We start from the raw sequence: 69,758 nt of genomic DNA on the forward strand, positions 1-69,758 counted from the left end.
ACTGCCTCAGCCCGCCCAAGCCAAAATCCAGGACATAAATATTTTTTAAAAAATCCCCCGGATGCCCATGTTCCATGTACAAGATGACCCCCAATTTTTAAACTTTTTTTTTTAATCAAAAGACCTCATCTTATACAGGGAAAAATATGGAATATTGTTTTCTTGCACTCAGTGAAAGGTGGCCTCTAGTTTAGCAGATCTTTAGGAGAAGCAGCCTAGGGTAGAGAGGCCTGGAAAGAACATATGTTCACAGACATCTCGGCATTTGATGTTGACAATGGTGTGGAAGTGAGTTGGCAGACTGAATTTAATTGGGACAAGACCAATGCAAAGCCTGAAATTATTATTTTCTTGTATTTATGTCAGACACCTTTGTGTGTTTAATGAGCACTTACTGTTCCCAACCCTAACCATGCGGGAAGCCATCTAATTAAACTTTAATTTGATTCTGACCTGTTTTTAGGAGGTAATTTAATTATTGTTTGATTTTATACCAATGTTATATATTTGAGGTTAGCCACCCTGAGCCCGACTTTGGCCGGGGAGGGCAGGATATAAATTAAAGTTTTTTATTATTATTTATTATTATTATTTAGGATAGCCCTATTGGTCAGTTGATAAAGTTTAAATAAATTATAAACCAAAGGTCTCAGAAGTGAACTGTAATCTCAATTATCTAATAATGAATCCTTTTGTAGATCTTCACTATAGTTCCCTACCCCAAATTTAGCTCCAACACTTTCTGAGAAGTATCTCCTTCAACAATAGTGCCGGAGAAGAAATTTCCTTGGACCGAAAGGGAGCATTAGTAGCTGGCTTTGATATTATCAACTGGGTCACATTCCCAAATGAGTCCTTTCTTAGAATCAAAGTTGGAAAAATGGACCCACAGATTCCCCAAGAAAAGGGGCTCAGAATTCATGATGATGCCATCATATGGCCCAGCAGCTTCAACCAGGTAAATTCCATTTTATAGTATCTTCCGTCCTTTGCTCAATGTTAAATCTGATGTCTCCTCAGGTCTTGTCTAGATTTGGTAGAACATTCATGTAGATCCATTGCCATTGCACTTATCTGGAGCCATTTCACCAACCTAAATAACCCTCCAAAGCAGTTACTGTAAACATGGCAGGGAACACTGGGAGATGAACACACAGCAGAAAACCTCTGGGAACATGAATTTATGCACTGAAATGCATACTTGAATCAAAATAATTAAGCCAAATAATGATTGAATCATTACTATATTAGTAATATAATTTTAAAAAGTAATCTTTTAAAAAAGCAGGCATGTAGCATGCCTATAACTGGAGTACCTCCAGTGTTCTGGAAAAAGTTCAAGAAATATTGCTTCATGAATTTGGTCTCTAAGGTAGTGATATTGTAAGATAATGCTCACAGGAATGCAACATGCAAACTAATATGTTTTGAACCTGACCAAACAAATGTCACCATAGAAAGCAAATATTAAAGCTGAAACATATGGGCGGGGGGAGTTAACACTGGAAGCAAGAAATATTGAAATATTGTATGAATCACAGAGAATTAGGACAATCAACACCTGACAGTGTTTTAAACAGACAGGCCATTGAAGCAAGGGACAAAGGTTATGTTTCTCTCTCTCTCTCTCTCTCTCTCTCTCTATATATATAATTTTATTTCTAAATTTTTACAATATACAAAATAAAAATAAAAATAAATCACAGGCAGTCACTCTCTTATTTCAACTCCCCTTTTTCTGTGGTACCTTGTTTTAAATTTTAGTTTATTGCATATCCAAATTATACCAATTTGTTATTTATCCACTATGTTTTCTTCTTCTTCTTCTTCTTCTTCTTCTTCTTCTTCTTCTTCTTCTTCTTCTTCTTCTTCTTCTTCTTCTTCTTCTTCTTCTTCTTCTTGTTTTTATTGCACGTTGTTTACATTAACCCTGCTACTGTCTTAATTTGTTTACAATAACTTTGTAAATATACTATAAATGAATTCTATTCTGTCTTAAAAACTTGATCTTCTTGATTTCTTGTTCTTCCCGCGAGTTTTGCCATTTCTGCATAGTCCATTAGTTTCTGTAACCCTTCTTCTTCTGTTGGGACATTTTATTTTTCCCATCTTTGGGCATTTCTGGCAGCAGTGGTCACATACATAAATATATTAGGTAACTCTAATCCCATTACAGTGGTACCTCGGCTTACGAACAGTCCTGTTAACGAACTATTCGGTTTACGAAATCCACAAATCCGGAAGTAGTGTTCCAGTTTGTCAACTTTACCTCGGTCTATGAACGGAAGCCAAGCAATGGAAGGGCACCAGCAGTTAGAGGCCTCATTAGGGAAAGCATGCCTCGGTTTAAGAATGGTTTCGGTTTAAGAACGGAGTTCCGAAATGGTTAAAGTTTATAAACCGAAGCACCACTGTATTCACAAAATAAAAGCCTTTGGTTACTTAATAAAGGTTAACTTAAGCATTTTTTCACCTGTAGGCTTTTACTTTACTACGAATTCACCACATACATTACCAACAGTTACTAGATTCAGATTTGTACATTTTTGCAAGTCTATTGGGTGTTAAGTACCATCTATACATCATTTTAATATAATCTTCCCTCACATTATAAATAGCTGTAAACTTTGTATCATTATTCACAATCACCCCCATGCCTCTATCTCAATATTATAACCAAAATCCATTGCCCAGTATATCATTGAAGATTTCACTTGTTCATCTTTTGTTTCCCATTCTAATAGCATCATATACATTTTTGACAAAACATTAACATTAAATTCTAGGAAGTTTCTTTCTAATTCTCTCTACATAAAAGGTGCACTCTGGGGGGGAAATGCATTTTCCTATATTATTGTTGTATTTTTAAACTGTGTATTTCACCACCTTTGCTGTGCCATTATGAGCCAGGGAGATGCAATCCATGAAACTATTATCTCTTTTATTTATGTACAGACACCACCTCCTTCTGTGTGCAATGAGAATTGTCATTTAGGTTACAGTCGGACCAAGAAGGAAGGGAAGCCTTCTTGCTGCTACGATTGTCTTCCATGTCCAGAAGGGAAGATCTCAAACAAGAAGGGTAGGAGTTAAACTGTGAACCCTTCAAAAGCTATATCAGGATATTGCTTCTTATCACCACTGAGATCTGTATGTGGTGTACAAATCTGAATAACATGGGAGAAGTGGGATTGGGTAGGAATTTTATCAGAACCAGGGATATTATTTAAGTATTTATTCATAAAAACCACTTGCATAGCACAAATTAATTAAAAATATCACATTAGTTTACAATGACAACAAAAAGGCACAGAGACAGACATGCACATACAGACACAAAAAATATGCAAGTATATTAACAATGGCTCAAATTTCCAATCTTTTAGTCAACAGCCAAATGCACTAATCCAGTGTGCCAGGGGAGGCTTTAAAAAGCAACAAAGGAGCAGATCTCCACTTAATTCTTATGGAATATATTTTCTTAATTGTCTCAATATGCTTAGCATAAAAAAAAGGTTTCAGGTGCCTAAAGTTTACTATAGAAGATGCCTTCTGATTCACAATGGAAAGAATATTCCAAAGGACTAGGTCCAATAACAATAAAGATGCGGTCCCAATAACTCAGGATAAGCAATCCTCCTATGGATGACCTCAATCATCAAGCTGGAATAGAAGGGTTCGGGCTGTTCCTTTAATATCCTTGACCTGAGTTGAGGGCTCTGCAAATTAGCACAGGGACCTTGAATCTGGCTTGGTAATAGAGGACTAGCCAGTGTTGGCATGGTAACAAAGGTCTCATGTGTTGTCAGCTATGTACCACCATCAAAAGGATTCAAGCTATCACACTGCCTAGGAATGGAAGGAGCTGGCAAACCAGCTAGCCAGATAGTGGATGTTAGGGATAAAACTTCAGACCTGTAGACTGCTACCTTCTTGACATTGGCCCAGGTGTAGATTGCTTGATAATTCTAAATTGCTTTAATTCTAAATAAAAGGATATCTCTTTTACAACTGTTCTCTGCATCATAATTCAAGGCTCTACGGTACAAGCATCGCAGAATGGATTTACATGTATTTAATTCTGTCTTGTCTTTTTCAGACATGGATGTTTGCTTTGAATGTCCTGGGAACCAACATCCAAACCATTTCCAGGATGGATGCCTTCCAAAACAAATAACTTTCTTGTCTTATGGAGAACCTTTGGGCATAATTTTGTCCTCTTTGGCTCTCTCCTTTTCTCTCCTCACTGCTTTGGTTCTTGGAATATTCCTGAAGCACATGGATACTCCCATAGTCAAGGCCAACAACCGGGACCTCACCTACACTCTCCTCATCTCCCTCTTGCTTTCCTTCCTTTGTGTTTTGCTATTCATAGGCCAGCCTGGAGCACTGACATGCCTCCTTCGACAAAGTGCTTTTGGCATGATCTTCTCTGTGGCAGTTTCTTGCATATTGGCCAAAACCATCATTGTGGTTCTGGCTTTCATGGCCACCAAGCCAGGCTCCAAGATGAGAAGGTGGGTGGGAAAACCATTGTCCAACTCCATTGTTCTTTCCTGCTGTCTTTTTCAAGCCACCATTTGTACTGTGTGGCTGGCAACCTCTCCCCCGTTCCCTGATTTAGACATGCATACAATGATCAAAGAAATGATTCTGCTATGTAATGAGGGGTCAGTCCTTATGTTTTACTTTGTGTTGGGCTACATGGGCTTCTTGGCTTCTGTCAGCTTTATGGTGGCTTTTCTTGCTCGGAGGTTGCCTGACAGCTTTAATGAAGCCAAGTTCATTACATTCAGCATGCTGGTCTTTTGCAGTGTTTGGCTGTCCTTTGTCCCAACCTACCTGAGCACAAAAGGAAAATACATGGTGGCTGTGGAGATCTTCTCCATCTTGGCTTCCAGTTTGGGCTTACTGGGGTGTATCTTTTTCCCCAAATGCTATATCATTTTACTGAGGCCTGAACTGAATACCAAGGGACAGTTAATTAGGACAACAAAGAATCAGCCTAGCTGACCTAACTGAAGCCCATTGCATTCGAATGTCTTTTATTAGTAATGAGTGACATACCCTCCAAGATCAAAGAAAGCTTCTGTTAGAGAATGGGCCATGATTTCCATGTACTCACTTAGGATGATCCCTTTAAAGTATTTCATTTTATTATTACAGCTCTTTATTTAATTTTTATACCGCCCTTCATCCAAAGATTACAGAAAAATGCACAACAGAAAAACACAAAATGAGAACACAGAGTATATAATAAACATCAGTCAATAACCTGGTGATAGAGAAACATCTTTTTCTTGTGCCTAAAGATATGTAACGAAGTTGCTAGGCAGGCTTCCCTGGGGAGAGCATTTCACAAAAGGAGAGCCATCGCAGTCTTGCGCTGTCACTTTCTCAAGGGAAAAGCCTCAGATGATGATAGCAGGGTCCAGATTGGTTCATATGGAGAGATGCGATCCTTGAGGTATTACTATCCTGAGTCATTTAAGGCTTTATAAGTCAAACGGCACTTTCCCCCAAAGTATCTTAATTGAAAGTTTTCAACATATAATACAATAAAAACCAATCTAATCTAAAAAAGAAAGAAAGAAGAGTAAAAAGTAACAGAATAAAAAGCAAGAAATAAAAAGTTGTCAGGAGTTATAGGTCATTTTAAAATCTTTCTAAGTAAACAATCATTCATGCTTCCTGAGAAGAATTCCAGCCTGTAAGATTAATCTACTTTACAACCATCAAAAAAATAAATTATGACCTTTGTGCTGTTTAATTGCCAGATAATTTGTCCAATTAATATTTCTTTCCCTATTTCTATAATAAGTAAAAGATTGAGGGTGCAGACCTGAAGCTTTTTAATTAAAAAGTGGTTTATGCAGTGTCAAGCTGATGAAACAATCCTTGTTCTGGGTTCCTCCACGTCCCTCAAAAATATTCTCTTTTCCCCAGGACAAATGACAGGTGCCTCTTCAGAACATCCGAGGGCATGCTAATTCTGAGGGGGTGGGGGGTTAGATAGTCAGACTGACAGCCTGACTATCTCTTATCACTCTTCACTAGCAGGGAACTAGCGGGGGAGCACCTCGGTCAGACATTCCTCAAACCAGAATCCCCTGCCCTCTTTTGGAGGGAGAGTTTCTCTTCTGCCCGCCACCCCCACTGAATTTTACTTACTTCTACATGCCTCAAATATGCAGATTCCTCTCTTTTGTTTGTTGAGGTGTGTGTGATTTGGATACAGAATAATTAGAATGGCCCATCCCTAGCTCAGCATTAGAGGGAAAGATGCATAATACATTCTCTCAGAGTTTCTGCCTAGTTAACATTTGTGTCTGAAATTCAGATGCTGACAGCAGATGTCCTTGTAGTTCCACTCAGCTACCAGGTAAACATCAGACTCTGCCCTACCTCTGTCCCCACTTTGAGTTCTGGTCTCTTCCTGCAGGAAAATGAGGTGATAAAATCATCAGGTGGCAGGATGGATTATGCCACTTCAGAATGAAGGTAGGGGATATCATTGCTCCCTGACGTAAAACAAACAAAGCAATGCAAGTGATAACCCTCCCAATGCATCGTGGTTCTAGGCTTGCCCTCTCTCTGATACGCAGGTTTTGCACCAGTAGGAAGACTCATTTCTGTTTTTGCTTTGCAACATTTCCATGCTATCCATGTTTTCAAATACACCTCCATTTCTCCAATCTCTTCAACAACTTCCCCGCAGCCTCTTTCATCTGATCATTCCTCAGAGAATAGATCAGAGGATTGAGGAAAGGTGTGATAGCAGTGTAGAAAAGTGTTGCTGCCTTTGTCACATCTGAGTGGCTTTCTCCACCTGGAGCAGCTAAGTATACTCCTGCCACAGAACCATAGAAAATACTCACCACTACTAGATGGAACGATACGGTGGAGAAAGCCTTCCTACGACTGCCTTGGTTAGAGGTTTTCATCAGTGTGAAAACCACAGTGTCATAGGACAGCAGAATGCAAAGTAAGTTGCCTAAAACCATAACATTCACAAAAACCTGGTGGATGAGAGGAGCATTTCCAAGTGGGGGGCAGGCAAGAGACAGGAGTGGCCCAGGATCACACAACAAATGGTTGATGATGTTGGGTCCACAGAAGGACATCCTGGAGATCACAGTTACTGGGACAATGTTCCACAGGAAGCCAAGGATCCAGCAAGCAGCCATCAGGGCATAGCAGGCATCCTGGGACATAATTTGTGGGTAGCGCAGTGGGTGGCATATGGCCAAGTACCTGTCCAAAGCCATGGCTGAGAGGAATAAACATTCTGTTGCACCAAGAGAGAAAAAGATGTAGAACTGGAAGAAGCAAGCCTGGAAAGAGATCGTCCCATGAGGGGACACCAGATCAAAGAGCATGCGAGGTACGGTGGCACTCATGTAGCACATCTCCAGCCAGGAGAAGGTGCTTAGAAGGAGATACATGGGAAGTCGTGACAAGTGCGAGTCTAGAAGCACCAGTGTGATAATGGTCAGATTCTCGGCCAAAGTGAGCACATAAAGAACAGTCAAAAAAAGGAGCAGCAGCAAACGCTTCACCTGTCCACCTCCAAATCCCAGCAAAATGAATTCTGTGACTTCAGTTTCATTGGCCAGTTCCATCTTCAATTGAATAATAATAATAATAATAATAATAATAATAATAATTTGTTTATACCCCGCCCATCTGGCTGGGCAGCTCCCAAAAGAATATTAAAAACACAATAAAACATCAAACATTCAAAGCTTCCCTAAACAGGGCTGCCTTCAGATGTCTTCTAAAAGTTGCATAGTTCTTTATCTCCTTAACATCTGGTGGGAGGACATTCCACAGGGTGGGCACCACTGCCGAGAAGGCCCTCTGCCTGGTTCCCTGTAACCTCACTTCTTGCAGTGAGGGAACTGCCAGAAGGCCCTTGGAGCTGGACCTCAGTGTCCAGGCTAAAGGATGGGGGTGGAGATGCTCCTTCAAATATACTGGGCTGATGCCGGTGAGGGCTTTAAAGTTCAGCACCAACACTTTGAATTGTGCTCGGAAACATATTGGGAGTCAATGAAGGTCTTTTAGGACCAGCGTTATATGGTCTCGGCGGCCACTCTCAGTCACCAGTCTAGCTGCCACATTCTGGATTAGTTGTAGTTTCCAGGTCACCTTCAAAGATAGCCCCACGTAGAGCGCATTGCAGTAGTCCAAGCGGGAGATAACCAGAGTAAGCACCACTCTGGAAAGACAGTCTCACCCTAACAGAAAGATTTACATAACATAACAGAGAGATTTACATATACCAAAAGGAAGTAACATCTGCCTTCCTGCCTATCACAGCTGTGAGTCTTTGCCTGTTTAAGAGTCATTCTTAACAAAGTATGATGCTGCTGCCTGGTGTGCAGTGTAAAACTATGCATGCTTTTGCAAAAGTAAGTCCTGCTGTATTGATTTGTGTCACTTCCAAGTAACAACTGATTCACACCCTACATGAAACATAATTAAACTGTGGAACTCACTCCCATAGCTGTCAACTTTTCCCTTTTCTTGCAAGGAATCCTATTCGGAATAAGGGAATTTCCCTTTTAAAAAGGGAAACGTTGACAGCTATGCTCACTCCTACAGAAGGCAATGATGGCCACCAAACTATACCCCTTTAAAAGAAAATTAGACCAATTAGTGGAGGACAAGGCTATCAACAAGGCTATCCATTCTTAAGGAAATCAGCCTTGAGTGCTCACTGGAAGGACAGATCCTGAAGCTGAGGCTCCAATACTTTGGCCACCTCATGAGAAGAGAAGACTCCCTGGAAAAGACCCTGATGTTGGGAAAGATGGAGGGCACAAGGAGAAGGGGATGACAGAGGACAAGATGGTTGGACATGTTCTCGAAGCTACCAGCATGAGTTTGACCAAACTGCGGGAGGCAGTGGAAGACAGGAGTGCCTGGTGTGCTCTGGTCCATGGGGTCACGAAGAGTCGGACATGACTAAACGACTAAACAACAAGGCTATCAACAGCTACCAGCCATAATAGCTGCATTCTACTTCCATTGTCAAAGGCATTATGACTGTGAATGCCAGTTTCTGGCAACTGCAGGTGGGCAGAGTGCTGCTGCACTCATGTCCAGCTTGCAGGCTTCCCACAGGTGTCTTCTCAGCCACTGTGGGAAAATGGTGCTGCATCAGAGAGGCCATGGCCTTATCCAGCTTGATAATAACATGTTCCCCTTGTACCCTGCACTCTTCTAAGCATCTTGGACAAACGGTCTCAAAAATACACAGGTGTGGAACAGCCTTTGCTTGGAAGCAAGCACAAATTATTACAGTAGGACTTCTTTTGTTTCTCCACAACACAATACAGAAACAGCTACCAAGTTTCCCATACTGGAACAAACTCATGAAAAGCAAACAGTTGCAAAATAAGATCGGAGGAAGATCAAAGGAACAGTGAGTGAAAAGGTTTGCTATGCTGAATCAGATCCTTACCGGCCCAGTCTGGCCAATAGTTGCACCTATTCAGATCCACCTTCTAATATTCTTACCTATTCCCCCATTTGACTTATTTGGCACCTCAGTAGCATTCCATGTGTTGATCCACCACCCTGAAGGCATCTCATATATGTTGTGTCACAAACCAGGATGAGTATGTTGTTCCACGTGTTTTACAGTGGGACTTGGCAAGAAGAATGAATGGGCCTGTGCACAGATCAAAGGTTGAATGCATCTGATATATATATATATATATGGTGGCTCATGTGAATGAGCCCCTCAAGAACAATGCCATTAGTATTCACCAAAACAACAGCTCTTTGGAGACTGATTGCCTCCCTCGGAAGCACAAGGGAGCCTCCTCGGGTAATTGGTGTTTTTGTGGGTTCTGCAAAGGGATTTATTAGAACAACCAAATGGATATATTGTGTTATGGAGTCTCAAGCTGATAGAGGCACTTGATTGACTTTCCTTTATTTCCTTCTCTTACTGCAAGGTTGGCTAAACTGTGGGCCTCCAGCTGTTCCTGGACTCCCATCATCCCTGGACTTTGGCCATGCTGGTTGGGGTTGATGGGAGCTGGAGGTAAGCAACATCAGGATTATGGCAGTCCTGCTACCCCCATCCAACTGCATCAGGAACTTCTGTTTTATTTATTTATTTATTTATTTTAAATACATTTTCACCCATCTAATGTGTGTTTGGGAAAACACTTTGTGCTTTAGTGTGGATATTGGGGAGAAGTGGACTTTATACAGAACCAGCAAATAATAAGAGATGGTCTATTACTGATGTGAGCCAAAATTTTTGGGGAGGGGGGTGGGGTTGAGATAAAAGGGGAAACAAAGAAATCCTGTTAAAAGTAATCATCAGTATTTTGGGAGTATTTCTCCTAATACACCCTAATTGGGGAAGGGGGTCCCCTAAAATAGCCACAAGATTACTGAACAAGCCCAGTGCCCACAGGATGTTGTGAGGAAAGAAAAAGGAAAAAAGGAAAATGTTAACTGGGAGAGGAAGAAATGAAGAGCTGGATATGGAAGACGTGAGTGTGAAGGGCTTTGTATCCAATGCTATTCCTAGTCAGGGAAAATGCATTGAAATTGATGAACATGATGATGGACTCACCGATACTTTCACTTGTCCCACGTCTAGAAAGCTCAGGTCCATGAGGTTTTCTGCTGGTCCTCTGCTTTCTAGGTCTGGATCCGAGCATTTTCCCACTTGTCTCACTGCTTCCCCCAGGGAATCCAGCTCCTCCCCACTGAATCAGAGTGTACGTCAATCTGCAGAAAACCTGACTGACGTTTTCTCTGATTCAGTGGAAAAAAGCAGGGAAAGAAGTGGGACAACCGCTCACCCACTCACTGTTATCAGCTGGCACAGACCCCTTGATTTGCACCCCTGCCAGCCAATCCCCCCTCGCTCACTCTGGGATACTTGCTAACTGATAAGGGAGAGCTTTGAAGGCTTCCACCATCATCTACATGTCACATTTTTGTGACCGCCCCCCACATTACTTCCAGTTATGGCTGCTTCTGCTGCTTATACAACCAACATGGAATGGCTCATGCAGAGGAGGGACGCAGGTGGCGCTGTGGTCTAAACCACTGAGCCTCTTGGGCTTGTGATCAGAAGGTCAGCAGTTTGAATCCATGTTACGGAGTGGGCTCCTGTTGCTTTGTCCCAGCTTCTGCCAACCTAGCTGTTTGAAAGCACTCCAGTGCAAGTAGATAAAAAGGTACCACTGTGGCATTTCCATGCACTCTGGCTTCCGTCATGGTGTTCCATTAGACAAGAAGTGGTTTAGTCATGCTGGTCCCATGACCCAGAAAGCTGTGTGTAGACAAACGCCACCTCCCTCAGCCTGAAAAGCAAGATGAGCACTGTATCCCATAGTCGCCTTTGACTGGACCTAAATGTAAAGGGGCTCATGCATAACAGGGGGTATTGCTAGGCCTGGGGAAGTATAAAACCTTTATAAAACAAACAAAATGTTAAGGCACCCTCTGTAGGGTTTTGGTGGTTGTGTATATGATGTTATAAGTATATGTAGCAATATTAGAGTAATCAAGGTACGTCAATCTGCAGAAAACCTGACTGACGTTTTCTCTGATTCAGTGGAAAAAAGCAGGGAAAGAAGTGGGACAACCGCTCACCCACTCACTGTTATCAGCTGGCACCGACCCCTTGATTTGCACCCCTGCCAGCCAATCCCCCCTCACTCACTCTGGGATACTTGCTAACTGATAAGGGAGAGCTTTGAAGGTAAAGTATAATATGTGAATTAAAGTATGTGTCAGGTTGGGAGGTGGTGAACATGTGCTTGGAATAGTGAAAGTGATAGGATAGGAAAAGAGTTTAGAGTTTGGCAGTGGAGAGAAGTGAAAGAATGTGGTCAATAGGCATGAAATGTTGACCAATTGTTGCAGTGGAATAGTGACAGGGAATGGAATAGACCATTCTTGTCCAAATTGTAAACATCTGATCATTATCTCTCTCATTGCAGGGCTGGATATCTTGGTTTGTTGTTTGTTTTCAATATTCCTTCTCTCCTTTTTCGTGCAAAAAGTCAATGTATCTGTCAGGATGCTGTCAACAGCTCCCAGCTGCTTGCCCAAGAAAGTATAAAGACAAGGGAAAGATTTTTACCGTCCTTTTTTATTTAAATGTTACAGAAAGAGGCTACATAACCCAGCCTCTTGGACAATGGCATTGTCCACCCCCACCCCACCCCCGTCTCTCCCACTTCCTCATTTGTCACTTCTACTGGTGCTGCTAGGTGCCCTCTGTCTTTGAGCTCTTTGATCTCCAACTTTTAAGGCTCGCCAGGTTACGGGAGATGAGGGGTCTGGAATGGTTTCTAAATACATCATGTCAGCCAGCTGCCGTTCTAGTCCTGTCTCCTCCTCTTCCATTATTTCCCAACTTTCCCCCTGATCTGCCTCTGGAGGGGTCAGGATAGGGAGGCAGTCTTCACCATTCCTCCTGACTCTTTCTCTTCACCAGTCCTATCTTCCTCCTCTGCAACCTGCCCACTGCCTCCTTCACCTGATTATTCCTCAAACAATAGATCAAAGGATTCAGAAATGGTGTAATTGCAGTAAAGAACAGTGTTACTACTTTAGTAACATGTGATTGACTTTCTCCACTTGGAACTACATACATCCCAGCCACCGTGCCATAGAAAAGGGTGACCACCACTAGGTGGAAGGATATGGTGGAGAAGGCTTTCATCCGACTGCCTCGTCTAGAAGACTTCATCAGGGTGAGAATCACAGCACCATAGGACAGCACAACAAAGAACAGGTTGCCTAGAACAATGAGACCATCCACAGAAAACTGGCATATAATGGGTATGTTTCCAACAGGAGGGCAAGCCAGTGACAGAATTGGCCCCGGATCACACACGAAGTGGTCAATGATGTTGGGGCCACAGAAGGACAACTTGGAGATCAAAATAACTGGACCAATGTGCCATAGAAAGCCAGAGCACCAACAAGTGGCCACCAGGACGTAGCAGGACTTGTGAGACATCATTTGTGGGTAATGCAGTGGGTGGCAGATAGCCAAGTACCGATCCAAAGCCATGGCTGACAGGAAGAAGCACTCTGTGTGCCCAAGAGAGAAGAAGATGTAGAACTGAAGGAAGCACTCATGGAAGGAGATGACGCCACATGGGAATGCCAGGTCAAAGAGCATACGGGGCACAGTGGTGGAGACGTAGCATATCTCTAGCAAGGAGAAATTGCTCAACAGGATGTACATGGGTAGCCGGGCCAATTGGACATCTGCATGGACCAGCAAGATTATGGTGATGTTCTCAGCCAAAGTGAGGATGTAGAGCACAGCAAAAATGGCAAGGAGCAAGTGCCGCTTCTGCTGCCCAATTTGAAAGCCCAGCAAAATGAATTCCTGAACTGTGCTGCTATTGGCGAACTCCATCCTGAATGAGAGAAGTGCTATCACAAACACTCACTAAGTGGTGTACATAATACCGTTGTCAATAACACAAGGATAAACACAGTGAAACTTAAAAACAAATGTTGGTAGCCAAGATATAGGTACACAGCATATTCTAGTCTGGGACCAAAATAGTGTTATTATGTAATCTTAAGGATTTGATTAATAGCACTGAGCTTGAATAATTAGGAATAAAATCATATGGAGAGATGCCTTCTATCAAGACAGACCACTGGTTCATCTTCCTCAGTATTGTCCACACTGTTTTGAAGCAGCCCTTGAGGTTTTCAGTCAGGGGTCTCTCTCTCCAAGTCCTAACTGAAGATTATATGGCTTGAACCTGAGTCCCATTGCATGTCAAATGGCTGCTCTGTCATTGAGCCAAGGCACTTACCAAGTATTCTAAACTCACCTACATCTGCTAAAACGTGTTTAGGTGGAATCTGGAAGAAAAGTTACTCCACTGTTATCAGAATGGTATGTCAGATTATGGAATAACTGAATACTTGTTACTTCCACTCTGGCAGGTCCTCTCTTTTGGTGGTGGTGTTGATTTGTAAGCTTCTCTGGGACCCTCTGGGATAGAAATGGTACAGAAAAAAAGATAAGTAAATAATAGTATTTATTTCTTCCTTCTCTCACACATGGGATATTTTATAATGGTGTATCAACATTCCCTCCCCATAATCTTATCTCTTGTGAAGAGATGCATCCCTCTGTTTCTCACTCCAATCTACTTTGCCTTAGTAAAGGTTTCCATTTCTTTACCTGAACAGCATGCAAGGGGTCGATCCATCCAGCAGAAGGCTCACCCCAATGGTGAGTTTGCAGTGTGTGTTGTGTGTGAAAGAAGTACCTAGTTGCTTCTGGTGTCTTTCAGCTGTGCCACTTTGTGGGTTGGGTGGAAAGATGTGGTTGTTCTGCCTGTGGACCAAAGCTTGGATGCTGATGTTATATATTCAACAGCCCTTAGGGACGTGCATCTCAGGAATATTACCATTATCTACCAAAACAGACTGTCTTTGAGGACACGCCGTCTTAATTTGCTGTGGTGAAACACAGGAAATTTCCACAGGTAGTTAATTGTCTGTTGTTTTGAACTGAAGATGCCAAATTGTTCAGGGTGTTAGAAACAGTATTGTGAGGAGCTCCCAAGGGGTCTCATAAAAACAAAGGAAAGTGTATTAAGAGAGAAAGAGTAAATAAGAGTAAAGTGAGGCATAACTTCACATACACACTAATTAGGTCTGGATTGGCAGGAACTGACCAGGAAAGAGATTTTGGTCTTGTAATAGGCAGATTCATGAAACTGCTGTATGTGGCAGTTGTGAAAAGGGAATTTCATGTTAGGGGTCATTGGGAAAGGGATTGAAAGTAAATCTGTCTGAATCATGGCCATATTATTAGCATACAATTTTGAGTTTTCTGAAATAAAATAACATCCCAATTGATACAAATGTAAAGATAAGATGATAGTGCCATTCCAGGCAATCAAAAGCTTTATTAAAGTCCAAAGAGAGTAAGGCGAAATGACGGTGATGTAAAGATAACATCAAGCAATCTTCGAATAGGGTCGAAAATATGTCTGCAGGGGATAAACCCCATTTGGTCAGAATGGATGAGTCTCTAACAACCAAATTTTGCTGCGATGCCAGAAAAGAAGAAGATGTTTTTTGATCTTGATTCAATAATGTAATAGGACAGAGGTTTTCAACATTTCTGAGTCTACAGCTCCCTTGACCAACAACATTCTTTCTGAGGCATCCCTGTGGGCCTCAGGAGCCCGGTTATGACACCCCTTGCCTGCAGAACCGGCAGCCTCTCACCCTTTTTTAAACACCCTCCCTTGGGAAGTGTTTTCTCAGCCTCCTCTCCCTTCTCCTTGGGAGTCCTCCCGGCAGCCGCAGGTCTCTGGGCTGCCCCCTTCCCCAAAGAGAGGTGCTTCCACACACTGACCCAAAAATTGGAGGGGGTGGGAAGAGGCAGAAAGTGTTTCCCCCCATTTTCCCCCAGGCCTTCACATCTGATATTCAAAGGCATTCTGCTGCCAGCAGTGGAGGTGTCCCAGAGATCTCATGGCTAGTAACCATAGGTAGCCTTATCCTCCATTAATGTTTCTAACTCTCTTTTAAAGACTTCCATGTTGGCAACCATCAATGTAGTGGCTGCAAACTTTATACAGGATGTCATGTGAATCTTCCTACATTCAGCTTCTTTGGATGGCCACAAATGTTATGAAAAGGGGAGAAAACCTTCACAGCAACTACTTTCTCTGCACCATACATCATCTTATAATATTTTATCATGTCCCACTATACCACTTTTTCCAAACTCAAAATCCCTAAATTTTGTAACCCTTCCTCATAGGGGGTCTATCCAGTTCCTTCCATCATTTCAGTTGCCCTTTTCTAAAGCTTTCCTAACTCTACTCTAATATTCTTTCTTGTGTGGTGGCTCTACACATTATCTAAATATGGTCCAGGCATAAATTGGAATAACGGCACTTAAAAACACCTCTGATGCATCTGGCACTACCAACCTGGTCTCACAGTGGCCAACCAAGATGCTTATAGGAAGCTTACAAGCAAGACCTGAAACAGCACTCTTCCTATATCCTAGCACCTGATATTCAAAGGCATACCACCTCTGACAGGGGAGAAAGAGCATAGCCATTGTGGCTTGCAGCCATTAATAGACCTATCCTCAATTAATGTGTCTAATCCTGTTTTAAAGGTGCCCAAGTTGAGTGGGATAAATCTAGCCTCGTATAACCAATATGCTTAACTCTAATTAATGCGGGACGCGGGTGGCGCTGTGCTCTAGACCACAAAGCCTAGGGCTTGCCAATTAGAAGGTTGGCGGTCCAAATCCCCGTGGTGGGGTGACTTCCCATTGCTCGGTCCCAGCTGCTGCCAACCTAGCAGTTCAAAAGCATGCCCAAAAGTGCAAGTGGATAAATTGGTACCACTCCTGCGGGAAGGTAAATGGCGTTTCCGTAGACTGCTCTGGTTCACCAGAAGTGGCTTAGTCATGCTGGCCACATGACCCGGAAGCTGTCTGTGGACAAACACGGGCTCCCTTGGTGAGTAAAGCGAGATGAGCGCCACAACCCCAGAGTCGTCCGCAACTGGACCTAACGATCAGGGGTCCGGTCCCTTTACCTAATTAATGAGAAAAGGCTTAAGACCATAGAGTAAGCTGTCCTGCCAGGCTTAGCTAGGTCACACACCCTCACCTTAAGAGAAAAGTTTACTAATCTCTTTCTTCTCCCATCTTTCCATCATGTAACCAACCATAAGGATATCTGGACTGGGTGCTTTAGCAAGCAATCTTTGTGTTTCTATACAAATCATTTAGAAACTTTTACCCCTTTTTGTGACCTAAGTCAAACTGCTTGTCTTTTCTTGCTGCTGTATGGAAAAGCACATGAATCTGACCTTTGAAGAGCTTGTAAGGAAATCATTTTTAACTTACCAAATGTGTGTTCTTTTTCTATGCTAAGGGAAGTGGGAAACTTTGGAAGAAAACTGGAAGGGGGCTGTTTTAAAGGTCTAGCAGCCTCTTTGCTACATGTTTTGTAATTTTAAATCTCTGCTGGGTCTCTCTCTCTCACCAAAGGGTTCTTGCCCCAAATCTGGATCCTAGGCCCTGGACAATTTAGTGCTTTCAGCTCAAAATAATGGACAATTACCTGTGGAAATTTCCTGTGTTTCACCACAGCAAATGAAAACGGCCTGTCCCCAAAGAGCATTTGTTTTGGTGAATAATGAGAACGTTCCTTAGAGACACGTCTCCAAAGGCTCTTGAAAATATAACCTTAGCATTCAAGCATTAGTCCACAGACAGGCCAACCATCTCTTTCCACAGAGTACACCCAGTTCACAGCTGAAAGACACGGGAAACAACCATATATTTCTTTCACACGCAACACCCTCTCCAAACTCGGACACAGCCATTGTGGTGAGCCTTCTGCTGGATGGATCAACCCAACCCAACATGCTGAGATACAGAAACTGAAACCTTTACCAAGGCAAAGAAGACTGGGGTGAGAGACACAGAGGAATTAATTTGAATGGGCTCCCTTCTCCAGAAATAAGATTATGGGCAAATAAATGTTGATTCGCCATTATAAAGCATCACCTGAGAGGATCATCACGTACTTACTTATCTATTTGTAGCTTTTCTACCCAATTTGTAATCCCAGAAAAGCTTACAGACTAATAACAAGAACAATAGAAGGAGCACCTGCCTTAGGGAGAGAAACAAGGTGGCTCTGTGGTCTAAATGACTAAGCCACTTGGGCTTGGCGATCGGAAGGTCGGCGGTTCAAATCCTCACAATGGGGTGATCTCCCGTTGCTCTGTCCCAGCTCTTGCCAACCTAGCAGTTCAAAAGAATGCCAGTGCAAGCAGATAAATAGGTACCGTTGTGGGGGGAAGGTAAACGGCGTTTCCGTGTGATCTGGCTTCTGTCAGTGTTCTGTTGTGCCAAAAGCGGTTTAGTCATGCTGGCCACATGACCTGGAAAGCTGTCTGTAGACAAACGTTGACTCCCTCGGCCTGAAATGAGCATCGCAACCCCATAGTCGCCTTTGACTGGACTTAACCATCCAGGGGTCCTTTACCTTTACCTTTACCGAGCTGTCCTAAGAATTACTCAGAGAGGGTGTCCAACAAAATTTGGAGGTCTAAAATGTATCTACCCCACATTTAGAAAGACCTGCAGTATTCCATATTCTCAAATATTACTCACATAACAATGAGGATAGGGGGACTTTTCTTCCAGTTTCCTGTGACATATATTTTAGCAGTCTTAGATAGCTTCAGAATACTTGGGAAAGACCATGGCTCAATTCTAGAGCAGCTGCTTTGAATAAAGAAGGTCACAAGTTCAATCTCCAGGTAGCTCTGGGAGAGAGAGACCTCTCTCTGAAGGCCTTGAGGAGCCTTTGCCAATAGGTGTGGGCAATACTGATGAAGATGAACCAATGGTCTGACATGTTGTAAGGCAGCTTCCTATATTCCTTATCCCTCAAGACCAGCGTGATTAATCAAATCTTGATGATTGCGTAATAACATGTTTTGGACATAAGCAGTATAATCTGGCTGCAATTTATTTGTTTTTCAGTTTTCTCTCTATGCTATTATGTACACAAAGGGTCTTCTGAGCAAGCAGTCTATAAGTTTTTTTCAATAAGTAAATGAATACATAAATCAATAAAGGTAAAATGCATGGAACCTAATCACTAGTTATATGTCATATCTGATACCTAATTAGAAGAAATAGGTACTTCTCGATAATAATCATATGTAAGTTAAAATGAAGATGGAAAGAGGTTGGCTGTACTTCTGCCCTCCTTAAAGACCATGCCTACTCATCATTTGATTTCAATGGAAACAGAGAGAGAGAGAGAGATGCAGGCAATACTTCTTAATGGTTTGCAACAGTGCTTCTCTTCTCTTGTTTAAGATGGAGCTGGCCAATGGGAGCACAGTTGAGGAATTCATTTTGCTGGGTTTTCAAACTGGGCAGCAGAAGCGGCACTTGCTCCTTGCCATTTTTGCTGTGCTCTACATCCTCACATTGGCTGAGAACATCACCATCATCACACTGGTCCATGCAGATGTCCAATTGGCCCGGCTACCCATGTACATCCTGTTGAGCAATTTCTCCTGGCTAGAGATATGCTACGTCTCCACCACTGTGCCCCGGATGCTCTTTGACCTGGCATTCCCATGTGGCGTCATCTCCTTCCATGAGTGCTTCCTCCAATACTACATCTTCTTCTCTCTTGGCCAGACAGAGTGCTTCTTCCTGTCAGCCATGGCTTTGGATCGGTACATGGCCATCTGCCACCCACTGCGTTACCCACAAATGATGTCCCGAGACTCCTGCTATGCCTTGGTGGCCACTTGTTGGGTTTTGGGCTTTCTATGGCACATTGTTCCTGTTACTTTGATCTCCAGGTTGTCCTTCTGTGGCCCCAACATCATAAACCATTTTATGTGTGATGCTGGGACAATTCTCCTACTTGCTTGCCCCCCAATCAGAAACATTCCCATCATCTACCAGTTTTCCATGGATGCTGTGGGTATTTTAGGCAACCTGTTCTTTGTTGTGCTATCCTATGGTGCTGTGATTCTCACCCTGATGAAATCTTCTAGAAGGGGCAGTCGGATGAAAGCCTTCTCCACCATATCTTTCCACCTAGTGGTGGTCACCCTTTTCTATGGCACAGTGGCTGGGATGTATGTAGCTCCAAGTGGAGAAAGCCAATCACAGGCCACCAAAGTAGTAACGCTCTTCTATACAACAATCACACCATTTCTGAATCCTTTGATCTATTGTCTGAGGAATGATCAGGTGAAGGAGGCAGTGGGCAGGTTGCAGAGGAGGAAGATGGGACTGGTGAAGAGAAAGTTGACTTGGTAAAAAAACAAAAAAACACCATGTTAGCCGTTTTAAGACCTTGACCCACTGCTCTTCATTGACCTGTATCATGATTTTACTGGGACATTTTATAAGATTATGAATTTCTGTACATGAGATTTACTGTAGCAGACCTTAGATAAATATTTTTATAAAGAAATAAAAGAATACCAAAATGTGTTTACTAGGTGAAATACTCCCTAAAATGCCGGTGAATATTAAACAGGATTTAGATATAGGTAGACAGATAGATGATAGAGATAGATAGATGATAGATAGATAGATAGATAGATAGATAGATAGATAGATAGATAGATAGATATAGATGATAGATAGATAGATAGATAGATAGATAGATAGATAGATAGATAGATAGATGATAGATAGATAGATAGATAGATAGATAGATAGATAGATAGATAGATAGATGATAGATGTTAGATAGATGTTAGATAGATAGATGATAGATGATAGATAGATAGATAGATAGATAGATAGATAGATAGATAGATAGATAGATGATAGATGATAGATAGATAGATAGATAGATAGATAGATAGATAGATAGATGATAGATAGATAGATGATATAGATAATACATAGATGATAGAAAATCGCAAATTCCTATGGAAATGTGGAAAACTGAATTTAAGGCTGGAGCGATGAGAAGCCAAATTGGCATCCTTACAAGATCAAAAGGAAGGTGAGAGGAAATAGAGGAAGATGAGCTTCCCTGCCATTGTGTTATCCCTTTTCAAAACCATTGTCTCATTTATCGTCCCCAACCACATCCTGTGATTTGCATGTTGTGTAAAAAGTTCGCTTTCCCCCCAGTTGCCACACTAAAGAACAAAGCTTTTTCCCATCTACACGACTACACACATTGCATGGGTGTTCATGCTGGCTTTTCACACTGGAAGCTAGCAGCAGAGTACAAATTAGGAGCCACCATCTCTTTAGAGATGAGAAGAGGAGAAAGCAGTGCTGAAAATGGCGGAGCTCTTTGTACGCATTGACACTGTTGCTTCCACTGGGACTAATTCTGTGTTGTTAGCTTCTTTTGTTAAGTCCCCTGCACAACGATGGCACCATAACCAAATAAAACAATATGGTTGTTTTCTGTGTGGTTATACTAAACTTAAAGAGCCTTGTCTATAATTAATCATAATCATAATATTTGTACCCCACCCATCTGACTGAGTTGCCCCGGCCACTCTGGGCAGCTTCCAACATATATAAAAGCATAATATAACATTACACATTGAAAAGCGTTCCATCAATTTAATTGCTCAAAGGTGTTTAGCAAAACAGAATCCAGGTAAACAAGAAATACCTGTAGGAATTTCCTGTGTTTCACCGTGGCAGAGGCAGGCCGCAAACCCCTAAAGAGATGGTGTTTCTGTAGATAATGACAAGGTTCTTAAGGGGCATATTCCCCAGAGCCACCAAATACTTATCAGAGACATTCTAGCTTTTATCTGCATTTTCTTACCACCCAAACAATCCCATGATTGCTTGTTATTGCAGAAGGACAAGGCATGTGATGTCCCCACAGCTGGCTAGATCGAGAGTTTGAAAGCTACTGAGGTACTAAAATGGGACTGCTACCAAGCCAAAGGAAGATGGGTTGGAAGAAGGAGAACATTGAGGGATGGGTTTGAATGGGTGACGCAATGCTCAGATTTTGGTTTTTCAAGGAAATGTAAACAGGCTATTATAAAGTTTTGCATGGAAAGGGAGGGAGAAATAAGAGTAAGGGGAATTATTATTATTATTATTATTATTATTATTATTATTATTATTACCCCACCCATCTGTCTGGGTTTCCCCAGCCACTCAGGGCGGCTTACAGCACATAAAAAATTGTAAAACTGTAAAACATTAGACATTAAAAATTTCCCGATGCAGGGTTGCCTTCTTCTAAAAGTCAGATAGTTGTTTATTTCCTTGATATCTGATGGATGTTCCACAGGACGGGCGCCACTACCGAGAAAGCCCTTTGAGCATAGAATCAAGATTTCCCAGCTGCACTCTTGATACTAATTCAAACCTGTTTTCCTCAACTCAGACCCTGAGATAGCATGGCTGCTGGGAAATCTCACTGGGTGCCACACTGCAGGGGTGCCAAAACAATGTTGTAGAATGGAGCACGAGAGGCAGGGGGCACCAAATTTTAGTGGCACACAGGCACTGCTGAAATTTGAGAGCCCAAAGTCCACCACTGGCAGCAGCCACCTTGGCAATTAAATGGTATATTAATTTTTTATTAAGCAGCATCACCTTAGTCTTGCATAAAGTTGCAATGTATTGTTTAGTTTTCTTATGAACAACATTTGGAAAGACCCTCATTTCAAGGAAGTCATTTAGTGGTCCTGCTTAACCCTCACCTCAAGAGAAAGCTGGGTAGACGATCACTCTGGGTAAGGCATTTTCATATCCTGATCACCCATTTTCCTGCACAAAATCTAAAGTTGTTGGATATTGTTAGCATGTAGAATCATAGAATCATGACAGATGGTCATCCAACCTTTGCTTAAAAACCTCCAAGGAAGGAGAGTCCACCATCTCCCGAGGGAGACCATTCCAACCGTTCCACTGTCAAGCAGAAAGTTTTTCCTGATTTTTAATTGGAATCTCCTTTCTTGTAACTTGAGTCCTACCTTCCAGAGCAGGAGGAAAAAAGCTTGCTCCATCTTCCATGTGACAGCCCTTGAGATATTTGAAGATGGCTATCACCTCTCCTCTATTCCAGGTTAAACATGCTCAGTTCCTTCAACCATTCCTCATAAGGCTTGGTTTCCAGACCCTTGATCATCTTGGTTGTCCTCCTCTGCACACCTTCCAGCTTGTCAACATCCTATGTAAATAGGACATGTAAATATTTCATTTTCTCGCTACCTTTTCCAGAATATTTTGTCCTGCTTCTGTTTGCCCCACTCCAAGCTGATCTTCTCCTAGTTGATTTTGCCATGCAAAGTCTCCTAGTTGACTCAGCCATTTGAAAAACATAGGAAACTGCCATATACTGAGTCAGACCATCCATCTAACTCAGCATTGTCCACACTGACCGGCAGCTGCTCTCCAGGGTTTCAAACAAGGGTCTCTCCAGACCTACTTGGAGAAGCTGGGGATTGAACCTGAGACCTTCTGCATGCAAAGGAGATGCTCTACTATTCAGCTCCAAATATCTGAAGGGCTATCAGATCAAAGAAGAAGCAGACTTGTTTCCTGTTGATCCAGAGAGCAGAGCTAAAATCAGTGTGTGAAAATCACAGGGAAACAGAACAATAGTAGAGGCTGGCCCATTTTTATTATATAAGTCTGTCAAGAGAAAGTTGCAGGCGACATTTGACATCTTAATCTTCATTATATTTTGTCTTCTTCTCTTCTTCTTTTGGACAAAGCCAGAGAGATCATGCTGGTAGGACTTTGCAAAGTAAATATTCTTTAGAAAGCATTTCAGACGTGTTTTTGCTTATCAAAACAACCTCCATTGTTCTATGCTCTCTTACCACATCTTGTTATTATGCAAATATATATTTTGAGAGCTTGAAGGAAACTAAGTTTTTATAAAGACTTCTCACTCAAGCAGTTTTATTCACATTTAATGGCTTTACAATACCCCCCTACACACACAAAAGCAGGTGTATGTTCCCTATGGATAATCTCACACATTATGGTAAACACAACTAACTCAGTGTTTGCTTAGCTACCAGGGTTTAAAAACATATCTGTAAGATGCATATGGTGACAAAATGGGATCTGAAATATATGGGAAGGGGGTTACAACAGTCCCCTCTCTCACTCCACCTAATAGGCATTTCTGCATAGATTTTGTCCTCCAGATAATGAGACAGGCAGCTGATACTTGCTTATGGCATGGGCTGATGGTTCTATTATCCATTTGCAGATGGAGATGGCCAATGGGACCACCATCCAGGAATTCATTTTGGTGGGCTTTGGAGATGGGCAACAGAAACGTTTCCTGCTTCTCATCTTTTTCACCACCCTCTACATTCTCACTTTGGCCGAGAACCTCATGATTATCACACTGGTGGTCCTGGACACCCATTTATCCCGGCTTCCCATGTATGTCTTGTTGAGCAACTTCTCCTGGCTGGAAGTGTGTTATGTGAGTGTAACTGTGCCCCGGATGCTCTTTGACCTGGCGTCCCCTCATGGAGGAATCATCCCCTTTCGCGATTGTTTGGCTCAGTTCTACCTCTTCTTTTCTCTTGGAAGCACCGAATGCTTCTTCCTCTCAGTCATGGCCCTGGACCGCTACTTGGCCATCTGCCACCCACTGCGATACCCACAAATCATGTCCCTGGATTCCTGCTATGCCCTGGTGGCTACTTGCTGGTTCCTTGGCTTCCTGTGGAATGTTGTCCCAGTGACCTTGATCTCCAAATTGTCCTTCTGTGGGCCAAACATCATTGATAATCTGCTTTGCGATCCTGGGCTGATTATGTCCCTGGCCTGCCCCCCACTAGGAAATGTTCCTTTCATCTGTCAGCTTTCTATGGCTTCTGGGGTTTTAGTCAATATCTTATTTGTTGTGCTCTCCTATGGTGTTGTGATTCTTACTCTGGTGAAAGCCTCTAGCCGGGGAAATCGTAGGAAGGCTTTCTCCACAATATCATTCCATCTAATTGTGGTGACACTTTTTTACGGGTCGGTAGCAGCCGTCAATTTAATTCCACGTGGAGAAAGCCAGTCAGATCTCAATGCGGCCGTGACGTTGTTCTACACTGCTGTTACTCCCTTTCTCAACCCGCTGATCTACTGCCTGAGGAATGATCAGGTGAAAGAGGCACTGGGACGGTTGTTGAGGAACACAGAGAAATGGCGGAGCAGAATCGTGACAGAGTGAAAAAGTGGGAGGAAGAAGAAGAAGAAGAAAGAGGATGCAATACCTAATCAGTCTGTTGAAGAAACCATGGATGTGTTTTGTTTTGACCAGAAAAATGAACATCCCTCCTCAACCACATTGTAATGTTCAGTTAAGATTCCCAAAAAACTGACCAGCCCTAACACTGGGCAAAGTGAAATCGCTGCTTCAGGCAATGGATGCTGGATGACGGGGAGTGTTGGTGAGATGTTGGAGCCCAGGGCTGTGTCACCCCCTACATGATTCCACTGTCACTGGGACAACTGGAGGGTGCTGTCCTGTCGCCAGTAATTTTAAAAAGATTATATTGACAGTCAAGTTTTTGGGACAGGGGTGTGTGTCCTTCTGTCCACAGGCAGAAAAATGTCTTGGACCAGCTCTGTTCCAAAAACTAAGCTGGGGAGAAGGTCAGGGATGGGAGTATTCATTGCCTGTCAACCACAAGACACTATAAGAATGTCTATTTCTTCCTTTGAGAAGTAGAATGCAAGGGTCAAACATTATCGGCTCAGAATTATTTGGTGTATCTATTATGTAATAAACAAAATTAAACTGATTAACAGTTCCTTTATATAACAACATGACTTGGGGGGTGTTGTGTGTGTGTTACGCTTAGGAATGGGGGAGAAAAATTATTTTTGTTGCATTTTTTAATGAGAAATTACCTAATTTCACTTTTAAAATTAATTTTAGTTACATTTTGAAATAAGAAACATGGCAAACTAAACACACGTACCCTTTTTACTCAACCTCAAGGCATTGTTCAGATTTAGATTTTATAAACACTGAATTGGAGAGAGTAAAAATTGCTAATGCTAATATAAAATAATATTTAAAAATATAAAAAAATTGTCCAGTAGCACCTTGGAGACCAACTAGGTTTGTCCTTGTTATAAGCTTTCGTGTGTATGCACACTTCTTCAGATACAGTACACTTCTTCAGATACACTTCAGATACAGTGTATCTGAAGAAGGGTGCATGCACACGAAAGCTTATACCAAGAACAAACTTAGTTGGTCTCCAAGGTGCTACTGGTGAATTTTTTTATTTTTATATATATTTTGACTGCGTCAGACCAACACGGCTATCTACCAGAATAAAATAATGTGTTAACACAATGAGACATGTTAGATGTGGTTTGTCCTGTAGAATCTTTGTTCATGTGCTAGATAAATGGATATCACCCATTTCTCTACAGTGTTATCCCATGAAGAACAGTTGCTTTTTTCCTTCCAAAAAATGAGCATGTACTTCCTCTTAAAGGTAAAATATTTGTCTCTTGCTTTTTTGGATTGCTCTATGCTTTTAAGAAATGACCCTCTTCAGCAGCTCAGGGCAATCCACACTTCAGCAAGGCTCTCTCCTATATCAGATGCAAATTGGGTTGTTCCTAAGAGGTAGCTTAGCACCATGATAAAAATAAGGGTCAAGTTGCCCCCCCCCGCCCCCGGAGTGGGGAGGAGATCAGTGCCCTGCATCTGGCTGTTTTTAAAGATCTCCATTGGGGTAATTAGGGGAAGCAAGACAGTCAACCCATTGTTTGTTCCCATATTAGCTTGGATTTCAGTGCCTTCTTCAGGTCCAGCAGGGAAGCGAGATTAGTATCAGTTGCTTGGATAAGCAGCATTTCAGGAAAGGAGGCAAGGTCAAGCTTACTCACTGTCAAGCTATTTTTCTGTATGCAGGGAGATTTTTCTGATGAGCAAGTGGAAGTCCTCCTTCCCTCTTGAACAGCTTCTTCAGGACAACACCATATGGAACAGAATATTATTTTAACATAGTTTTGCAGATTTGGGGTACTAGAGCTTTGGGGTGCACAAGCGCCTGTAATTCTAAGCAGTTAGTGGATGTTAGAAATTACTGGCTGCTAGAAATTACTAAATGCTTGGAGTCCTCCTCTGGGTGAGAGATAGCTTAGCAGGGTAAAAATGCAGGCTAAGCTTATTTTTCACCTGGGATGGAAGTTCTCAAGCATGACAAAGGATGGATGTCAGGGAACTGCCATCGGAGCCAGAGGCGGAGGGAAGGCTCCAGAGGGATGCCAGAGAGGGTCCCAGTAGGGAGAGAGGCAGCCCATCTGCTGGGGAAGGAAATCAGCGTAGCACCAGTGGAGAAGGGGGGGCAGGAGGGGAATCGGCGAGGGGGCTCCTAGTCTCCTCCTACTCTCCGCGCAGGGAGAGTAGGAGGAGACTAGGCGTCAAAGAACTTCTTTGCTGGAAGAAGTTCAAGAAACGCCCACTGACGGATTCCGCCAGCGATTGAGACAGCCACGGGTGAGAGGCTGTCCAGACAGAAAGGGTTCACCCAGGTAACCTGGCCAGGAGTGGTGACAACTTACACACGAGCATCCCCTAGAACCATTACAATGGACCATCAAAGGAACATTCTTGGATCTGTGAAATGGAAGTTGCCAGAGTAACTGTAGGCCTGTCACACAGGGAAAATGTCCTGAGGAAGGGGAGCCAGTGTTGATCACTCTGATGAAACCTCTAGCCAGGGCAATTGTAGAAAGGCTTTCTCCACCATGTATTTCCACTTTGTGGTGGTCACACTTTTCTATGGCTCAGTGGCAGGGGTTTACTTCACATGGAGAAAGGCAATCAGCTCTCACTAAGATAGCCACAGTCTTCTACACGGCTGTCACACATTTTCTTAACCCCTTGATCCTACTGTCTGATAAATACGGTAGTCATGTAAAAGAGGCACTGGGCTGGTTGTGGAGGTGGTTGCTGGAAGGGAAAGAAACAGTTTAAACGTAAGAACATAGGAAGCTGCCTTATGCAGAAACAGATATTTCATACATTGAGCTCAGCACGAATCTACACAGACTATTAGTGGCTCTCCAGGATTTTAGACAGGTGACATTCTAAGCCCTGCCTACAGATGCAGGGATCAGGGGTGCCCGTTCCTGGGGGCCAAGCCCTTTTGCCCCCCCCCCCATATTTTGAAGGTCACCAGTCACCGAAAAGCACAGAGGCAAAATAGAAAAACTAAATCATACATGGAGTCCATGTCTGGAGGAACATTATAAACAGATGCATCTGAAAATATCATAGATATTTCCAAATGAAATCATATTTGTTTAGAACAAAAGGTCCTCCACATGGCTGCAAAGTCCTCTGGCTCAGCCTTCTGCCTGAAAACCTTTAAACAACAGGTGCGTTTTTCAGACACAGCAAGGTATCACTTCTTCTTTTTTTGCAAGAATTTTATTAGTTTTTACAATATCAACGACAAACAAAAACATAAAACAAACAAAACATAACAAACATAAATCATATCCTTATTGAAAATAACAGTTACTTACTTTGTAAAACGACTTCCTCATTTCCCCTTAGTTGAATTTCATTGCATATCCTTATAACGGTTTTCCAAATCCCAATTTTAATACCCTTTAAATTAAACATTAACATCTTTAAATCTTCTCCTTCTTGTATTAAACATATTATTTTATCAGTTGACATAGATACAATCCTAAGCCCTTTAAGTATCTGGAAGCTATTTCCAGTTATTTTAGCTTAACAAATTTAACTAAATAATCATTAAATTTATTCCATTCTTCGTGGTGTTCCTCCTCCTTCTGGTCACAGACTCTTCCAGTTAGATCGGCTAGCTCCATACAATCCATCATCTTCATCTGCCATTCTTCTACTGTTGGTCATTCTTGAGTTTTCCACTTTTTAGCTAACAAAATACGAGCCGCAGTTGTGGCATACAAAAATAGAGTAACATCTTTCTTGGGCAATTCCAAACCTGTTGTTCCAAGAAGAAAGGCCTCTGGTTTCTTTATAAATGTATATTTCAACATTTTTTTCAATTCATTATAAACCTTTTCCCAGAAGTCTTTCACCTTGGAGCAGGTCCACCACATATGAAAGAATGTTCCTTTCTTTTCTTTACATTTCCAACATGTATTATCACAATTATGATACATCTTTGCTAATTTTACAGGGGTCAAATACCATCTATACATCATTTTCATAATATTTTCCTTCAACAAAGTACATGCGGTGAACTTCACCCCTTTCTCAGCAAGGTATCACTTCTGTTGTTGGCCTCTATCTGTCTCAAGACAATGGAGTGTGCCTTTGGGGGTGAAGTCAAACTGCTGTGCTGGCAGACCCAAGTGATGTCCCTGGGGCACATGCCTGGGCAGTGTGTACTGAGGTCCTGGGCTGCCAAAACAACAAGACCCCACTCTCAGCCTCACTGATGTGGTCCAAAGGAAAGCAGAGCAATACATTTGGCACCAGCGGGGCTGAAGAAGTTGCCGGAAGGAGGTGTACAAGGTGCCATCCAACAGTCTTAGGGACTCCAGAATTGTGTTGGGTTTACTCCTTAGCCTTTTCTTCTGCTGAGGATGTCCTGCAAGGCAACAGAGCTTTAGTATCAGAATTTTCCTTCTCCTAGATGGGCTACCTTCCCACCTGCCCCTCATTTCCCTCTATAGCACATGCAGAAACCACCTTCTTGACTGTTGGACCCACTATTGATTTTGTATGCTCAATTTGCCAGAGGCTGTCTTCATATGCACTCCTCCAAACAGCAAATCTACTGTCTCGTATAAGAATATTTGTAGTAGCACCCTAAAGGATGCTGTTCACATTCCAGAGTTCAAAGCAAGGGCGGTCAGACTACAGAACCCATAGGAACCGTTTGGACTCTACCATTCTATTCTTCTGGGAAAGCTCACTCACAGCCTCTTTTTCAGTGTGTCTCGAAACTGAAGCTTCTCTTTTCTTCCTTCTCTCTCTCTCTCTCTCTCTCTCTCTCTCTCTCTCTCTCTCTCTCGTTTACATTCACCCTAGGGATAGGGGGGAAATTACTGGGATTGCCATTTGGTAACATTCCTTGAACTAGGGGCCCAGAGAGCAGTGGCATAGCATGTGGCAGGGGGGTCATGGCCCCAGGTGCACAATTCTGGCAGGCAGGGGCCAGCTTCTATGAGAATCCCCATCTTGCCCTGGCAAAGGCAGCAGAGCAACCCAGGCCCACAGTGAGCAGGCATGGATGGAGGAAGGCAGGCAAGGGGCAACCCCAGCATGGCCCGGTCCAGCGCTCCTCTGCATGGGCATTGGAGGATTCACCTGCCATGGGCTGCTGTGGCCTGCTGGGCTCCCTCTAGCATGGATAGGCTTGCTACTCAGCACACCCCCACTTGGCTCCAGTGGGGAGCGGCTTGCCCAACCTGGGCACCAGCAACCCACAGTATGCTGCTGCCAGGGAGACCCTATTTTCATAACTCTCCTCTGTATCACTTGATAAATATGCTCTCGTAAACATGGCAATTAAAAAATACAGGTCTGTTTTTGTGCTGCACTCTGGAGATAACGTTCCACTGTGGCTTCATCCTATGATTTCAAGACATCAGCCTTCTTCTCAAGATGATATCTCCAGAACTCGATGGCATCTGGAACTGGGAGGCAGTAGCTGTGGACCAGGTGAGCCTTTAATTTCACGTTGGTTTTTCTTTCAAATAGCTCCCTTTCCAAATGGCTGTGCAGCTCCACAGCATTTTCTTCAAGGAACAACAAATGGTTTGGAAGACATGGGTGCCTAGGCATGCTTGAAGTGGTGGGTCTGAAAGGAGGAGCTTTCTCAGCATTGTAACTTGATATTAATAAAATTATACTAAGGGTTGTTGTGCATAGATTTAAAAAATGAACATGTTCCCACCTGCAGATGGACCATCTAAATAAAAATTTCAGCACAAAAGTGAAGGGATTATATGGCATTTGTGATTGAGTGCTGGACTGGTGTGTCTTGGCTCAATAATGGACTGGGTGAGAGCCAACAAACTGAAACTCAATCCAGATAAGAGTGAGGCAGTGTTAGTGGGTGGTTCCCTAGACCAGGTGGATGAGAGACTATTGTTCTTACAGTATTTTATCAGTGAACAGATACATGTGTTGGGGACACTCAGTGGCGTAGCGTGGGGGTGCAGGGGGGCCAGCCGCACCGGGCACAACATCTGGGGGGGCACTCGCACTCGCAGCTCTCTGCCCCTACCTGGCTCACTCACTCTCTCTCACTGCAGTGCTGGCTGTGCGAATCCGAGCCGCTGGGTTGCCGCCCACTGTGGAGGGGGTGGGTGCCAGGCGTGCGGTGCGGAGAGAGAGCGAGGGACTATCTGGGGGAGGGACAGTGCAGCAGCCGCCCAGAGCAGCACCGAGCATGGGAGAGAACCACACCAGACCAGACCAGGCAGCAGCAAGAAGAACCTGGCAGCGGCGGCAGGTTAGGGGTTAGGGGGCGCAAATTACTTGCCTTGCCCCGGGTTAGGGGGTCAAATTACTTACCTTGCCCCGGGTGCTGACAACCCACGCTACGCCGCTGGGGACACTACCACCTATAGAGAAACTGCTCCCTCAGTCCCTCTTTTAAAAAATTAGATATTTGTGGCTCTCTTCCTCAATGTGACCCTTTCCCACTGCCACCCATTCCCTTACAATGCTTTTTAAGCTTCCTTGTAGCTTGGTGTAATATGCCTAGACATGAGATAGACACGAACACTGGAGACAGGATGAACTAGGTTGTTGAAACATGGGGAAAGAGGAGAGACATATGAACTGAAGAAGGAAAGGCCCATAAGAATAGACTCCAAATCTACAGATTTGTTTATTTACCTACTTACTTAATACAATTTATAACCTGTTCTTCACAATGATGTTGTGCATCTACAGGAGCGTCAAATGGATCTGTCCAACGCCACCGGCCGGAAAGTGACTGAATTTGTTCTCCTGGGCTTCCCCTCCCTCTCGCCCACATTCCGCTTACTCCTGTGCTCCTTCCTTTCCGCCAGCTACGCTTTCACCCTACTGGGGAACCTCAGCATACTGTGGACTGTGCTCAGGGACACCCGTTTGTCCCGCATGCCCATGTACATCCTGCTGGGCAACTTCTCCGGACTGGAAATGTGCTACGTCACCTCCACGGTACCTCGGATGCTCATCGACATGGCCTCACCTCCAGGGATCATCTCCTTCCATGACTGCTTCTTGCAGTTCTATTTCTTCTTCTCCATGGGGGCAACGGAGTGTTTATGCCTCTCCAGCATGGCCTTAGACCGGTACCTGGCCATCTGCCACCCACTGCGCTACCCAATGCTCATGTCTCCCCAGTTTTGCGGCACCTTATCAGCTTGCTGCTGGATCTCTGGTTTCCTGTGGTTTCTGGTGCCCATCATCCTCATTTCCCAGCTCCCCTTTTGTGGCCCCAACATCCTGGATCATTTTGTCTGTGACCCAGGCCCACTTCTAGCTGCCTCCTGCAGCCCAGCACCCCTCACACAGATGTCCTGCTACATCCTCAGCTCCCTCATCATCTTCGCAACCTTCCTCTTCATTGTAGCGTCCTATGGCACTGTTCTGCAGAAGGTACTGAAGCTCCCTTCCGCCGCAGGCCGACGCAAAGCGTTTTCCACCTGCACCTCCCACCTGGCCGTGGTCAGCTTGTTCTATGGCTCCGTCATGGTCACCTATGTCAACCCAGAATCTTCAGGAGGGAGCAATAAAGCGGTGACTCTCTTCTACTCTGTGGTAACCCCTCTGCTTAACCCTCTCATCTACAGCTTGCGGAACAAGGAGATGATAGCGGCATTGAAGAGAACATTGCTTCAAGGATGTTGAAGGCCTCAAGTGCAATTCTCAGGGAGCAAGTGCTTCTCCTTCTGTGTATCCTACTGCACAGGGGTTGTAGTAAGAGTAAAATGCTGTTTTTGAGCCTCCTGGAAGTTGGACTGCAAATGCAACAGCAAATAAACGAAGTGGATCAGAGATTCTGAGGAGGAAACAACGTTACAGCTATGGTTAGCATCCAAGCCAATGGTTGGAATATAACAGACATACCCTATATGTAGTTCTTTATTTTTATTTTCTTATTTAAAAAAAAAACCCACCCCACCCTCCCCAGGAGATGAGATTACAGATGGCCATACAGCCAGACCCCCTAAAATAATGTGTTTCCGCCGCTTATCTGAGTTAATAAACAAATTATAGTTTAAAATTATACTAGCCAGTAATTTTTTTAGTGTTAGGGAGGTTCTGCCCTGTTCTGTTTAGTTGTGTGCCTAATAAATGTATGCCAGTCTGTTGTTTAATTTGCTAGTCATTTTTTTCCTATCAAAGCTAACTGCCATACTTTCTTATACCATGTGGCAATTAATATTCCTTCCCCCAAAAAACCCATTAGCTTGCTATTACTAACCTCATTGCCAACAGTAACTAACCAAAGGGATGCTTGAATATCTGTTTTAAACATTTGATTGATTTTATTGCTGTTTTTTTAAGGCAATGGTGTTTTTATGTACATTTGTTCTTATCTCGACTGTGGACTTGGGTCATGTTTTAGCTCCAATTTCATGTGTACACCACTTGGTACCCATTTTATAAATCTGCTAAAAAAAAAAGATCAGCTTTCTGCATTGGTTTTTAGTATTCCGCTTTTAACTTCTTACTGGTGTTTCTGCTTCTCACTGAAAAGGAATGTCAGTGTAGATTATAAATTGTTGCTTTTCTATGTTCTGTGGCCCTTTATATGTTCTACTCAACCCAATTCAACTCAGTTCTCCATTGTAACCTTGGTCATTCTTTGAGATACTGAAGATACCTTGAGATACTGAAGAGGGCACTTAAGTGGCCAGCTAAGGCCACTGTTTTACAAATATATTTGTCCAACCAAATTTCAGCAACCTCTTCTACTGGAGTCTAACCCTCGCTGGATACAGGATCACAGGCCTGGAAAAGATTCAAGGGTATCATCCAGACTGACCCTCCCAAACTCCTAACAATACAGAAAATAGGCATTTGTGGCAATGGGAACTGTTTAATGATTTCTAGGAATTTTTCAGATAAATGTGTGTGTTTCTGACAGCTGTTTCATGCTGCAGTGGCACAAGGGAAAGAATGACCGAGGTCTTTGGATAATGCTGCACATGTTGAAACCTATCTTTGGGGGATGCCAAATGAGGGAGACTGGGTAATTTGCTTTGGGGTGCAGAACTGTGAACAGGATTGTGCACAAAGAGAAGGAGGGAGGTTGGAAGAGATCCTGGTGGACTGGAAACTTACCTGAAAGGAATAATATGGTGTTAAAAGTGTAATTGTGTTTTATTACTGGTTTTTGATTATGTGTGTTCTAATTGCCTTTGCCAATTCGTTATTTTTCTATAGGGAAGTTGTATTTTGCTGCTTGTTTGTAAATCTGGGGACAGATGCCTTGTTCTTGGGAATGGGTAGTGTTATGAGTTTGGGAGGGGCGGTAAACTGTATGCCGAGAGACTTCTAACCCCCCGGATCCAGCAAATGTTAAAATATAAGCCAGGCTAGCTTCTTGGTCAGACAATCGCCTGGGTGATGGGCCATTGAGAAGAACATGAATGGTGATGGGCCATTAAGGGGCCATTAAGGACTCTGTGTGAGATGGCAAATGGCTGGGGCCCCTCCCTCAACTTGCAGATAGTTAGAAGAATAAAGTCAGAGCTGGGAGTTGAGACTTGCAGTGATGTGAGCTAGATGAAAAGCAGCAAGCTGGAAAGACAGTCTGGTTTCTGCTGGAATCCAAGGCTGTGGCTCTGGAAGAAATAAGGCCTTCTTGGGCTGTTAATACTGTGAACCCCTCCATTGTAGGACCAGGTGGTCTATATGTGTAAATAAACCATATATCATAAAGACACCACAGTCTCTGCTCTGCCTCATTTCCAAAGGGAAAAACGAACCCTAGGTAAGCGCCTGGAATCACTGGAATCTCGCACCGCTCAGAGAATGGGGTGGTGCACAACAATATTTACTCTAAGAAATTGGCCTTATTGTGTGAAATGTTTGTGCTGCAATTTTTTTTAGGATGCCAGCAAAAGGCAGACTTATTTCTGTCTCCCATCAGCTGATGGTGGAGGGAGAAAGAAACCTGGCTTTGTCAGGTATTGGCTGTGTGAGGGAGAACTCTTTTGCACAGCAGATGTCTAGAACCAGGTGATGGGCATGAGAAAGAAGCATTTTCCCAGCCCTAGGCTTGACATTTCCCAAAATACCACACACATCACTGGTAATACCCTTTTTACTTTGGTTCCCAAGTGCCCAACAACCAGTGCAAAGAAATTTGACAGGTGGGCAGAACAGCCCACATATCAATCTTGTGCTATCATGATGGTGCCATGTGATTGATGGGTGAGTTGTCCCACCCACCTGTCATTGGGTGGCCAATATAAATACTGCTGATAAGAAAAACCACTGTAAGCTCCTCAATAAAGGACATGGGAACATAGCACACTCCACAACCACATTTGATGGGGAAAATAATAATATCCCATTGTTTGGCTTTTATTTTTACATTTTTAAACAGTCAAAGAGAAACTATGTCTACTGCAAAAAAAGCCATTATAGCAGCAACTCCAAATGTCATCGGGTGAGTACTCCGAATCTGGAGAAATCCTCCCTGGTTTCTCTCCAGCAAGCATATAATGTTCTTTCTTCCTCAGCTCACCTGCGGAATATTAGCACAGCTCTGATAAAGCGACTGTCACTATCCAGATCTTTGCATCCCCATCACCCTCTGGAGATAAGGGTCCCCTGAGGCTCTGGCCTGAGGAGCTGACATAACAGCCTCCTTTCACCGGCCAGTTCTTTGGAACTAAAGACAGGGTCATGCTAGCAGAGAAGTATTCGGGAGAGGTAAGGTATGTTTGCTTGTTTGCACTCTCCCTCTGTCCAAAGCCCTCAGCCTAAGTAGGCAGCTATTCTGCAGAACGAGGTGGAGGGGGAAGGGGATCTTCCCTATTCTAACCACTGTACCCTACTGTCCTTCATGGAAGCAACATAAAATAATGGACTCTGGAGGAATTGCACTTCTCTAACCTAGAAGATCATCCACTTTTTGTCTGCCAGAACTGTAAACAGAATTATTAGTTGTGCCTGCATCTGAGCATTGCTTGAAATTCTGAAGACAGGGGAGAAGGAGAGGGATAGAAAGTTCCAATGATGCATATCTAAAGCCTGTTTATTTTCATGCCCTATTTTTCTTCCACGTAGCCTTAATTGTAGAGCCAGAAAGGACACAAAGGGTCATTGGTCCAGCCCTCTGCTATGCAGGAATTACTTCTAATGGAGGAATCACAGCTTGGGTTCCATCATTTTTATTGGTAGTGGTAGTAGTAGTAGTATTGCATTTATTGCATTTATTTGTCACCTTTGCTCCAAGGAGCTCACATGATTCTCCCTCTCTTCACATTATCCACACAGCCCTGTGAGGTATCTTAGGCTGAGAGCTGGTGACCGACTGAGAGCCAGTGTGGTGTAGTGGTCAAGAGTGATAGACTCGTAATCTGGTGAACCGGGTTCGTGTCTCCGCTCCTCCACATGCAGCTGCTGGGTGACCTTGGGCTAGTCACACTTCTTTGAAGTCTCTCAGCCCCACTCACCTCACAGAGTGTTTGTTGTGGGGGAGGAAGGGAAAGGAGAATGTTAGCCGCTTTGAGACTCCTTCGGGTAGTGATAAAGCAGGATATCAAATCCAAACTCTTCTTCTTTTTCTTCTTCTTCACCCAAGGAGCTTAATGGCCAAATAAGGATCTGACCCCTGGTTTCTCAGGTCCCATCCAGGCACACACCCAACTGAAACTTGCTTAGCTTTAGCAAGGTGGTATCTACAGACCACTGGTCCTTATAAGCCTAGTCTGCACTGAAGTTGTAAACTTGAGAAGGTTTGCCTAGATCCAAAGCTCAGTGCATGTTTGACAACAGTAAAATACGAATTAATGCATTGTGTGTTTCTTGCTATAATCGTATGCAAATATGTCTGTGTGTAATTCAATTGATTGCTATTTTCCCCCTTCCAGTTTTCCCATGCACTAGATCTGAATTTAACAAATTAACATGACAGATGTCGTCCTTGAATCTGCCCAAACATGCGGTAAGGAGTTTTGTTAAATAATTCTTTCTTGTCCTCAGCTGAGTATTGCTTTTCAGTCTTATTTGTAAATATAAAGTAGTCCGGCAATAGCAGTCCAACCAGATACTGCAATAAGATAAGATGACAAGATAAATCTTGATTATACATGAAATAGCCTTTTTTGTGTCCTCTGCGTACAAAGGCACAGGAGCTGCTTTAATCCAGATTAGACCATATTGCCCATTTAGCCAAAAATCGCTTACTCTGATTGGCAGCAGTCCTGCAGGGTCCAGTCAGAGATCCTTCCTAGCACCTGCACCAGATCCTTTTAACTAGAGATATCAGGAAGGGAAGCTGGTTCTTTCTGCAAGTGAAGCATGTTCCCTGTCAGTCAGCTGTGGTTCCTCCCTGAATCAACTGATCGAGGCAGGAAACGTGTTTGGGGTTGTCTTTGACAGAATGGCCCCAAAATATTATCCCAAAAGATCTGATCATGGCTTGGGAAGTGGGATGTGGAGCCAGGGAGTGGCTTGGATGGCAGACTGTTGGAGTTAGACTGGGGCCACATCTATGCCATACATTTAAAATACTTCTACCGCTTTAACCCTCATTACTTCCCCCAAATAATCCTGGGACCTGTAGTTTGCTGAGGGTGCTGGGAAATGTAGTTCTGTGACAGCTCCTAGCCGCTTTGGGCACCTTTAATGAACTACGTGGGTGGCGCTGTGGTCTAAACTACTGAGCCTTGGGCTTGCCGATCAGAAGATCGGCGGTTTGAATCCCCACAATGGAGTGACCTCCAGTTGCTCGGTCAAAGCTCCTGCCAACCTAGCAGTTTGAAAGCACGACAAAAGTGCAAGTAGATTAATAGGTACCGCTCCGGCGGGAAGGTAAACAGCATTTCCGTGCGCTGCTCTGGTGTCAGTGTTCTGTTGCGCCAGAAGCGGCTTAGTCATGCTGGCCACATGATCTGGAAAAACTGTCTGCAGAGCGGACAAACACCTTCTCCCTTGGCTTGTAAAGTGAGATGAGCACTGCAACCCCAGAATCGTTTATGAGTGGACTTAACTGTCAGGGGTCCCTTTACCTTTACCTTTGATGAACTACAGTTCCCAGGATTCTTTGGGGGAAGCCATGATTCTCAAAGTGGCATAAGAGTGCTTGAAATGTCTGGACCCCAGCTTCAAATCTCTGCTTAGTCACAAACCCTGCTAAGTGACTCTGGGCTGGGCCAGTCACTGCCTCAAACTCCCTCACAGGGTTGTTTTTGAGAATAAACAGAATGGGGGCCACATAATAATAATAATAATAATAATAATAATAATAATAATAATAATAATAATAATAATATCTTATTAACTAAATAGCATGTTCTCAAAGAAAGAAGTAAAATTTCTGGAAACATTGAAAATGCTCTGTGTGTATGTGTGTGAGTGTTTGTGAGAGAAAAACACAAACATAAATTTGATTAATAATCATCATCATCAGACGGACAAATAGAGAATTCTGTTTTCTTGAAAATTAGGTATTTTTTAAAAAATCAGCATTCACCTGACATCTAATGCCAGCATTGCCTATGTTTCTTTTGCCTCAGATTTCATAAGTAATTTTTTTTAAAATTCTGATTATCCTTTTAATATGTTTATGTAGTTCTTTACTATATTGCTGTATTTTAATGTTGCAATTTATTCTTGAAAATCACTTTGGGATATTCTATTGTAGGAAGTGATTCAGTAAACTAATTAAACAAACTGACCTGTCCGAATATCACCATGCAAGTTTAAAACCGCAACAGCAACAGAAGCAATCTCAGATTTGTGTAATAGCAACTGAAACTTTAATTCTTCTCAGAATTAGTTCATTTTAAGTCACTTTCAGGGCCCCTTTTAGAGCTAAAATGTGGCAAGAAAATGTTGTTATGAATGAAAACTTTAAAAAGAATGTTTAAGGCAGTTCCCACCGTCCATACAAGTTTGAACATTTTCTGCTTTTTACTATTATTTAGTTTAATGTACGGACGTATTTGAAATATTTAAATTTTTTTGTATGTGATATCATTTTTTAAATCAAAGCATTTTACTATAATGTCTATATATAATTAGCACATATAAAATGTTAAAATCAGAGGCAATCAACTAACTATAATGGTAAGATGGTGATGAAGATGATAATAATCGGGGGCGGGGGGGTTGAGCAGGAACTCAAGAGAACTGAGTTCCCTTACCTTTTTAAAATTAAATATATATTTTTTTGTCTGGGGGCGCTGGAACAGATATACACCCAATGCCTGAGCCAAAAATCCACCTATATCTGTAATCAATATAGTTGTGGCCATTTCTAATCCAGATCATTGACGGCTTGAGTTTATTAATCACATCTTACATTTAGCCACTGCAATAAACAAACAAACTTTGTGGTGAGTTCCCCTACCTTTTTCCAGAAAAAAACACAGATAATAATAATAATAATAATATCATTGCTACAAATATGTAATAGACAATGTACAATATTAATTAGAGAGAAAAGAAGTAAACAATAAGAAAATGAATATATAATTATAATGCATATTCTCCACCTCTTTCTTCCCTCTGCCTGTCAAATTGCTAACCCTATCAATTCTCAGTCCTATCCTCACAATGTCTAGACAAATCCTGTTTCATTTTTGTTCTCTCTGAACAGTTGCCAGCTTTTTTTTAACCCTAACCATATAATCTTGCCTGCACACATCCGGAAATTGGCAGGGAGGGGGGAAGAAGAAGAGGACTGTGAGGTCAGTGTGTGTATCATTTGGCCAGGCTAAAAACCTTCCCTAGCAAAAGTTAACCATCACCCCCCCCCCGCTCTGTGCCAACAGGGGCAGCCCCCTTTGGACCAAGTCAACGACACCAGCTTGACGGCAGGGTTTGTCCTCTTGGGCTTCCCGTCCCTCTCGCCTGCCTCCCGCCTGCTCCTTTGCTCTTTGCTGTCCATTTGCTATGCCTTCACCTTGGTGGGGAACCTGTGCATCGTGTGGGCCGTCCTCCGGGACTCTCGCCTCACCCGCTTGCCCATGTACATCCTCCTGGGGAACTTCTCCAGCTTGGAGATGTGCTACGTATCCACCACGGCGCCTCGAATGCTGTGGGATCTGTCCTCCCCTCTGCCAGGCATCATCTCTTTCAACGGATGCTTCCTCCAGTTCTACTTTTTCTTCTCTATGGGAACCACCGAGAGCTTCCTCCTTGCAGCCATGGCCCTGGATCGCTACTTGGCCATCTGCCACCCGCTGCGTTACCCGATGCTCATGTCCCCCCGGTTTTGCTGCTCCCTATCAGCTTCCTGCTGGGCGTCCGGTTTCCTGTGGTTCCTGGTGCCCATCGTGCTGATTTCCAAGCTCCATTTCTGTGGCCCAAACACCCTCGATCATTTCATCTGCGACCCGGGCCCACTGCTGGCTTCCTCCTGTGTGCCAGCCCCCACCACAGAGATGGCTTTCTACAGCCTCAGCTCAATTGCCATCTTTGGACCCTTCCTCTTCATCATGTGCTCCTACGCTGCAGTCCTCAAGGCGGTCATGCGGCTGCCTTCAGCCGCCTCGAGACAGAAGGCCTTCTCTACTTGCACCTCTCACTTGGCGGTGGTGGGCCTTTTCTACGGCTCCATCATGGTCACCTACGTGGCTCCCGAAGCTTCAGGGGGCAGCAACAAGGTGGTGACCCTCTTCTATTCTGTGCTGACCCCTTTGCTCAACCCAGTTATCTACAGCCTGAGGAACAAGGAGATGAAAGAGGCCTTAAGGAGAACACTGTTCCAGGGAAATTAGGGGCTTTGATCCGCGGATGGTTGGTTTGGACCTTGGCCAAGAGATCGGGGCCTTTCCCTCTGTAGGAGCTACCATGGCTGGCTGGCTGGCTGACTGGAAACAGGAGAGAGGGGTAAAATCCGGTTCAGTGAGCATTAAAAGGCAAACTTACCTCATTCCTGTTTCCCGAAATAACATCATGTGAAACCAAACACAACTAGCTTTTGAAATCTGCATGAATTTTGCAATTCAGCTCTCCAACCAGAAACATGTCCATAAACATGCATATATCAGGGGGAAGTGTTGGTGAAATACATATGCTAAGTAAAAATAACTTACAAAATGTTATTATAAAATGTTTAAAATGGGAAATAGATGGCCAAAGGTGTACATTACTAGCAATGCACTGAAATGTGAGTAAACTTTTTGTTACTTTTACTCAGAAAGACTCCTGTGTCTTTCTTTTAAGAGGGATTAAAGTGGGGCACCAGGAAATAATCTTAATTAAGAGATTCGAACAAATCTGCAAACTACCTTCCAGTTATATTGAGGGGACTCTGCTCTGCTACATCACTTACTAGTGGGAGTGAAGTAAGGATAATACTTATTCAATATATCCTTTCCTACTATTCTTAACATTCCCACACTTCCCAAGCAACCTGAGACTTCTTCACCTTGTCTGCCTCTGCTCCGCCCTCTTCATGCCTCTTCAGGTTCTGTGAGACAAGAGGAGAGGGAAGCTGGTCCTATACACAGAACCTAGGAGATGCTTTCTAAATCACATTTGTTCAAGAAAGCAGTCTCTCTTCAGCAGAGAGGGTCCTATAGCTGCTGGGCAACTAATGTCTCCGTGACTCATAACGTGGCCCTCTTTACGCTGGTGACAAGAAAAATCAGGAAGAATGAATTGGATAAAATTTCAGTAAATTGTAAGGTAGATTGGGAGGTCTAAATAGAATTGCATGGCATGTAATCATGGAGGTGCCCCATTTGCAGTCTCACTTGCAAAATACCGTTCTGATGGCTTATGCAGAGGCTTTCTTTACATATGCATTCCTTTTTAAATTTTATTTCTGATTTTCAGTTTTATACATTTCAAGAATTTTACAGTCGTTTTAACATTTCAAAACTTGACTTCCTTCCCCTTCTTTCTGTGGTTCCTTATATTGATTTTTAATATTTTCTGCATATCCAAATTTGCTCATTTATTCATCTACCTTAAATATATACTCTTAAAAAACTACAGGTTATTACAATAATCCTGCCAATGTTCTTATCTGTTTGTAATTTGTTTGTAAATATTCCATAAACCATTTCCATTCTTTTATTAAAAAGTTTGTTATTTTGATTTCTTATTTTTCTGGTAAATTTTGCCATTTATGTGTATTCCATAAGTGTAATGGTTATAGGGGTTGCTCGTGCATAAGTTGCCGCCACTCCTGGCTAGGTTGCCTGGTTAAACCTTTTCTGTCTGGACAGCCCTTCACTTCGTGGCTGTTCAGTCGCTAGCAGAATCCGTCAGTGGGCGTTTCTTGAACCTCTTCCAGCAAAGTTCTTTGACGCCAAGTCTCCACCTACTCTCCCTGCACGGAAGTCTTCTGCACAGGGTGGGTGTGGGCAGCGGAAGACCCGTGCTCTCCCCGCTGGTCTCCGGCGAGGAGTCCTGGAGCCCCCTCGCCGATTCCCCCATCTGCCCCCCTTTATCCCTGGTGTTACGTTGATTTCCTTCCCCAGCCGATGAGCTGCCTCTCTCCCTGCTGGGCCCTTTTCCAGCATCGCTTTGGAGCCTTGCCTCCGCCTCTAGCTCTGATGGCAGTTCCCTGACAATAAGTTTTTGTATCCATTCTTCTTTTGTTGGGACTTCTTCTTCTTTCCTTTTTGGGGCAAATAATATTCCTGCCACTGTAGTCACATACAAAAATAAATTTCTATACAGTTTGGGTAGTTTACATGTACATTCTTTTGTTAAGTGTTTGTATAGTTTTGTCATGGCCTTTGGTTAGTACAATAAAAGCTTATTTTCTTTACATTAAACTCATTCAGAGGTTTGAGCAGGTCCGTATCTCCTGGCCTAATGTACGTAAAGAGTTATAGAGCACTTTGTCCTAAAGAAAAAGAAAAAAAAAACCACAAAAATTGCCAGCAATAATTCACTATCTGTCCCAAGCACTTATTTCAGGTTCACTGCAGTGCTGAGGTATCTTTTCCCTCAGGCCATCACACTCTGTACTCATCCCAGAAGTAGCAAGGATAAGGCTCAAACGTATTGGCTTGAATCTACCCTTTTCCTCACATTCTTCTAAGCAGCAACTGCACACATCACTCCAATTCCCAGTTTAGACAGCCATTTCCTCAGGAGGATTCAGCTGCAGAAGCTTCCGTCAGAGTTAGATCAGAAGGAAGTAAAACCATATTGGCCTAATTAACTGGTGCCTGGATATGAACTTTTCTGGCAAGCTTTGTTGGGCTACCCTGTGGGAGCCAATTTAAAAGATGATCTGTAACTGCAAAATTTCCTTCAAGCAGTGCCAATGTAGAGTGATTTTAATGGAGGAGTCGAGATGCAGTTCACCCACTCAATAGGTCACAGAAAAGTCACCTTGCTCTGTCGTTGGTTGAAGAGAGGGGATTGGTGAGGTGAGTTCTGCTCAAAGGAACTCTTTGAAATTGAGGGGAAAATTCAGCCACTTTTCCCAGCAGAGTACAGGTGATAGAAGCTAAATCCTCTATGCATCAGTTTTGTTCTGCATGGGGAGGCAAGCTAGTATTTAGAGGGATGATTTTCACTAGTGAAATGGCAAAGGGGTGGGGGGAGTTAAACCTCTCCTCCACCAGCCATCATATGCCCAATTCAAATCTTCTCCCCTCCCCAGCTGTTTTTAAAGGCTTTAAAAAGTGTAGTTTGGACCTTAGTGTCATGGGTTAAAAATGCTCTCCCTACATCATTTCTGTTAAATTGAGGCACATTTTAAAAATAAAACTTTGTGCAAACACTAGAGGGCAATAGAACATAAAGGATGGGGGATACGGGAGAAAACTTGAGCATTAGTAACATGCAAAATATCTGCAGGTATTTTTTTAAGTCTCACAGACATACTCAGTTTTGCAAGCCACACGCCATCATGTAAGGCTGTAGTGAAACTCAGAAGTCTATATGTTGGACTGTGGTAATTATGGGATTACTGCAGGTGGTAGACTACATGAGTGTTCCTGCAGAATTGCTCTCCAACCCGTTTGTTTTTTATAACAAGGAAGGTCAACATCTGTACTCTAGGATCACTCCATTCTCCACACAGCTGAAGTGTATTTTACATCCAATGAGATCACCCACCACAATAAAGCTGTCGCCATGTTAGGGCTTCCTAAATGAGGAGCCCATCGTAAATACATACCTGTGCACAGGGCACATGTTAACACTGCTTGATTTTCTACGTTACATGAGTCAAAGAGAAAGATGTTAACATTTCATCATCATCATCTTTTATTTGTATCCTGTCCTCCCCAGCCAAAACCAGGCTCAGGGCAGCTAACATCCAATATATAACACTGGTATAAAATCGAACATTAATTAAATTACCTCCTAAAAACAAGTCAGGATCAAATTAAAATCTAATTAGATGGCTTTCCACAGGATTAGGGTTGGGAACAGTAAATGCTCACCAGGCCCAACTGTTTACGCTGTTCTTGTATGAGCCTGTGAGAATGATGGGAGGCCTCTTTCATGCTAGTTCTTATACAAAAAGAGAAGGGGAGTCAGGCTGAGCCCTGACCAAAGGCCTGGTGGAACAACGCCGTCTTGCAGGCCCTGCGGAAGGATGTCAAATCCAGCAGGGCCCTGATCTCTTGAGGCAATCTCCCCAATTCTTACAACCCTTCTTTCCCTTCAGAATGGACATGTGGGCAAACCTTTGAACTATTCCTCAATCAAAATTTGGTAGGTCCATCAGGGACTAAATGGCACTCCTTCCAGGAAAGGTGGATCAGCAAGGAAACTTTTACCCATCCTTCTTCTATAGCAAGGAAAGCTGGCCATACTCCCATGAGGCAAGTTGTCACTGCTCAGCCGTGGTGTCTCTCAGTCTACCCTAGACTGTGAAGCTGAAGCAGCTTCTCCACCCCCATCATCCAGCCCAGAGACTGAGGTCTAGCTCTGGGGTCCTTCTTGCGGTTCCCTCATTGTGAGAAGTGAAGCTACATGGAAACAGGTAGGGCCTTCTTGGTAGTGGTGCCCACCCTGTGGAATGCCCTCCCATCAGATGTCAAGAAGATAAACAAGCATACAACCTTCTCTAGACAAGTATACAACCTTCTGTTAAATTAAATCTGAAGGCAGCCCTATATTGAAACACTTTTAATGTGTGATATTCTGTTGTGTTTTTGTATATTCTGTTGGAAGCCACCCAGAGTGGGCTGAGTCAACCTAGTCAGGTGGGTAGAACTCAAAAAATAAAGTAACAACCGCCATGCAGGGCTGCTATGAGGATAAAACTGGATCATGTGCTTTACCCTGCTTTGAGCCTTGCTAATCGAAATCTTTTTTAATCTTTGTTAGGGGAACCAAACACAAGGCATTGCCCAAAAAGCAAAGAATGCAGGTTTTTATTGGTTAAAGTAGGGAACAGAAAGAGCAGAATATGTATAAAAATTACAAAGTCGAACTCAAAACAATGCCAAATAAATACGGATGTTATTATCTCCTGTATATATATACACACACACACAATAAAAGACAATGGGGGCTAGTGCTCAGCCAACTGGGATCTACGAAAGACAGAAGAGCCAAACAAGCTCAAATGCCCAAACTCAAGTGAAATGGAAGTTAAGGTGAGAAACGGGCCACAGGGTCGCCCTCCCTAACAGTAGAGATGGGGCAGGCCTGCTGTTGGAAAAGTGGGAAGAGTCTAGGGAAAGACATGGGAGTGAGCTGAGCAGCCCTGCTGATTTTTCAGACTGACTCATGAAGGCTAATTCTTATTACTGCAGAGGATCGAGGCTAGGCTGATGCATAGGGAAGTAGAACTAGAGGGAGCAAAACTAGGGCTTAACCCTGGAGTCCTGCAATTCCCTCTCTTGTCTCTCACTCCTTCAACCTAGTGTCTTTGAATGTATGATAAAAACAAATCCAACCTTGCCGGGCCCTAGATAGCCAAGGTAGTGTCCTCCAGATGTTGTTGGACAACAACTCATCATAGCCAAGGAGGAGAAATGCTGGGAGCTGTCGTTCAGCAACAGCTGGATGACACCGCCTTGGCTAACCCTGCCCCAGGCCTTTGATTTTCTAGATCCTCTGAGAGGTAGCAGGTTCTGCCTGAAGGCCAAGCACCACCAGGCAGGAGAGCAGACCCCCCACTTGCCGTCTCCTCCTCCTGCCCCCTCACTTCATTCACTTTGTGCCTGATACGCAATGGTGGCTGCAGCCTGGCTCTGGGATCCTTGCACTTTGCCATTCACCACTAGCAGGAGAGGCGTCTCCACCCGGATGCTAGAAAAAGTAAAACTCTGAAAAAGAGGAATGGAGAAAAGGTTACGGTGCGGAGGAAGGATTCAATCTAAGTAAGGCCTCCCTCCCTCCAAACCTTGCTGACTGTAACAGGGACTACAGGGACTATTTTCGGGCAAGATTTGCTCACACATTAGCAAATTCAGGCAGGGTAATCACAGCTGATGGAGAGAACCTTGCACAACAAAACCAATGTCTCCAAAAGACATGACATTTTGCAATAAGGAAAGTGACAGGAAAATGCACTGAGACAGTGTTAACACTTGCTTAGGTGTAATGTCTAGCTTTCCTGCAAACAAATCAAAATTTAACACATTAAATAGCTGGCACTGTCTAATCTCCTCTACAGGCAAATCAGGACAAATGCTCAAATGAGCAATTAATCTGAAAATACACACACACCCAGATTTACATAACTTCCAACTGAAACGAAGTTTTAAAAGTGCCATTTTTAAAAAGACATAGAGGCTTCCTCTCCACTTGGAATCTTTCTCCCAGAATGACTGATCTGGGAATGGGTGGGGAAAAATACATAAGAACAAGGGGGTGCCAAGACAGACAAGATGACGCCAGTAAGCCTCGAATTGTTGCCTCTGCTTTAAACTGTTTCCATCACTTGTGCATTCAAGTAATTCTGTGCTGTCTCTTCCAACTACCTCTTTGGAGGCTCTGGTTGCATCACGAGCAACATGGAAACAGGTACATAAGAGAATTTGAAAGGGCCAAAGAAAGAGCACAGGCGGGACTCACCTTGCCTTGGTGCTGGATGTGATGATGCCGAAGGTGAGGCTCAGGTATGGCCACCGAGTCCCCAATCAAAACCCCCCAGCTTTGCGCCATGTTGTACACAGTGACAGCAAAACAGGGGCCCTCGGTGGAGTCAGTCAGGCCAAAAGTGCTGTTTGAGTAAAGAGAGGAAAGAACAAAATATGTTTAAAAAGAAGTATCAGTCAGGTTGCTGGATGGGTAGACAGGCAAGTGGAAAGATCAAGAGATGAGCAAGATGGGTACTTGCCCACACAGCAGAGCCCAAGGAGCTGGTCATGGTTGATAAAGCTCAAGGACAGACTAAGCATCTTGTAGGTGTCATAGTCTCCAAGCTCAACAGAGAGTTCCCTGTTATCCCATCAAAGGTAGTTTCTCCTTATTAGAACTGCCTTCCTCTACAGCAAGAATGGACAACCTCTAGCCCGTGAGCCAATCTCAGCTTGTGTGGCTGTTTTCCCCAAAACATGGCTACCACTCATAAGCCAACATCAGTTGTGATGTCAGCTGAGTTGACAGGTGGGTGAGTGAATTTGGCCAGCAAGGCCAATCCTGATAAGGATCTGGTTCATAGAGCCAAAAAGTTTTCCACCCCTGCTCTAAAGAACCAAGAACACATCAAGCCGAACATATTTCAGAATCAAGATTAAGGTATTTACTTCCGTTTAAGCAAGCGTCTGGTGGCCTCCATAATGATGTGCGTTTGTGGGATAAGCTTCTACAGCTTTTTGCTACTTTTAAATAATTATTGAAACCTATCCCAAACCTATCTTCCTAGGGAAGAATATAAGCCCTAACAAACTATGAAGAGAGCGGGATAAAGCTAAGCAGGAAGAAAAAGGTGGATATAGTCCGGGGGGGGGGGGGGGGACATAGGAAAAGATTCCAAGGCAGGATGTGGCAGAAACTCACAAGGGCACCTTTTCCTCTGTGGTCAGACTGAACAGCACCTTCCCCAGCACCACAACACCAGAGTTGACGCCAGACCTCAAGGTGCCCAGGGGGCGCTGTTCCAGTTGCACCTTCTGACCCGAGGGCCCTTGGTAGCGCCCATCCCCACACGGTCCCAGCTGGGAGGTACGCAGGCTTCCCAGCATGCTCTGCAGCTTCTTGCCTTTCACTTTCCCCTGCAAGGGAGAAAAGCAGCATGGTGAGTCACCTTTGCATTGTTGGACGATGCTACGTTTGCATGGGTCAGGCAGTGAAAGGGCACCAAGTCTTGTTGCCGTTAATAATACCTTGTTTTCAAGGAGGCTGGTTAGCCGCTCCAGGAAATCTACAAGCTGCTGCTCCCGTCGGCGTGGTTCAGGACAAGCTGGATCAAGGGCTGCTGCCTGTGCAAAGCCCTCCAGAGCTTCCATGTAGTTTTCTTCATACTTGTATAGCTGCCCCCAAAAACAACAGAGCAGAAGGTGATAAGCTAGGGTCACGTGGAACATACACTACTATGGAAATAGGAAACTGCAGGCACAGATCAATTAAGTCAGAACAGGGGCAGAGATTGAAAATTGGCCCCTTGATGACTGCTTAGATGGTAGCCTTAAGATGTATTTCACTTGGAATTGCCAGCCCCCCGTCCTCTAACCCATCCCACACTTTCCAGAGTTCTCCGCGATAGGTCAAGCACAAGCCAGCCAAACCTATCTTGCCCCATGACCCTCACCGTGGCTCGATTAAGATGTAGATCTGGATTACAAGATGCCGTGGGGTCCACCTTCTCCTACAGAAAGAAGACCAAGAGAAATGCATGAGCATCCACCATCACTTCCTCTGTGAGGAAACACTCCTCCTGCTCCCCAAGCACTTTCCACCACAGTCATTTTTGCATTTACCAGCTGCAGCCCAAAATCCCCATCCACCCACCATCTATAGCACACCTTTAGCTACCTCATTTTCTTTCCCAGCTCACAAAATCCACAGAACAGTTACAGAAGTAACCAATCCTGATATGTGTTGTTCTAGGCATTTATATGCTCACAGGATCACTCTGGAAAGTTATTGCATGAGTACCAAACTTTTTTTCTAGGCCCTCTAACTATCCCTATTGGGCAACTTTAGCCTTCATTTTGATCTCTTGCACTTTTCCACTATGTTGGTGGGTCTGGCTGGGGACAGCAGCTGAGCTGAGCAAGAACCACTTTACAGATATGCCACAAAGTCACGATTTAGAAAACCAGCCATTCTTCTACACAAACTACTGTCTGCCTCTATCCTATTCAAAGCAGAGGAGCACAAAATTATGCACCATGATCTGAATGTGCACAGAGGTTTTTCTCTCTCACACACACAGTACTAGAACCCAGGGTCACCCAGTGATGAGGAATATTAGCAGATTCAGGACAGACAAAAGAACTTCACAGACTGCAAGGTTAAACTTTGATACTCACTATTATAATATTTAGCTTTAAAACAGGATTAGAATTCACTGAGAATACAGATCTCAGGGGGTACTAGTCATGATGGTTATATATTAAGATTCAGAGGCTGATGTCAGAATATCAGATGCTAGGGATCACGACCACAATTGCACTCATGCCCTGCTTGTGAGCTTTCCGTGGGCATAACTGGCCACAATGAGAACAAAATGCTGAACTCAACAGGCCTTTGGTATGACCCAGCCTTTGGGCTCTTATTTCCAAATAACGTCTTTTGTCAGATGCTAAAAAATAACAGGAGGTGAATATCCTCATCATCCTGGGTATGAGAACTTCCCAAGAGCATGGCAAACTTATGCTAGTGAAGATTGCAACATCTTTATTTTATTTTGCGAAATGCATTAATTTGCTTTACATTAGAAATATCAAAGCAATTTATGAAACAGGAGGGACCTTTAAAAACAACACGTGTATCTCATTTTTGCCTTACAGCAAGTTGGTTAGGTAGAATAGATTGAGGTTAGGTGTGTATATGCAGCAAAAGGAAGTGGCAGAATCCCGAAATGCCACCTCAACCGGCAGACAGGAGGTGCCCTTTCAGTATCCTTGCCTGTGTAGACAGACAGTATGCTGTAGTGGTTAGAGTGTTGCCCTAGGACGGAGGAGACCAAGGTTCATATCCCCACTCAGCCATTAAGTTCTCTGGGTGACTTTGGGCCGGAAACTATCTAACCTACTTCGCATGACTATTGTCAGGATAAAATGGGAAGTTGGGTGGGTGTGGGAAAGAGAACCGTGTATACTGCCTTGAGCTTCTGGGAAGAAAAGTGGGTATCAATCTAATAAATAAATTAAAACAGTTACATAACAAGCATTCCATGAAAAGATTATAGCCAAGATTATAGCTCCAGCTGTGCAAGTTTCTCACTTGGAGAGAGGGTTTGCTATTTATTTTATTTGTGTGGTTTTACTTAGAAGAACATTAGAAAATGCATCTCCCTGCATACAGTCAGAAGTGACTTAGCCTGTTCCACCCCTTCAGAGTGCAACTTGCTCAGGTAACCCTGTAAGCTTTGCAGGCAAGGAAGGATTTGAAACTGGGTCTCCCTGCTTCCATTACCAGCCCTCTAATCTGCCACCTAGAACTAGCCATTTCCACCTCAGCTCCTGGCAATGTAGAATCTCCAGAAGAGGCTTAGCCTGGGCCCCCAACCCCCTCCTCCCCACCATACCACAGGCTTCCTCTAGAGTCCCCTCCAGCACCTACTGCTTGGGCATAGGCACTCAGCGCCTGCTGGGAGATCTTGGGGTTCTGCCCTGAATTGAAGAACAAGGAGAGGTAGGCATTGCCCAGAACATCTGTGGAATACAGAGAGCATAATTAGCAAGTTGCACAGCCGGTTCCCTTCCTTGTTCTATCCCATCCCACCTCAGGACCTGAAAAGGGGCGCATCCCACCTCAGGACCTGAAAAGGGGCGCATGACAGACTCACACCAGGAGCGGCCATCGCGCACATCCATCTGCACCGCCAGCTTGGCCTGCCGCACGCTGTCCATCACATTGTGTGCATGCTCATCAGCAGAGTTTGTGCGCAGCTGCCTCAGCACCATAGAGAGATTCTGCAGGGAGGCCTTGTTCTTGCACTGAAGAGAAAAGGGGCAGGAGAAAGACAAGGCTTCTGCAATTAGCGAGAATTCAAATCCTTCCTAGTGAAATGCAAAATATGACTCTCACTTCCCCAAAGTATTCCTTGAGGTATGTCCTTTGGCTGAAAAGTCCTGGCTTGAAGTGCCAAGCAGTTAGAATCATAGAGTTGGAAGAGACCACAAGGGCCATCGAGTCCAACCCCCTGCCAAGCAGGAAACACCATCAGAGCACTCCTGACATATGGTTGTCAAGCCTCTGCTTAAAGACCTCCAAAGAAGGAGACTCCACCACACTCCTTGGCAGCAAATTCCACTGTCGAACAGCTTACTGTCAGGAAGTTCTTCCTAATGTTTAGGTGGAATCTTCTTTCTTGTAGTTTGGATCCATTGCTCCGTGTCCGCTTCTCTGGAGCAGCAGAAAACAACCTTTCTCCCTCCTCTATGTGACATCCTTTTATATATTTGAACATGGCTATCATATCACCCCTTAACCTCCTCTTCTCCAGGCTAAACATGCCCAGCTGATTCTAGTTCTCCAAACTAGAATCACCGCCTGCCCAAGGGAGGACTGAGGGGGGACTTACATGGCTAAGCGCTCCAGAGAAGCAGGTGTGGGCAGCAGAGACATCACCCTTTTTCCAGTAAACTTCCCCTAACTGATTCCAGGCTTCTACCAGTTCTGGGTCCAGCTTGACAGCTTTGGAGAGCAGCTCTTCAGCCTGGGCATTATAATCTGGGGACACATTCAAGGCTTTCCCCTTCAGCATCAGTGTGTGAGCTCGACCCTTAGACAGGCCTAGCAGAGGATGGGAGAAAGAGAGATGCCGTAAGTGAACTGCAAGTCCATAAAATCCACACTGTGCTAGAAATTCAATCACCAAGCTCATCCAAAAGAAATAATAATAATAATTTTATTATTTGTACCCCGCCCATCTGGCTGGGTTTCCCCAGCCACTCTGGACGGCTCACAATAGAATATTAAAAACACGGTAAGACATCAAACATTAAAAACTTCCCTAAACAGGATCATACATACAGGAGCACAAATAATCAGGAATGCACAATAAAAAGGACACCTGCAGAGCCTCACAGCATATGAGGAAGGAGGAGGAGGAATGGTATACAAGTTGGAGAAAGGAGAATGCTGGTTCTGTTGAGATTTACCTTCTAATGCTTCCATTTTCTGAAGAGTCTTCTCCATCTCTTCCTGTACATCCTGCTGCTTTTTCCCAGCATCTTCCACCTTGTGGCTCTCAAAATAATGGTCTCGGAAATGATATAGCTGGTCAACCAGTTCCTATCAGGAAATCGCCAAACAGGGAACGTTACCATCAAACCAGAGCAGCAACATCTTGCCGATACACAGAATGCACCGAAAACAGAAGCTAAACACACACTTGTCTATCACTACCTTGACATTTGATGGTGGTTAACGGATGCCAAAGGAAGCATGTATGGGAAATTTGTGCAAAATGAGGTGTCTTTAGTTTTCTATTCAATATCGTTCTTTTCCAGGTTCCAGCAGTCTAGAGTTGCTCAGGCACGAGCCAAAAAAAACCCCAACTTTTAAAGACAAGGCTGAGCACTCCACACCCTTGATTTCAATAACTAAGCTCTGAAAGTGATAAGAAAAGGGGTTGAAATAAATGACCCTCAGGGAATTGGACTAGATGCCCCCCCCCGCGCGCCAACGTGCTACGAGTCCTGGTCCTCAGTGGCTTGAGGGGCGAGCAAAACCAAAGTACAAAGAAGAACGGAGAGAATCCTATGCAGTCAAAAGAAGGGCAGGTTGCACCCCCTTCTCTGCATGGTTTCCACATCCACATTCCTCCACTCCCCCTCTCTCTATATCTCCTCCCTCATCGCTTGAAGTATTGTAATGGGGGGTGGGATTCCTGCTGGAGAAGCATATTCGGCAGCATATTCCCAGTAAAATGAGATCCGGGTGGATCCTGACACAGTTAAAACACCTGCACGGAGCAGGATGGAACTCCTGGCTGCTGCTTCCATGTTTTGCCAACTCGGGGGGGGGGGCGAGGAAACTGTTCGGATAATATATTGACTTTAGCAGAGGTCAGAGGAAGAAGAAAAACGGTAGGCTTATGACACGGCGAGATGTTTTTGCTCGCCCTACCTGCAAACCTTGCCGAGCTTGGGGGTTTTCTTCTTCTTCCTCAGCCATGATCGCTCGAGACTCTCCTCCGTTTCCTGTTATTCTCTTTGCTTGCAACCACGGAGGCTCCTGCAGAGACATCTAAAGGACTGGAGGCCAAACTGCAATCCAGGTACAAAGAGAGGAATCGACCATTCTTCCTGGAAGCAGTAGGAATCATCCTGGCCGTGTTTAAATAAATATTTTGCATTACACCTGCGTGACAGAGATGTACCTTCTTTTCTTATGCTGTTTCATAGCGATGGTGTTTTGAAAGATAACAGCCGTTCCTTATATTCGTTAAAATAAAATAAAAACAGCTTGTTCCCTGCCCAATGGAAAATATTCTGTACGTGCTCTGAGACACTGTTTCTGAAAGACGAAGCTGCAGCTATTCAAAAAGAAGCTTGTCATATTTTTCCTTGTGTATTTTCAGCTGTATCTTAGGTGAATTGCTTACAGGTTTCTGCGATACAAATGCCATGAAATTACATACTGTATTTACATTTCATATTAAAATGTTTTCGCTAGCAAGACAGAATCCAATCCTTTGCATAGGTAGGCATGCTTCAACCCATTAACTTCAATGGTTTTGTGCAAAAATCATGAAACAGGTTGTGTCTGGGTGCTCAGTGAAATTTTATTTTTATTTTGTATTCCTCCTCTGCTTTCTTTCCCAAGAAATGGATGTTTGTAATGATGGTAATACAGACTAGTTACCCTTTATGCATCTTAATCACTCCATTCTATATAGGGTGAGGGTGACATCAGAAGTGTGAATACAAAATCAAATGGTGATTAATGCAGGTAAAATGCATAGAATCAAAGGGGCTGGAAGGATCCAATTATCTGATTTGCAGAGCAATACAAACTCATCTGAAGTCTAGTAAATGCCTAAAATTTTAAAACAGGCTTCCTTAACCTCGGCCCTCCAGATGTTTTTGACCTACAACTCCCTTGATCCCTAGCTAGGCAGGACCAGTAGTCAGAGATGATGGAAATTGTAGTTTCAAAACATCTGGAGGGCCGAGGTTGAGGAAGCATGTTTTAAAATGACTAACTTTAAAAAGCTATTAGAACTTAGGTTGTATCCAATGCTAGTCCTACTCAGAGTAGATCCATTTGAATTAATGAACCTGTTAGTCATGTCTATTCTACTCTAAGTAGGACTAGCATTGGCTACAACCCTAACAGCAAAAACTGCTCATAGTGGTATGTACCAACAAAAAGTGTGTGCACACTAATCAGAGGCAAACACACCAGGCATATTAGTTTTTTCCTCCTCACCCCACAAAAAAACTCAACCCCACCTGTTTCAATAAGCAGTGAACAAATTAAACACAGGCTTGCAAACATGTTTATGCACGTAATTGGAGAAAAAAGTACCATTACATTACAACACAAATGTGGCAGTTCAAAGCAATAATTGGGAGGAAAGATCACATAACACATTAGTTGCAACAATATAGTAATTAAACAATTAGGCTGTAATCCTGTACATCTGTACCCAGACACCCCAGAGTTCAATAGACCTTATTACCAGGTAAGTATATGTAAGATTGCAGCCTTGGTGCCAGAAAAAAATGACATGGTGAAGCAAGCTTTCACATTTCACTTTAAGGAATCATAATTTGTGTGAGAGCCAGAGTCATAATCGTATGTTGCAGGGCAGGAATTAATCTTGCTGAGTAATGGAACAATGACAGCATATATGCAACAATATCTAGAGGTGCGGGTGGCTATAGTAACCATTAGCAACAACTGGAACACTCTGCTGAGAGAAAGAAAGAAGCTTAGAAAGGAATTGGTTTTAACTGGAGCATTTACTCCTTTAGTCCTCACTGCAGGCTCTCTTCCTTTAAAATTTGCTACTTCTGAGATTTCAGGAAATTTAACGCACATTAGACTTCACTGAGATCTGGCCTGTGGGTTCTTTTAAAAGCCTCAAGTCTGCAACGAGCATTTCAGTCCAACAAGCATTTCATGCCTAACCTGGATATTCAAAAAGGCCTAAACTTGTCAACATAAGTTACAATTTATATTCTCTTAATTTTATATGCCTTGTTGCCTCCTGCTTGCTGTTCCAAACCATTGCCAGGAGAGGTAAAGAAGCTGTTGCCAGACTGGCCCAGTGGTGGAGAGGCAGCAAAGAAGGGTTTGAAATGGAAGTCCCCATCACCACGCCAGCCCTGGATAGGTGTTGCATTCTCAGAGAACCTGGCAGCATTACCTAGAACATGTGAGCAAGAGATATTGTATTAGGGGGATTTAATCTATAAGTAAGCCAATATTAGCCACAGTAGTATGTTAACACAGAGAATACTCAATATATGCCTACAGTTTTACTAGAGTAGAGTAGAGTAGACTGATGGATTGATTGTTAAGCCTCTCTGGGAATTGTAGCTCTGTGAGGGAAATTTAGGAATCTCCTTTTGACTCCTTACAAACTACCATTCCCAGAAATTGAGGCAGGAGGCTATGGCAGTTTAAAGTGGCTTTAAATGTATAGTGTAGATAAGGAAATGATTAGGGCATATTCAGTGAGGTATGGCACTCAAGAGAATTAACCACAAAAAATGGACAACTTCCATTTGCTTTGCTAGGAGAGACAGAAGAAATGAGTTGGTAACATCGTCACCATTGTCATCATAATTTATTATTTATATGCTGCCCATCCGACTGGGTTGCCCCAGCCACTCTAAGCGGCTCCATGTGTTTGGGGGCAAAGCTATACTTTTCTAATATACATAGGATTTCCCCATCATGCCTATGTTTCTCTCATATTGCTCTTTGTGGAAAAAAATGTTAATTGCACTGAGTATGCTAGTACAAGTTTAACTACCCAACTGAAAGGCCCCTGTCCTTACCCAAAGAGAAACCAAATACAGGCTGGGGCATCATAGGAGGCTCTTGGCCTGCCTCCTGGTTGGCCACAGCAATGTTGCGCAACCGTAGACTGTCATAGAGGCCCTGCAGTTTCTGGTACTGCCGATTGCGCTCCATGAGTTTCTCTGAGAGCTCAGTGAATTTCTTTTTGTATTCTTCCAGTACTTTCTTTAGGGAGGAGACCTCACTCTTCATGGAAGTCAGCTCCACATCTTTGCTCTGGAGTTGCTGGGTGTAGACTTTCTCCATCTGCTTCAGGTGACCCTCTGCCTTGCTGTAGGTATATTCTTGGTATAAGCGCTCCTGATGAACCTGAAAGGATAGAAGATAGAGTAAGCAGGAGCATAAGAGCCACTGTGATGTCAGGGCTGAGCAATATGTGCTTGGTGTATTCCCCCTTCCCTTGGTTCTTTTATTCTTCCTCATTATTTTTCTTCCTTTCTCTTTCAGCTGAAATCTCTAGCAGAAGTTGAGCAGATTGGAGGCTGGAGTAGTAGTACAGTCAAATCTCAGTTGTCAAACGTAATCCATTTTGGAAGACAGTTCAACTTCTGAAATGTTAGACAACTGAAAACTGAAGCGGAAGCCTCAATAAAATAAGAAAACTCAAAATGGAAGTCACGTAACACGTTCGGCTTCCAAAAACTGGAGCAGTTACTTCTGAGTTTTAGGCGTTTGGGAGCCAAAACATTCCAAAACGGAGGCATTCGGGGACCAAGGTTTGACTGTAGCAGTAGTAAATTTAATGTCTAAACCTCCCTTCATCTAAGGATCACAGGGTGGTTTACACAACACAAACATGCATAACATAGTAACAAAACAAAGCAAAACAACAAAGAAAAGAAAAGAAAAGAAATAACCCCCAACACACAGAGTTTAAAAGGCCATAAATTGTTTTATTAGCCAAAGGTAGTTTCTTAACTATTTTATGTCTGGTTTTTCTGTTACAAATCCACCCCAATCTGCATCTCCTCTTGATAGTGAAAAGATAGAATACAGCTAAATTTTCAAAACCTTAAAATTCCATTGGTGGAAACCTGTTCAAGGAGTGTTTACCTGGTATGTCCAGAAAGCCAGAGCCCTGGAACTGATGTCCAGAATAATCTCTGGTCGCAGTCCAGATAGGACCATGGCTTTGTATTCCTCAGAAGGACTGAGTTCTGTTCGAACAATATCCAGTTTACCAGAAAGAGCACTGGTGCAAGCAGGGCAGACTGCAGGCGAGCGGCTAAATTCCCCACTGCCATGTTGGTCACAGAAAATATGTGAGCAGGCTGTGACCCATGCGTAGCCTGAAAGTTTGACTCGGCATTTGCGGTAATTGCAAAGAAGCATATCCTCACAGACTGACATGTTTGATGGAGCCAGTGCAAAAGTTTTACAAGTACTTTTTATGCGATGGAAAGGTAGCGCTCACCATACCACACCTATAAAATGAAATAAGTATTAATGCTAGGATTTTCAAATTGCTTATAGGCTATGGCTGCCTGGCGGAGAACTGGACTTAAGATCATTATATGTTCATTTAGCAGATCTGCAATTCAGATTACCTGAAAGATTGCCTCCTCCTATTACAATATATGTCTACCTGAACCTTAAGATAGTCTTCTCAGGCCCTGCTCCTGGATCCCCTAATTGAAGTGAGATGGATGGATTCCAAGGACAAGATCTATTCAGTGGTGACACCTCAGCTACAGAATAGCCTCCTCAAAAGATGTCTGGTGCCTTTTTCAGCACCACATTAAGACATTTTTTATTGACTCAGGCTTTACTATTGCATTTTGAATCCATGCAGTAGCTCACCCCCAGCCACCTGAATTCAGTGGCATATTGCCCACAGCTATCATGGCCTTTGACAGTCAATAAATTTGTCCAGTGTCTAAGCTCATCTAAACAAGTGACCATTGCCACATCTAAATCAATCAATAAAAATCATGTGATAGCAAATTCCATAAATTATGTGCTGGGTACTGAAGCATGTCTTCCAGACTTGGTTGTAGGAGATCATTTTTATAGTACTAGTTCTGTCATGGACTTTAGGGAGGATGCTACGCAAGACATTTCTCTGCCTCAGTAAGATCCCCATCTGTAACATGGCATTTATTTTGTCCTGTTTCACAGGATTGTTACAATAATGAAAGCAGTAAGACTGTAAAGTATGTTGCAACTTTGACATACTGTACGAAAAAACAATCCGTAGTACTTTCTTTACTGTCAGTGAGTTCAAAAGGGGGGATATATTGTCAATGGGGGGGGTCACAAAAGGAGTTGTATCTGTTATTCAGACTTGGAATAATCTCAGTGAAACTAATGGACCAAAGGTTGTATCTGTCGAGTTCCACTCATGCAATAAGACTTCCCCTTCCTCTCATGCACCCCCAAAATCTCCAGAGATCCTCCGAAACGGGCTTTGAGGGTGCACAGGGGGCTGCTGGGGAGAGGGAAGTTTTGTTGCACAAGTAGAACAACAATGTTGAATACAACCAGTGCTTTCTTTTCATTGGGTTACTCAAAGGTACGCAGTACCGGCACTTCCTTTTAGCCTCTTTGGTTAAAAAGTGTGACACTTAATGTAACAACTTCCTGGTGAGTACAGTCACCAATTTTCTAGGGGGGAAAGCACTGGGTACAACCCATACTAAGTTCCATTAATTTCAGTGGGCCTACTCTGAGTAGATGCAGCCCAAGGAGTGCAAAACAGCCAAGAGACCAATCATCCAGTTCACCTTTTAAAGCATATTCAAAACACACTGTCTCTTCTGCTGTTCTTCTCCTTGAAGAATTCTAGGCACTGCGCTTTTCCCTACAGTTGCACTTTCCAACAAATAACAGTGCCCAGAATTCTTTGAAGGAAAGGATGCTCTTCACCCTCCACACCCCATGCCCATCCACAGAGGATTTTTTAAATAATATTTATATACTTTAAAAACACACACACACATGAAGCCCACTTTTTATTCGCAACACATCAGTTCAATACTAAAACACTACCCATTGTTCTTTTTTCTTATAGTGGGAGGCAAGTCCCAGAAATTTAACAGACTTTAAATTTCCCTTCAAGGAGCATAAAATCCTGCTGGATCAGACCAAGCAGCCCCGTCTAGTCCAGCATCCTTTTTCTCACAGCAGCCGACCAGAAAATGCCTTTGGGAAGCCCATCGACTAGATAAGATTAACCAGATGTACTTCAGCCTCCCACACAGCTGTCACGGTGTGAACAAAAAGTGGCACTCTTGAGTAAACAATAAAAGTTCAGCGAGTAGCTATTTTTGGCGGGGGGGGGCGGGGTGCAAAAAACAAACAAAACCCTGTTGTTTTAAAAGAAAGCCAGGAAGTTGATGCTTTTGTGACGTAATATATTGAACTCTTTCGAACGAGGTATTTTACTGACATGAGTGCGCAGGCTTGTGAGGCAGTTATTTACAAATGGGAGTTAGAAAGATGGGCGATGGGGGAGGGGGAATAGGCAGCGAAGAAAAGGCGGGAAAATATGTAGAACGCCGAGGTTGGAAAAGAAGAAAGACGCTCACGCGCCGCCTCTTGATTGGTTCCCCCACCCCCCGCGTCTCCAACGGCCGGAGCTCGCGCTGCTCTTCAAACCTACTTTTAATTCCAGCTCTTTTTGCCAACGCTTCCCCTGAGGCGCTAAAGAAGGCGAGGGGCGGGAGAGGGGGAAAAAGTGGATAGGAATGCGAAGCGCCAGGGGCATATCGCTGGCGGGGGAAAAAGCGAGTTAAGCACGGAACTGTTGTGTTTTTTGTTTTTAAGCTGGACCTCTCCACGTCCCCGTCACAAAAATTAAAATGCGTTAAAATGCCCCTCACGTGCCATTCAGTGAATTATAAAAGTTGCAAGCCGGAGTTCTGCAAACAACCAAAAATGGTTGGATTGCGCGCGCGCGCGCACACACACACACACACACAGCCCTCACGCACGCTCCCCAGCCCTATGAATCCCAGCTTAGTGTGGTTGCTCCATTTCTGCTTTATATACAGTAGTAAGAATAACTAGGCAGTGTAGAGTCTTTTAAGTCATTGCCTCTCTCGCACCCATGCAGTACTTAATCCATTTGCAAAAACCATTGTATTGAATGGACAGTAAAATAACTTTATTAGAGTCAGACAAAAACAAATCACCAGTGCAAGTTTTCAATGTCCATCAGAATTGTTCCCGAGCCTAGTATGTATTTTTATGTAACACAATAGAAGCCACAGCCAACAAATAAGTTTGAAGTTTCCCGTCCCCACATCAGCCCTTTTCAAAGTGAACTCTGTATCCATAACATCTCTTTGCACCTCCCAGTTCTAGTACTGTACTGAAAACCACCATTTGCCAGTCACAAAAAAAAGTGTTATGGACCGTAAAGGTATCATGTATATACACAGCCTAATTTTGATGCTTTTATTCCAGGCAAAGCTATGCACCCTTTTGCTATAGCTTTAGTCCAAGGCTGGTAATATTCAGAAGACTGGATTCTTGTGTCTGTTTCAGTATGCGTGAAGCCTCCTAACTGCAGTACCAAATGGCTGAAAACTTATAAAAACTGACCAACTCTTCACGGTGGAATATTTGTGGTTTGGACTTTTAACAAATCATGGCCCCTTTCAATTTTTAAAAGGCTTATTTTAGATATGCAGGTGGCATTGCTCCCATCCAAATAAAAACTGAAAAATTACACTCCATTTCAGCTCACTGAGCACAAACCATGTTCGTATTTTCACCAACCCAATAACACTAGGTAAACTAATACCCTGTGTGTTGCAATTCCAACTTGGTTCCTTGGTTCTCTCAGGAACATTATTCCAGCAGCACTTAAAAGTTAACCTGACTCCATTTAGACCAAACCTATGCTATCCTGCTACAAACCTGTATAGCCGTCCTCTCCCCTCATGGCTTTTAAGGTTTGCGTCTCAACTAAAGGGTAGACTATTTTAACTAGCCACTTGATATGTTGTGTCTCTAATAGACTTTGTTAATATGAATATTGCCAAGATGTCATAACTATAAAAGATGTCACATGCTTTGACAACGCTCTAAAATTAAAGTGTCAACTTAGATGAAAAACTTTGTCATTGGCTACACTAAGTTAAGCGCTGTGGGTTAAACCACTGAGCCTAGGGCTTGCCGATCAGGTTGGCAGTTTGAATCCCTGTGACCGGGTGAGCTCCTGTTGCTCGGTCCCTGCTCCTGCCAACCTAGCAGTTTGAAAGCACGTCAAAGTGCAAGTAGATAAATAGGTAAACGGTGTTTCCGTCCGTGCACTGCTCTAGTTCGCCAGAAGCGGCTTAGTCATGCTGGCCACGTGACCCGGAAGCTGTACGCCAGCTCCCTCGGCCAATAAAGCGAAATGAGCGCCGCAACCCCAGTCGGCCACAACTGGACCTAATGGTTAGGGGTCCCTTTACCTTACCTTACACTAAGTTATATTCAAGAGAAAGCCCACTGAGATTATGGAACATAACTGATTAAGGTCTAATAATTTCAATGGATCTGGCTGAGTACAACTAACTCTGGAACAGTCCTTTTGTTTTCAAAGTTGCAATGACTTGCGAATTTGTAAAAAAGAAAGCACCCTGTTCACAACTATGTACCGGTATTTTGGGTGAGGGTATACAAAGCAGGTTTATGGTATCAAGATGGAGTTTTTCTCTCCAAATGTTGGTTTTGGAAAACAGCTTTTTCTCAGAGTAAGATACAACATGTGCTGGAGGGAGCTATTTTCCATGTACACTTGCTCACCCATCTTCAGATATATGGCACTCTGTTTTCCATAACCATATTGATGTAATTATACTCTAGCAACGAATTTGTGAAAATCAGAAACTCGACCATTTCTTAATATGAATTGTACACAATTTCAAAAGGTATTCAACATATACTCCACTTAGTAAAAGTGGACAATAATGAGCTACAACTTAATTATTAGGACGATTTTTTTTATTGTTGGTGGTCACACATATAGAGTACACACATCAAGAGAGTAAGAATCCACTATCTTGTTTTCACATGTTACAGCAAATTCATCCATCTTTTGTACCACTTTTTTCCATGGTGAAACAGGGAAACACTCTTCTCACTTTAATGCCTGTGTTCAACAAACCTGTGGAAAATGATTTAAACATTTAGAAATGTAATTCAAGCTTCCTGTTAAAAAGCTAGGCAATCACAGCTCAGTTATTCCATTAAAAAACACTCCTTTTGGCTTGCTGGCTCATGTTTTAAAGCTTCATGTTTGCGTTTTTCAAAATGTCTGGCCCCGCAAAATTCAATAGTGCCAACAGACAGCCAACCCATCCAAAGGCACATTGAGTGAAGAAAGGCCAGCTTTAATATTTGATGACACAAAATCTCACTGTCTACGGCTTGCGACAGCAAGAGGAACAGTCATCATGCATTTACTTTTGAGCACACTTACCAACCCCTACTCCACCCACCCCTATTTATACTTCAACCTTCCACTATTATTTTGATGATCCACTCCTTTTAAAGAACGTGTTGCCCCCCTGAGGATGTTGGACTGTAACTCCCATAGTCCCTAGCAGCTGGTCATGCAGGCTGGAGTCTGAAAACATCTGGAAGGCCAAATGTGCTTTAGAGGCACTGACACTGCCTAGTTTGTTTGAATCCTGCCCATTAGATTTCATACTATGAAAGATAAATTCTACTATATAAACAGCAACTTCTTACAAGACAGGAATCAGTGGTTTGGATGCAAATGTCTTCTGCTAAGTGGCGAGAGAAAGCTTCAGTCCTTACATTTTGCAATGGCTCAGGATGGGGAATGTGCACCGTTGCTGTCTCATCTCTTTAGAATCATCTGCCCTATAAAAGAAAGAGTGGCAGATCTTTAGTTAGCAAGCATCCTTCTTTAGATCTGACTGGTTCTTGCTCCCCTCTCTACTGTAGAAAATTTGGTTACCGTGGAGTGGGTTAAAGTACCATGTCTCCATAAAAGCAATTTAAATTTAATTCCACTGTCTAATTTCTATTGACTGGGTGTCTGCCCCCCCCCCCCCCCGTCTATAGCAATGCAAATATCAAGCAAACTTCCCAACCTCTCTTCATAAGAGGGTGAGAGAAGACCATTGTCACTTGACCTACACAGGAAACCTATCACAAGATAGGAAGAACTCAGTTTTGCACATTCTTGTCTGGTGGAGTGGGAGGGACAACCCATATGAGGTGAGGATCCCCTCCTCCCTGCAGGAAAATAAGTCACTACGAACCAAACACCAGTCAAAACTTAAATGCTTTTTCCCTTACATCCCGCGCCTTGGTGTTCTTGCTTCTGTTCAGCAGAAAATTTAGAAGTTTTGGGTTAGTATGAAGAGCTAAGGACCATGACCTGGTACAACTTCCAGTTTGAGGAAGAAATCAGCAACTAAAAGCTTGCAATCAGATTTAATCTAATTGGTCCAAATAAATCACCATCTTAACCATTTTTAGAGAAGTATGCCTAACACTTTGGGGGAAGTAACTCTTGAGTTCATCACATATATGCCTAGATAAATATATTTAGTTGACGCTATAAAAACAAGAATGGCATATATTTTATAAGATAAACAAGTCATTCAGGTATTGTTGCAATAGGTTACTATGCTGTTTCTGTTATCTAAACAACATCAAGCCTTAACAAAAAAAAACCATACACTCATCAGCATTTTTATGGAACTATCGCTTGTGCCAAGGAGAGATCTGCTCAGAGCATGTGCATAATCAGGGTTAATCAGGTGAAACACGGACAGAACATGCAGTTCATCATAACAGGCTCCCCAAGTCTCTTGTCATCTCCTACTTAGCAACCAAGATACCTCAATTTCTTACTTCAAGAGAAACCAAGGTCATACCTTTTTCTCAATATCAATTCCGACTTCCAGAAATCCTAGTATTTTCAGTGTTTGTTCAGTCCATTTTGTATTACAGCTGTTCACTCTATGCAACTCTTCAGGAGACGTATTTGGTGTTCATTTTCCTCCAAACACATGCTCTCTGAAATACAACCACTAGTTGTTATTACTGTTTGCATGTGTCTGGCAACAATATCCTTAAGCAGACATACACTCATCAGCATTTTAATAGAAATATCACTTGTGCCAAGGAGAGATCCGCTCAGAGCATGTGCATAATCAGGGTTAATCAGGTGAAACACGGACAGAACATGCAGTTCATCATAACAGGCTCCCCAAGTCTCTTGCCATTTCCTACTTAGCAACCAAGATACCTCAAATTCTTACTTCAAGAGAAACCAAGATCATACCTTTTTCTCATTATCACCAAATGGAGCAAACTCCATGACTTCCAGAAATCCTAGGAATTTCCTGAATTTGTTCAGCCCATCTCTGACTGCAATGGTTCCCTTCAAAGAATTCTTCTGAAGAAATATTTGCTGCTTCTCAAAACCCATGCTCTACGAAAGAAAACCATTATGAACTGAACATAACTTTTGTCAGCCTAAAAGTTGCAGATATGGGCAATGTATCATCATATTGTCCTCTTCTTAGCAATATGTGCACACAATTCAATGACTATACTGAGAAGCAGAAAACTGGAAGCTGTTAGGCAGAGCATGGCCAAATTAATAACTACCCTTCTCCAGCAGAAACATGTGCTATTAACAATCAGGCCAAGTCTAATGAGGCTAGAGGTTTTTAGCATCATAACTAATGGGTTTATTCCTTTTTTTCCCTTTTAGGTATGAGACTAACACATTCAATTTTTTTTATCATAGAACTTCTATTCAAAATACAAAAAAACCACCCTTGAACCAACCTCTCCATTTTACCATTCTGTACTTTTAAATGAAAGTAATCCACATCATCTTTATGTGCCTCTCAGCCTTTCACCACATTGTTAGTATATGCGCAGGAATTTGTACACAGCAAATGCTGGAAACAAATGTGTACTACAAGCAAGTTCAATTTGCCATTCTTATTTATATGCAGGGCTGCCTCTGAAGATGGTTGCTGATTTTTCTTTGTTCTTATTATGTATGCATTTTGTGTTTTTAGCTTGTATTTTTATGTTGCGAACCACCCTGAGCTCGAAGAATGAAGGGTGATATGCAAATTTAATAAATAATATTTACAGAATACACTTGCATAAAAGATCCCTAGGACTACATGCATCCTACCAAACCACGGAGTTGCAAGGGTTCAAATCTCCACTCTGCCATGAAGGTTACTCTCTCTCAGCCTAACCTCATAGGGTTGCTGCGAGGATAAAGTGGGGCAGGGAGAACAGGATATAAGCTCCTTGGAAAATGCAGTGATATATAAATGCATTAAACACATACTTTCACAGTGCAAAACCAGAGGCACAAGAACTCCCCTTCACAAAAGGCTTACCCAAATGCACGGACAAGTGAGTGCATTCCAGAAGCACTGCTTTGATGATGCAGATGCTTCAGGTAGGAGCCGTCCATTTTTCCGCAGGCTGTAGAAAGCAAGAGAGATGGGGAGAGCATTAAGGGAGCACACAAGCAAGCCTCAACTCTCATTTGGAGAGGTTTGGCTCCAATTAAGTCATTAATGTAAAGTGGAGAAAGAACACAAGACTACAGAAAGGCTTAAGAAATACTGCCTTCTAAGGCCAGAGATTTAATTGCCTTTTCTCCTACCAGGCCTTAAGAACCTTTGGCTTCTTTTTGCTATTTCTGGGGAATTGTTTATAATGAAGCATCTACACAACAGGCCTAAGCAAACCCACACTTATTTTTATCCTACTTTTGTACTAAAACCATTTTCACACCACCCATCAATAGGACCCAAACATGGCATTAAGCTTCCTAGTGTAGTAAACTTTGCTAGATATCTTGCCCCCCCCTGAAAAGACCCACCGTGAAGTTTTCCCCCCTCCTCATTACCAACTCAATGGGCCAGAAGAAAACTACTTCGGAGCGAGCGTGCCCAGTTTCCACCCCCGGACCAAACCCCAAAAGCTTCGTCTTCAACATGTAGCCCGCATTTCATTTCATATCACACCGACGCAATTAAGAAAACGAACACGTGCTCTCTGCGGAAGGGAACAGAAGAGCGAGCCTTGATTTCCACTAGGATCTTTTTCACGGGGAAACACTAGGCACCGACAGCGCTTTCAATGGTGCAGTAATGGGACAGTACCATGCTGCTTTGGAAGCAAGCCCCACTGAAATCAGTGAAGAGCATACTCACGTGCACTAATGCTAGAGTGGGGTGCAAACGATCTGAAAACAAAAATCTAGCAGCCCAACCCCCACCCGCACCGTGACTCTTTCCAAAGGCATTACAAGAACGGATGGCAAGAACTAACCTGCGATTAAGAATGGATTCGATAGCACAAACGACAATTGCTTACCCAGCGCCAAAGAACCGCAAGGCAGAGGAAGAAGGTAGGCGGGCCAGGAAATACTGGCAGACCGCCTTGGCATTGGCTGAGAAGGCAAGCCAATCATCTCTCGAGAGACTGGGCGCTTTTGTAACACTAACGCAAGAATACAATTTGAGTGAAAGACTGTGAACGAGTTGTGATCTTTCTGTTGCAAGTAGGTGGCGCTAATAAGGCCTTTCCTTGGCTTTGCTGCATCATTCAAGGCTTTGCTGCATCATTCAACCCAAGAAGAAGGATACAGATTGTAAAGAATGATTACTTTCCGTCAGCACTCTAAGGGTTAACCGTTAAACTAGTGGCTGGAATCTGCTTTTTTTTTGTACACAGCTGCAATCATAGCTATGTGGGTGCCTGCGGTAGTTTCCCAGAAAGACAAAAAAAAATCTTAACAGCACTTTTCATGATATTCTTAGTGCATAATAGAAAGCAGTTTTATTTCTATTTATTGTTAACTTTCCACCCTGCCTTAATTCTAAACAGCTTAACACAGCATAGATCATAATATAAGAGCCTGCTAGATAGTATTTGAAATTATTTTATTCAGAGTTTCAGTCTGGGTTGGGGTGGTTTTTTTAGGACAAGGAAAGAAGGGGCAGAGATCTAAGACAAAATGTTGTTCTAGTTCTGGTGTTTGTGCACATTTCAAAATATAGCATCCTGATGCAGTCAAGGACTGGTTGCCACATCTAGAAACTTTTCAAACCACACAATTCATAATGTCTCAAGATTAGATTAGATAAGTCATGTTCTCAAATATCTAAATAGCAATACCCCAAATGGTTGTAATGTTCTTACAGCAACTCCATTCTGCTCTGGAAAATTGACTTACTTATAAATGTTGTTTCAATGAATTCATTTAATTATGGTTTTCTTATGAAGCAAGGCATGGACTAACGCAAACTATGAATTCTATGTGTCAGTCTTATATGTGGTGTTGCTTCATTGCTTCTTTTTAGTGTCTAAGACAAAAATGTTCCAGTTCTAGTGTTTGTGCACATTTCAAAATAAAACATTCTGATACATTCAAGGACTAGTTACCACATGTAGAAGCTTTTCAGACCACACAATTCAACAATCTCTTGAGATTAGATTAGATTAGATAAGTCATGATGGTCAATAAATAGCAATACTAAATAGCAATACTTTCGCAAACCCCAAATGTTTGTATTGTTCTTATAGCAACTCCTTAATGATTTTATGACAAACCAACTTTAAGCAAGCATTTTCAAATTTGACCTTCTGGGTGTTGACTTAAAAAGATCCAGCCCTGCTGGATCCAGACAGACAAAGGCCAATTTATAGTTGTGTCCACAATGGTCAGCTAGATGCTGCCTGGAAGCCCCCAAAACAACATAGTGGCAATAACTGATATGATAAGGCTACAAGGTTAACTGGAAGACCAATTTAAGCCAGGGTCAAGCAACAGAAGATGCGAAATACATCATCATTATCACAGTTCTATATCTGCATGTGAGGCAGTGGATGTGCTGAGCCTTGCCTTTCCTAACTAATGAATTATGAGAGCCAACAAATTGAAGCTCAACAATTCATTCCATCTCTTTTTAAAAAAAGAAGGCTCAACATGTCCACAAATGGAGGGTGGCAGATGGGAATGGGCCTTTTCTGTAGTGGCTCCCCATTTGTGGAATGCTCTCCCCAGGGATGTTCAGCTGGTGCCTTCATTATACAGCCTTAGGAGTCAGGCAATAGTCTTCCTCTTAACCAGGCCTTTGGCAGGTTGACATCCGATACCCTTTTAGAGGTGGTGTGGGAGAGGTTATTGGTTAAATATAAAGCATATTTTGGGGGCCCTTGGGGTCCCCCACACCTTGAAGCCCTTCTCTGTGCGCCCACTCCAAAGGAGGTGCCGAGAGTGGCAACAAGAGACTGGCATCAAGAGAAGAGCCCTTTCTAGTAGTAGGCTTGCCTGCCACTGATGTTATTAGCTTTTGAATGCCAGGCAAATACACTTTTCTCCTGGCTTCTGATTCTTTGAATCAGTGCAATTTCTATCTATTGCTTTTTTAAAAAAAGAAATTATATCCCACTTTCTACATCATAGGTCTCAAGTGGCCTGTAACAATTAAATGTACAATATACACAACTTAAAACATCGCTTAAACTTCCAAAATGTAAAGTCTAAAGAATTTAAAATCTCTCTCTCTCTGAAAAGAATATTAACCACTGGCATTGACCAGTTTAACCATCTGAGATGCATTCAGGATCCAAAGGCCTCCTGAAAAGAACAGTTTTGAACAGATCTCTTGAACTCAGTAGGGAGAGTGTGTGCCTAACTTCTTGTGGCAGGAAGTTCCACTGAAGACACATCTCCTTGTTGACACAAGTCATGCTTGTGGTCCATAGAGAACCACTAATCATGCTCCCCCAGTGATCTCAGGGATACCTCAGGCTATCTCTGAGGTATCCTGGACGTAAAGTATTCAGGGATTTGCACACAAGTACCAGAACTTTGAACCAAGCCCATAGCTAATGCAAGGTCAGTGGAGATCTTTTAACAGTGGTGCCATGTGTTTGTGATGTTTGTGGGCCTGGTCATCATGTTTCAGGGCCTGTTCAGGTTTTCCTTTGCGCTTCAGTCAAACCTAACTTACAGAGGTGTTGTGGGGAGAAAACAGAGTTGGGGATCTTCCTGGACAATGGAAGCTTAGATCAAAACTATGTTCTGCACATCCCAATCCCAAAGTGGGGAGAGACTCCTGTGATTCCTGTGCTTACCCAGGATTCAGTTTCCTTGGTCTGAGGGGTACTTGAACACTGTGCTGTACTGTATATACAACCTTAGCATAGGATGGGGAAACTCAAAACATTAACACTCCAAGAGATCTTGCTCCCCCATTGAGTTTACTGGGAAGCCCCCAACTCAGCTTTGTGTCCTGCACAGAGCAAGACAGAGAATGAGAGAGAGACAGAGAGATCCACTTCTTCAGTGCCATTCATAATCTTGTAAACTTCTAAAATGTCCATCTTTTTCATTCCTGAATCCAAATGACACAAACATGATACACCTTTGTTACAAAATTATCAAATAACTGTGTCGTTTAGTGGCAGATCAGCCCACCATTCATCATTTGTGAGAAGGGATTGGGAAGAGCGAGAGACAGAGAGACCCAAGGATCTATGCCTTAGTCTAAGGTTTTTATTTCAACAATAACAATACAAGATAAATAAAGTTCCAACTCTACGATTCTATGATTCTATGGTTCTTTTTAATAAGTTTGAATTTTAAAATTACATTCTTAATTACTCATGCACACTGAAGCAAACACACTGGTCTGGCCATGGAAATCCCTCTCGAGACTAGATTAGGTAAGTCATGTTGGTCAATATCTAAATAGCAATACTTTCGCAAACCCCAAATGTTTGTATTGTTCTTACAGCAACTCCTTACTGATTTTATGACAAACCAACTTTAAGCAAGCATTTTCGAATTTGGCCTTCTGAGTGTTGACATAAAAAGAGCCTTGCTGGATCCAGACCAAAGGTCAATTTATAGTTGTGTCCACAATGGTCAGCTAAATGCTGCCTGGAAGCCCCCAAACAATAAGGTGGCAATATAAGGCTATGAGGCTTACATGATGACCACCGTAAAACAAATTGTTCATCCAGTAAATCTCTTAGGGACAAGCA

At 43.1% G+C, this 69,758-nt stretch overlaps 9 protein-coding genes across 14 annotated transcripts in view; 4 read left to right on the forward strand and 5 right to left on the reverse strand.

Moving 5' to 3' along the window:
- Nucleotides 1-6,671: 6,671 nt before the first annotated feature.
- LOC309354726 (olfactory receptor 11H6-like) lies at nucleotides 6,672-7,622 on the reverse strand (the record flags this gene model as incomplete). Its single annotated transcript, XM_081884989.1, has 1 exon — nucleotides 6,672-7,622. The coding sequence occupies one exon, from the start codon at nucleotides 7,620-7,622 to the stop codon at nucleotides 6,672-6,674; it is 951 nt and encodes a 316-aa protein (XP_081741115.1).
- Nucleotides 7,623-12,448: 4,826 nt separating this feature from the next.
- On the reverse strand, nucleotides 12,449-13,417 carry LOC309354727 (olfactory receptor 11H6-like; the record flags this gene model as incomplete). Its single annotated transcript, XM_081884990.1, has 1 exon — nucleotides 12,449-13,417. The coding sequence occupies one exon, from the start codon at nucleotides 13,415-13,417 to the stop codon at nucleotides 12,449-12,451; it is 969 nt and encodes a 322-aa protein (XP_081741116.1).
- A 5,487-nt stretch (nucleotides 13,418-18,904) lies between these two features.
- On the forward strand, nucleotides 18,905-24,737 carry LOC309354728 (olfactory receptor 11G2-like; the record flags this gene model as incomplete). The annotated part of the gene is made up of 2 exons (XM_081884991.1): nucleotides 18,905-19,239; nucleotides 24,107-24,737. 2 exons carry the CDS (start codon nucleotides 18,905-18,907, stop codon nucleotides 24,735-24,737), a joined length of 966 nt encoding a protein of 321 aa, XP_081741117.1.
- A 6,711-nt stretch (nucleotides 24,738-31,448) lies between these two features.
- LOC309354729 (olfactory receptor 11G2-like) lies at nucleotides 31,449-32,384 on the forward strand (the record flags this gene model as incomplete). The annotated part of the gene is made up of 1 exon (XM_081884992.1): nucleotides 31,449-32,384. The coding sequence occupies one exon, from the start codon at nucleotides 31,449-31,451 to the stop codon at nucleotides 32,382-32,384; it is 936 nt and encodes a 311-aa protein (XP_081741118.1).
- A 7,235-nt stretch (nucleotides 32,385-39,619) lies between these two features.
- LOC309356176 (olfactory receptor 11H6-like) lies at nucleotides 39,620-40,548 on the forward strand. The gene has a single exon (XM_081887352.1). The coding sequence runs from the start codon at nucleotides 39,689-39,691 to the stop codon at nucleotides 40,439-40,441; it is 753 nt and encodes a 250-aa protein (XP_081743478.1). The 5' UTR covers nucleotides 39,620-39,688; the 3' UTR covers nucleotides 40,442-40,548.
- A 4,452-nt stretch (nucleotides 40,549-45,000) lies between these two features.
- On the reverse strand, nucleotides 45,001-54,095 carry TTC5 (tetratricopeptide repeat domain 5). Its single transcript, XM_081884681.1, has 10 exons — nucleotides 52,842-54,095; nucleotides 51,872-52,004; nucleotides 51,292-51,503; nucleotides 50,554-50,704; nucleotides 50,328-50,419; nucleotides 48,349-48,405; nucleotides 47,924-48,070; nucleotides 47,598-47,812; nucleotides 46,671-46,818; nucleotides 45,001-45,919 (listed from the first exon to the last, which is right to left on the reverse strand). The coding sequence occupies exons 1-10, from the start codon at nucleotides 52,959-52,961 to the stop codon at nucleotides 45,800-45,802; spliced, it is 1,395 nt and encodes a 464-aa protein (XP_081740807.1). The 5' UTR covers nucleotides 52,962-54,095; the 3' UTR covers nucleotides 45,001-45,799.
- A 105-nt stretch (nucleotides 54,096-54,200) lies between these two features.
- On the reverse strand, nucleotides 54,201-59,258 carry CCNB1IP1 (cyclin B1 interacting protein 1). Of its 6 annotated transcripts, none has more exons than XM_081884704.1 (4): nucleotides 59,137-59,258; nucleotides 56,802-57,172; nucleotides 55,727-56,057; nucleotides 54,201-55,089 (listed from the first exon to the last, which is right to left on the reverse strand). In XM_081884704.1, exons 2-4 carry the CDS (start codon nucleotides 57,096-57,098, stop codon nucleotides 54,896-54,898), a joined length of 822 nt encoding a protein of 273 aa, XP_081740830.1. In that variant the 5' UTR covers nucleotides 57,099-57,172; nucleotides 59,137-59,258; the 3' UTR covers nucleotides 54,201-54,895. The 6 variants fall into 6 exon arrangements, with proteins under 6 accessions (XP_081740830.1, XP_081740833.1, XP_081740831.1 ...); XM_081884707.1 differs by lacking the exon at nucleotides 59,137-59,258 and adding an exon at nucleotides 58,833-59,130; XM_081884705.1 differs by lacking the exon at nucleotides 59,137-59,258 and adding an exon at nucleotides 58,789-59,130.
- Nucleotides 59,259-59,444: 186 nt separating this feature from the next.
- The window catches only part of LOC309354526 (uncharacterized protein), a 16,656-nt gene continuing 6,342 nt past the window's right edge, over nucleotides 59,445-69,758 (forward strand). Inside the window, exon 1 of the mRNA XM_081884712.1 lies at nucleotides 59,445-59,477. The gene's annotated coding sequence lies outside the window, so the exon portion shown is untranslated. The remainder of the gene's footprint in view (nucleotides 59,478-69,758) is intronic.
- LOC309354527 (uncharacterized protein) lies at nucleotides 59,861-67,630 on the reverse strand. The gene is made up of 6 exons (XM_081884713.1): nucleotides 65,675-67,630; nucleotides 65,090-65,177; nucleotides 64,003-64,152; nucleotides 62,502-62,567; nucleotides 61,163-61,845; nucleotides 59,861-60,826 (listed from the first exon to the last, which is right to left on the reverse strand). The coding sequence occupies exons 1-4, from the start codon at nucleotides 65,695-65,697 to the stop codon at nucleotides 62,559-62,561; spliced, it is 270 nt and encodes an 89-aa protein (XP_081740839.1). The 5' UTR covers nucleotides 65,698-67,630; the 3' UTR covers nucleotides 59,861-60,826; nucleotides 61,163-61,845; nucleotides 62,502-62,558.

The sequence above is a fragment of the Podarcis melisellensis genome (genome assembly GCF_964234715.1).
Source record: "Podarcis melisellensis genome assembly, chromosome: 13".
Taxonomy (NCBI): Eukaryota; Metazoa; Chordata; class Lepidosauria; order Squamata; family Lacertidae; genus Podarcis; species Podarcis melisellensis.

Bases quoted from the DNA above. Each gene is read 5' to 3' on its own strand.
- LOC309356176 (XM_081887352.1), top strand. From the start codon at position 39,689: ATGTACATCCTCCTGGGGAACTTCTCCAGCTTGGAGATGTGCTACGTA.
- CCNB1IP1 (XM_081884704.1), bottom strand. From the start codon at position 57,098: ATGTCAGTCTGTGAGGATATGCTTCTTTGCAATTACCGCAAATGCCGA. The intron at 56,058-56,801 runs GTAAACACTCCT...CTATCCTTTCAG, and splicing joins TGGCTTTCTGGACATACCAG to GTTCATCAGGAGCGCTTATA. The intron at 55,090-55,726 runs GTAAGGACAGGG...CACATGTTCTAG, and splicing joins TGTATTTGGTTTCTCTTTGG to GTAATGCTGCCAGGTTCTCT.
- LOC309354527 (XM_081884713.1), bottom strand. From the start codon at position 65,697: ATGTTGAAGACGAAGCTTTTGGG. The intron at 65,178-65,674 runs GTTTGGTCCGGG...TGCTTTCTACAG, and splicing joins TTGAAGACGAAGCTTTTGGG to CCTGCGGAAAAATGGACGGC. The intron at 64,153-65,089 runs GTAAGCCTTTTG...TTTCTTTCGTAG, and splicing joins TCACTTGTCCGTGCATTTGG to AGCATGGGTTTTGAGAAGCA.
- TTC5 (XM_081884681.1), bottom strand. From the start codon at position 52,961: ATGTCTCTGCAGGAGCCTCCGTGGTTGCAAGCAAAGAGAATAACAGGA. The intron at 46,819-47,597 runs GTGAGTTTCTGC...TTACTCAAACAG, and splicing joins ACAGAGGAAAAGGTGCCCTT to CACTTTTGGCCTGACTGACT. The intron at 45,920-46,670 runs GTGAGTCCCGCC...CCTCTTTTTCAG, and splicing joins ACATCCAGCACCAAGGCAAG to AGTTTTACTTTTTCTAGCAT.